This window comes from Paramisgurnus dabryanus, chromosome 12, assembly GCF_030506205.2.
Source record: "Paramisgurnus dabryanus chromosome 12, PD_genome_1.1, whole genome shotgun sequence".
Classification (NCBI taxonomy): Eukaryota; Metazoa; Chordata; class Actinopteri; order Cypriniformes; family Cobitidae; genus Paramisgurnus; species Paramisgurnus dabryanus.
Window position 1 is genome coordinate 21,252,963 of NC_133348.1, and position 62,262 is coordinate 21,315,224.

Consider the following 62,262-nt stretch of genomic DNA (forward strand, 5'->3'; position numbering starts at 1 on the left):
TACTTTAAGTGTCGGAATAGTGTAAGCGATTAGACGAGAACATCGATGAGTGGTGTTGTGAGGGAATATTTATGGGACTTCTCGGGAAGGTTAATAGTTTGAAGTTGATCTGATTTAATTTAGATGAATATCAGGTTGCACTAAATGATACCCGCCCGAACCCCTTTATTGACTGTGCACGAGAGGAAGAAAGATGCCTAGAGGTGCTGTGTGTTTAAGAGGTGGAGGGTGGATGGTTTCATTTAACTAAATAATGTTAACAATGCATGCGGCTGAAATCAATATTTATGAGAACAAAACGTTCTGTAGCACCATATACTCCATATACACCATTTAAAATATAGAAGCTTCACAATGCCATTGAAGAACCATTTTTTGTAATTGAACAGTTCAACATCCAAAGAAACTTGTTGTTTCACAGTCCTATAAAGGGAAGGTTCTTTAGACTAAAAAAGTAAGAAATGGTTATTAAATGAACCTTTGATATTTTATGGCATTGCTGTGAAGTAGCATTATTTTAAAAAAATGCACCTTCAGTAATTTTTCAGTGTATGCTCGCGGTCTCCCCTCGTCTTTAAAGGAACAGTATGTAAGACATTTAATTTATCAATTAATCATAAAATAGCCCTGATATGTCACTAGACATTAAGGGGTTGTGTACACCAAAACTTTTACGCCCGCGGCCGGCGCATGTTTTCAATTGTTTCCAATGGAAGCTCGGCGTTTTTCAAATAAGCAGGCAGCTAGCAGGTTTTTTCCGCGCTGAAAACCGGCGCACGGCGGTTTTTCCGCGCTCGGCGCTGAGCGTCGAGAGTTGAAAGAGATTCTACTTTGGGAGAAAAGCTCCGCTCGTCAATGTCAGTTCTCACACGGCCGCCCAATCACAGTGGAGGAGGGGCGGGACATTACCACAGCAACCAACCGGCTCGCAGCTGAAGTATCACAGCTATCAAAGCGCTCAGCTGAAGAAAGCTGGCACTCAGCTGAAAAACAGCTGGCATTCGGCGTCCTCAATAGAGCTGTAATCGGGCCTTAAAAGTTAGGCCCGAAATGTCCGAAGCCCGACAGAATGCAGCCCGAACCCGAACGTACATTTAGATTGACAGCTTTTTAAAAGCCCGAACCCGTTTACAGCCCGACATTATTTAAATGTGCGCACACACACAGCTTTTGTCAAGAATGAGACATTTACACAGGTTTTAACATTATTTATTCATGACTAATAATCTACACGCCACTTGGAAGTTGAAACAAAGAAATAAGTAATCTGTAACATTGTAACATCTCATTCTAAATAGGCTTATGCAATACACTATAAATATGCCAATAAAATTATTATTTCTTAACGAATTAAATTAAGATAATACATTCTGAATTAAGATGGGTATTTGGCAATAACGAAATTAAGAGGCAGGCTCCGCGGGATTTGCGTCGGCACTTCTCTCCATTAGCCTACTGCCAACATTAGTCTATATCCTCTGTCTATTATGTAAGACTCGATTCATATTTAGTTATACATTGAAAAACCTACTCACCAAGATTAGGCTACATGTTTTTGATGAGGAAAATCATTAAATCCACTGTAAATGAATTCAGCGCGATCCTGCGCTACTGATTTGAACTTGACCGCTCATTTCCCTCACAAAGCCGGAGCGGAAGCCCGAGCCCGCCCCGAGCCCGTGTAAAATGTTAGAAATGAAGCCCGAACCCGCCCGAGCCCGTCGGGTCCCGACGGGTCCCGTCGGGTTCGGGCAAAGATCTTCAGCTCTAGTCCTCAAGGCGTTTTCAGCCGCGTTTAAAAGTTTTGGTGTGTCCAGCCCCTAAGAAATCATTTTCATTTCAAATACGTATATCACTGACAACAGCAGTCCGGCCAGGATATTGTCATTTAAAAAGTGGAGTTGCAGCCCTCAACTGATGTTTATGTTGTCATGTTGTGTATTGCCCACCAGTTGTGAGATTGCAGTACCAGTTTTAGCCACAAGTTTTGTGATTGCAATACCAGTTTGGGCCACAATCCTACATACTGTTCCTTTAAGAAGCCAAAACATTTTTATTTCTGACAAGATATCTGTTCCAGAGTCAGTTTTGCCACTAGACAGACCGATAAACAAACACAGATCCGAAGTTATCTTTGTTCCAGGAGTGTAACTGTAAAAATGCACCTGCGTCTGATTAAAACTGTCTATATATGTAAAACCTTTAGGGAAACATAGACATTTATGACACTATAAATAAAGGTGCTACAAAGGGTATACCATAGAACAGTGTTTGTCAACTCCAGTCCTCAAGACCCCCACCCAAAATGTTTTGGATGTCTCCCTATGTATGTAGCACATCATTCAACTCATCAGCTAGTTTGTTAATTAGGGAAGCAGGTTTATTCAACTTCAGCAACGCTGCGCAGACTGATCGGCGTGTGACATCACAGTCGCTTAAGAGTTATCTGAGAGTAGAGGACTTTGTTTGCTTTTAAATCGCTCTTGCAGTACTGCAATGTCAATGTTCCAACGTTTTTTAAAGAATTAAGTCTGTTTATTTAGAATTAAAGTATTTATTGGTAAGGGGTCAGTGTAGAGAGGGCTTTTTTCTCTTAATAATGCAGCATCTATTTTTAATAAATGTAATAAATATATAATCATACACTTTATGTTAAAGGAAACCACAACGGTTTTTTAAATATTTTACTATGTTTTTACCTAAACTTAGATGAATTAATACATACAGTACCTATCTTTTTTTGTACAACGCCTAGCCCCATTCATTCCTATGGCTCCAAACAGGGATGAATTTAGAAGCCACCAAACTCTTCCATGTTTTTCCAATTTAAAGAATGTTACATGAATAGTTACACAAGTATGGTGGCACAATATAAAACTTTTGTCTGGAGCCATAGAAATGAATGGGGATATGCTAAATGCTAACACATTCAAGAAGCGCTGTACAAAGATTAAAAGTGCACGCATCAAAGTTGAGGTAAAAACATAGTAAAATATTGAAAAACGGTGGTGTTTTCCTTTAACTATAGGATCCTGTTGAACTACAAAAATACTGAGGTGCAAAAAGCATCTGCAAATATATATGGCATGTAATTACTATATTTACACAAATTAATTAAACCTATCTTCACCTACTGTAAATAGCATGTCGTTAAGAAAATGCTGATATTGTCACTTAGTGTAAACAGAAAATATCTCTATATTTTTACTTTGTATAGCATCTACAGCTATTTGCATTTAGTGTAAATAGCATCTACCCCTAAGGAAATATGCTGTTTTTATTTAGTGTAATAAGCATCTATCGCTATTTGCACTTAGTGTAAATAGTATTTAATGTTATTTGCACTTTGTGCAAATAGCCGCTGCCTTATTTTAGGAGATTATGTTTTTTTTTTAAAGCTGAATTGAAATATGTACTCTGAAAAGCACCCCATAAATAAACAAGACTTGACTTCATTGCTGCTAAAATCTTGTTTATTATCAAGCATGAGTGTTTTCACTTAAAGTACACTTGTAGTGCTTATAATAAATAATTTGAGAGAGATGGAGAGGCAGAGAAATACTGGAACCATCAGCTCTGTGTTGGCATCACATAGTGTATCATGCATTACAACACTGTGTTTATAACAAAGTCAGAGGCCCTTGAAACAGGTGCTCTTTAACTCCGCTGTAGGCTATACTAGTTCCTTTCAAGCATATGTTAGTCTTCACTTGAGCAGAACTTCAGATTTTCCCAAAATAGCATGAGAGATGGATCCTACAACTAAAGAGCAGCACTGGAATGAAAACATTTTGGAATAAACTTGATCAGTTGTTGCCCGTGAGGCAATGGAGTGAAGAACATCCTAGAGCTTGATCTTATGTTAGGCAAACACCTTTACTGCTCAGTAATTTTGGCATTTATCCAGAGGATCCTAAGCAAGAAAGAGCTTTGCAGAGATACAAACACAGCACGTTACCAATACCTACCACATAACCTAACTCCGAAATAACACATCATTCTAAAGAAAACAGCAGCAATAGTTTGATATATCTTTAAAACTCAAGAAATAAACTGCATGTTCTGTTGGTGTATATTTCATATAAAAAATTAAAAGGGAACACTTTCCCAAAATAATCTAAATGGGTTTCTTTCTGTTCAGACATATACTGAAATGCAAAACGTAAATGATACCATTATATGGGCAAATATTTAACTACAGGCAAATACAGACTGTTATCACATGTTTACCTAAACCACCCCAGAATCCCCCCCTTCATTTTATTTCTGGTTGTCTTTGTATGTTCAACCCAGCGACCATAATCAAATACACAAATGTGTTCCTGGAAATAAAATAAAATAAAATAGGGAGCCCAGGAGCTTGTACTCATCTCATTGGGTTTGACAAGCATGACCATGCACAGGTCATAGGCCGCATGGTCTGCAGAAGATTCTGAATAACATGTTGTACTGAGAAAGCCTGCAGCATCTAACCCACTTTCTTTGGGGCGTAGTTTTAGTTTAGATACACTGTAAAAAAATTCCGTAGAAATTACAATGTTATTGCAGCCGGGTTGCCGGTAATTTACCGTAGATTTACATTTATGTTATTTACTGGCAAGAGTTTGTTCAAAGTTAAATAAATTTTAAATATTAACAAGTCTTTATCTTTACAGAATAAAACTATACAATTACAGCCTCATGCAAAGCATTCTGGGAACCAGAAATCATCATCAACCTTTTTCTGTTTTTTACTTCAGATTTTGTTTCCCAGAATGTTTTGCTTGATGCTGTTTTTTTAGTTTTACTCTGTAAAGACAAAGACTTGTAAATGTTTAATGTTCATTTAACTTTGAACAAACTCTTGCCAGTAAATAACAAAAATTTAAATCTACGGTAAATTACCGGCAACCCAGCTGCAATTCTACGGAATTTTTTTTACAGTGTACCGTTCAATACTTTAAAACTTTTAAAACTGCTGATGACCATGTGATTTTCAGAAACGACTGTTTTGGTGGATGTTTGTTTGTTTATTTCAATGTAAAATAAATCGGACATTGTTGGAACAGATCTTCTTTGATGTTTTCCTCTGTCTACTTATTTACTTTCCTCTGTCTACTAGTCTACTTTAGGTGCTTTTAGTCTACATAATATCATTGTTAGTCATAATTACAAACAATTGATCAAAAAGTTGATTTCCCAGAAATTTTTGAATGGCTTACTAGCTGTAAGCATCTTAAACTTTATGTCTTCACATAAAAGAAAGATGAAACGATGCAAAGGGGGGAAAGGGCTGAAAAAAGTCAAAGAATAGAGATGCGAACTGCACATTTTATAACATTTTTGAACATTTTATAACAGAAGGAGAGTTATATTGTGTTTCATAGGCCGAAAAATTATGTGGCCACTGGTAGTTAGAGTAATGTGTATACCCCTAAATGCCAATAGCCTGGGGTTTTTACAGTAATATTATAATAATTTAATCCAATGGTTCTCAACATTTTCCGCGTGCATCATTAAATCCTCTATTTGTGGCTATTACAATGACATTTTTAGAAATAGATTTAATAGTTTTAAGGACTGCAAAGAATGGAATTACCATTAGTTAATTGTCCTGTTTGTTCTGCCATCACTTGACTTATGATTTGTAAGTACTAAATACAGTAAAATATTGTCCTTGAATGACAGTTTGCGAAATGCTTTACAATAAGGACTGCCATAATGTGAAGCATGGTACATATTGTTACACCATTTGTTAAAAATTAAGGTTGCATTGAAAATGCTTTCATTACAGAAAATGAAAGAATGTAACATATTTGTTTAAAGCATTTAATTTTGTTTATGTGATATATAATACATAGGGCTTGGCAAAAAAAAAGTCATTTTTCGATTAATCGATATTGTGGGGTTTTTTTTTACGTGGTCGATTAAAAATCGATTCTCAAAGGCCATAAATCGATTTTTTTTTTTTTAATAAAATAACCTGATCCTGTCTGATCAAGGAATGCGACTGTTACTTTTTTAGCATACATTTTTCATCTTGCATCAAAATGTTATTGTATTTAACATAATTGTATGCTTTTGAAAATTAGAGATGGGTTCTTTTTTAATGTACCCAAGTGTACCTAAAATAAAAAAGTGTAATATACAGGTTGGTGGCTCTTAATTTCTTTTTACCACTTCTAAACTTATGTTTACTGTTTTTTTATAAATAAAGTATTTGTAATAAATCTATTCATCTTCATTGTATTAAATCTTTATTCATTGATAAAAAACAGCACAAGAATCGAAATCGAACCGATAGCCTATGAATCAAAATCGAATCGATCATCAAAGGATTATTTTTATTGCCTGTAAGAAGCTAAGCCAAAGCAGGGCTTTTGCAAAACAGAATTTTATGTAAACTATTAAACATGCATCCTAAATAGACCACCAAAGAGTGGTTCTGTTAGTTAGGCAGAACATAAAATGACAATTTTAACATCTAAATCGATACCCAGTCCTAATAATACATATGATACATCTTTAAAATAAAGAAACTACTGCAGATTTAAAATGTCTTTAGTACATTGTTGAGTGGCAATACTGTAGGTTGGAGAGAAATGGGTTTTATGTTTTAAAAAAGAACAGTTTTGTGGTTATTAGAATACTAAAGACAGCAGCAACAATACAAGCACAATACAAATAATAAAAAGTGATGTCATGTCAGGCAAGAGATCAATACAAATATTGCTTACAATAATGGATCTCTGAGAACATTAAACAGAGAAAACTTCCCACAGACAATAATGATATACAAATGCATAAAAACAGTGCTATTATCATATCAACTCATGTGGTCGTGTCTTCATTTAGCCTATATCTTTATTCTCAGGATGAAAATATCTTATTGTCTTTGGTGCGAATGGTGGTTTAATGAAGAAGAGAAAGTTTAATTCAACCTGTCTGAGTTATATCTTACATCATGCTGTAAAAATATTTGCTAACCAGAGATATGTTAATATTGAATTAATTTGTTCATAAATCATGATTAGGCTATTGAACAAATAGGCAGGGCGTAACGATTGGGTGGCAGGAGGTAACATCCAATATTCAAATCTAGCAATAACCCCCAATAATTAATAATTAATAAAAACATACAGTTGACACTATAACTGAAATCTATGCCCTTGTTTATCAAACATCTATTTTGCCAGTCTAACAAAAGTTAGAGTAGCTTCTATCATATTAGGACACTTAAGGCTTCACTTTGATTAGAAACTCTTATCAATTTTATGAAACAACAGATTCAGCTTCAGTAATCGTATTGTTATAGTTATGAGTTTCTGCTTTTTTGATAAGCCACGTGTCACTTTTAACCGCTACGAAGTTATTTGTTCGCCCCAGGTATGACTGTTAATGCTGATGTTACCTCCCCGTCCCCGCCCATACTAACGAGTCGTCGTTCCGCATGACCGTGCGTGTAGAGTAGCCTACGAGGCAGAAAACAGCGCTGGCCCTTTAAGACACGAGCGCTCGCTAAACTGGCAACCGTGAAGCGTATTACCGACACTACAGAGCGGACTCGCGCACACACACGAGATAGATGGAATAATAACAATGGAATATCACTGCGTGCTTTTTACCGTTTTGTTGCAGTTCATCGTCCAACCAGGTAAGACTGCGGTTATAGCTTATAATTATGTTTCACTTATTGTTTCTTGTTTTAAAGCGCTGATGAAATAATACAGAAAGTTATTCATTGAAGAGTTGGGATGCTGTATACAGTTTTACTTAAGACGGGATGTTAATAAGTCTACATGAACTATTCTTTAAGTTTTTCATTAGCTACTCATAAAGCCGCTAATATTTAGTGAAAAAAAGAAATGTATTGACCTGTTGCTTTATATTTGTATAAACAGCCTACATTACCGTTTACTAGCTACAGTACAATTATAATATTTGGAACTGACATGATGCTACCCCTCGGACCCATAAGATGCGTGCTGTTTCGCCCATAATGAATATCATCATCATTTGACTGTAATGAGCTTTCGCGCAGTGCCTGCTGAACCCCTGAATGCGACAGTCTAGTTTTTATGAATACGGTTAGGCTATGAGAATTTACACTGAATCATCTCACATACTGTAATAGCATACTTCAGTTACTATAGTAAATGTATGTATCCTATACAGTTTATATAAATACTTCACTTTGTTTATTTAAACTACAGTATATTATGTAGTATTAAATAGTGAATTCTTGTAGTAGATATGTCTACTTTAATATTTGCTGTACTATATGTTCAAAAACACAGTAAATAGTAATTTCAATTCACTACAGAAAATAAAACCGTTTTACATGTGGGATGACTCTGTACTGTTTGGAGACTGCGTGACGCATGTATACGACAATTTAGACGGTTACAGGAACCGATCATTGAAACGTGATGTTGATCCGGATAGCTGCAGGTGAGAATGTAAAGTATATGCGATCCTCTCGCGCTGCTCTCAATTATTAAACACGAGCTCGCGCGCAAGCCTGTCTCCGGTGCAGGTGCGCGCGGCAACAAGTGTAGGAATATTAAACGGAAGCTCATTTCACCTCTTAACAAATGTTCAAAACATTGCACTCTGCTCATAAGGTTCATGTGCAGGACGTGGTGAGAGGTCAGACCTTACCGTAGCCACGCCATTCGTGAGAGGATTAAAATGGTTGAGTAAGGTGAAACGAGTAGTCTCTTCTGCATAGAGTTGCAGTTGATTTTACATTCTCTTATCCCATGTGTACGGATAACTGTTGTATGTAAATAAGCGACAATTCCTAAAAGACTAAAGTGGTTTTGCATGCAGCAACCTGACTTGTTTGGCTTCGCTTGATTGCTCTTTGTGGGCATACAGTACTGTACAGTATCAGATGGTCTTTCGTAGTGGTGAATAAGCCCTTATGGATGAAAGATGAGGGACAAATCTTAAGCTGGACTGCATTGTTAACTGACCACTGTGTATCATGTGTTAGGGTTACGCCTCTCCCCATGCAACCGCTCCGTGTCGTTTTTTGGCAAGCTGTATCCAGTTACAATTTTCCACATTTTAAAGTTTGGATTTTATCCCAACTATTACACATGATAGAATATTGTATTATGCAATACTGTAGTTAGGCTACTTCAGTATTTACTATTGAAAATTGCAGTAAAATGTAGTATACTCTATCTGAATACAAACGATGTGATACATTGTTTAAATGAAACTGAAGAAAAAAGACCTAATAAAAATCTAAATGTTTTTATTGTGACTTATTTAACAAATAAACAGCAGCAGCAAACCACAACAAGAATAAATTGGGTCAGCAGTGGCCTAGTGGTTAGAAAGTTGGGCTTGTGACCCAAACCTTGCCGGTTTGATCCCCAAGTGTATTCACTACTCACTAAATGCAGAAGACAAATTCTTCTGTGTTTATGGGTTATCATACATTGGACATTACATCTCTTTCACTTCACTTATTTACTTCAATAGCAGAGTGAACTTTGTGGTCAGTTACCCTTGGTTTTGTATTGTTGGCAAAATTTGGCCTGCGGTGAAGAACCGTGCTGTAGTATTTATAGTAATTACTACACTTAGCTACTGTGTACTATATTATTCTGTAGTATTACTACAGTATAGTGAATTGATAAACTAGTATAACAAAATGTACTATAAGGATTATTAGTGACAAAACACTATTGTTCTTTACTAGTCTACATTTTATTAAATTAGCCTAAATCCTAAAGTATACTAAAGTATGTTTTAATACAGGACCAATGGTTTTGTGAGGAATCTGTTATGTTCACTACTTTAAATTCCTCATATTTGACAGCTGTGCTTAAAGAATCTGGGCTTGCCTATTCAACTCAAGCCATCTTTTAAAAGAATCATTTCAGTGATTTTAAATGATAAGCTCGGACAATAATTGAACACAATGAAACACTTTGGTTTTCACATTAATCTAATCTGAAGAAATGCCAGAGGGCTACAGCGTGACTGTTTTGCGTCGGATCTCTTCAAACGCATTGTGCTGCGGGCCTTTAGATAACAGCCATGAGAAAATCGTTTACATGGAAATAACCTTAGATAGTAGTACAGTGCTTTGACTTGCACTCGTTGGTGAAAATATCATTTATGACCACAATATGCCTATATCAGTGTTTACAAATCCCCATTCACAGGCATCATCATAATAAACACCCCAGCCTTTTACATATCCTCTATTCATCTGGCTTTTATCCAAAGTGATCTAAGGGATACATTTTTTATCCTTATTTGTATTCCCTGGGTATATCGAATAAACAGCCTTAGCAGTTCAAACACAATGCTTTACCAGCTGAGCTACAGTAACACTACTATGACCTTTCTACTGTGCAGTTAACATTAAATGATATATTTAAGTTTTATATTATTTCATTGAGGTAAAGGTGTGGTACAATTTTCTTTCTTGCTTATTGTATATGCACAAATCCAAAGATTGGTGAGATGATGTCTGGACACTGAGAAAGAAAAGTTGTTGTTGTGTTAGGGCCCTTAACCTGACCTCGCCGTTGCCAGTTACTTGTCATAGAGTGGCAGTTTGCAATGAAGCAAGCAATGCATTACGCTAAACCACAGTTTTTTATCAGGTTATCTCCTTTAAGCCTGAGGCGAGGATGGGAGCATTGAATGCCCCTTGCAGCCCCCATTTCCCTCATACTTTCTTAGAAACTCAAACAAAGTAGATACAGCCTTGACATACACAGATGAAAAGGAAAAAAATGTTTATATACGAATGCATTTTGGACGTTACCATGCACACATCTTTCCTCTGATATTTGCCTTACACATTTATGTTTTTGTAAAAGGACAAATCTGATATCTTTTTGTTGTTGTTGGTACTCTCTTTCTCTCTTTATCTTCTTTTTATAAATAACATACCTTGGCATGCCATGTGATTTGGGTTGTTATGCCATAGTGAACATCAGGTGTGTTATTTAGTATACATGCAAAGTATTTGATCAATATGTTATTGATATCTGATAAATATAAATCAGCAGATTTAGTTTAGTTTTTTCCTTAATTATTCAGTTCACCCAAGTAATGGGATTTTGGATCAGATTTTAACTTTAAATGCATAAAACATTGGATTATCATGAATTCATAGACACATTCATTTTTCATAACCATGTCACATTTGCATATCCATCAACAAATACTCTTAAAAATCTGATCTTTAATTCTAATCAAGGATGTGGATTTAAGTATAGAGCAATGCAACACACACACACACATATCCAACTTAACCCAGATGAGTACAAGAGAATCAACCAGGTTTTTTTTGTGTGTTCTTGGGAGGGTCTGCAGAAATGTCTAAAATTATATATTGTAATTTCTAATGAAATTAGTTTAAGAGGAACTTGGAACACTTGCTTGTTTTGGATTTGCAGAGTTATGAAACTATCCGTTTCGTTTCATACCCTTAACTGCCTTTTATGCAACCTCAAGAGCTTTGATTTTTTTTATTTATGTATACTGTATGTGCTTGGTATATTATTGTGGTACATTTAATTTAGATTCAATACTACAATCATTTATTGTATATTGAGTTTGAAATCCATTATTACTTGTTACAGGTTAACCCTAGAGCCCTAAAATAAAATATTAACATTGTCTCTGATGGTTTGATATTGATATGGGACTACAGCATCTATTTGTCTGACCAGTGGCAAAGTTTGAAACCTGTTTGAAAACAATAATTATAAATTCAGATATTTTTGAAAATGATCCACTTCACCTGTGGCTCCCATGTGTTTAATTCCTCTCAGTCAGGTCCAGGCCCACCATCACCCCAGAAGGACCCCAGCTCACAGTGCCGCTGAACGGCGAATTCACTTTGCGCTGCCAGAGTGACAGTTCAGTGCGCTGGGTTCGAGAAGATCGTCCATTACGACCCCTAAAAGAGCAACAAAGGGAGGGCCAATTTACAATTTTTAAAGTGCCCAGAGCAGGCCCACAACACAGGGGCAAATACACCTGTAAGGAGGAGACGTCTGATTTAAAGAGCTCCATCTATGTCTACGTTAAAGGTAAGCAAGACTATTGCACATTTGTGGGTGTGAGTATTGTTAGGATGTTATAAATTGGTGTAATAATTTGTCTTGGCTGAGTGACATGTCTGTAGGGCAATATGATAGAAATTGTCTTGAATCCTCATCCTGCCTTATAGAGCCTTCTGTGTTATGTACCTTGCTTGTGAGTGCAGGTATAGTTGATGTGTACTAGACTATGCATGCATGTTGGCATTAGTATTGTTTATGTATGTTACACTTTGTTAGACAAAATATACTACATGGGTGACGTATTACAGTTCAGTAGTATAAACGTCTGCCATAGCCTCATCTGCATCTTTTAGTGTGTTTGCATATCCTTGTAGTTTTTGCTAACCCTATCTTTATGTCTCTCTCTCTCGATCTTCCTATCCTTTGACATACACATGCTCCAACACATTTGATCATCTTGTGTGGTTCCATAATGTGCCAAAAAACAAAGTTTGTGTATACGCAGGGTGCCAACAGACCTGTTCCTTAAATCCTCACAATCATCACTCTATAAAGACCTCAGACTGCACCACCTCTATATATACCTCTCACTCATGTGTTTTTTTTTTTTAAGTATTTGCATGCATTTAATCCCACAATAACCCTTTTTTAAACTGAAACTTGATAGTTTTGACATTTGACCGTGACACCAACTTTTTTCAGTACTTCAAGAATGTAAATACTGCTAATGTGTGTAATGGAGGGTATTTTTAATCTTCGCTTTCTCTCTTTTTGTTGCATACTCTCTCTTTCTCGAAGCTGTGATGTCATAATGTCTAAGACCCCTTGGTTGTGTTTCATTGGTTTTTGATTTAGCATTCCTCTCAGCAGATCCTGAAAACCCCTTCAGGAGGGCCATTGTCAACGACATTGTCGCAGGAGAAGGAGACATGGTCACCATACCGTGCTTGCCGACTGACCCCAACATGGCAGACCTGCACCTGGAGAAATGCAACGGACAACCGCTGCCCGACAGTTTGCGATATTCATCCAGCGTCGAGATGGGTGTGACCCTGAACAACGTTAGAAAAGATTTTGCGGGATGCTACATCTGCGTCGGGACTCTGGAAGGAGCCACGGTTAAATCCGGGGAATATCAACTCAATGTCCGCCTTGGTGAGAGAAAGAGAGCGAGAGACTTTAACACATATGAAGAGAGTACAGACACCAAACTTGTGCATGTTGATGTTACCCCATTTTAGCCTGCTCTTCCTTTCCCACAATTCCCTGCTGCTTTGATACAATGTGCCGTGCTTCTTTGCTTTTAGTTCCAGGCGCACCGCCTCCGATCACACTGGGTCAACCTCAAAGAGTTCTGCACACACAGGGGGAAAAACTTTCCCTATCCTGCTCCACCTCAAATGTCAACAGTGATATCACAATCAAGTGGAAGGCTCCAAATGGGATGGTAAGAGCCCTAACAAATCGATCTGCTCTCACCTGTGTACACCTGTGGCACTTTCTTAAAGGGACATTTAACTTTTTTTTTGAAAATATGCACATTTTCCAGCTCCCCTAGGGCCCTATTTTAACGATCTAAGCGCATTGTCTAAAGCGCACAGCGCAACGTCTAAATGGGCGTGTCCGAATCCACTTTTGCTAATTTAACGACGGGAAAAATGTTTTTTGCGCCGAGCGCATGGTCGAAAAGGGTTGGTCCTATTGTAATGGGAGTATTTTGGGCGTACAAATAAAAATCCAACGCATCTCCTGGGCTATATACACTCTAAGAAATGCTGGGTTATTTTCAACCCAGCATTAAGTTAAAAAGTGCCAGGCCCAGCAGCTGGGTTAGCCTACAGTTAACAAAAATTTGGACAACCCAGCATGCGTTAAATTACTCGTCCCTTTTTGACTCAGTGCCAGATTAAAAATAACCCAGCATTTTTTAGACATTCTCCTGTTGGCGCATGCGTGACCTATGAGCACGGGCGCACTCTTCTAATGACGAAAATTGCATCACACACAATGTATGCAGACCCTCGCGTACACATAAAAAACGGACCATACTTTAGCCTTTAAACTGAAAGTAAAAAACTAAAATTTTTAGTTAAAATTACATTCAACAGCATGGATTAAACATGGTATCAGTTTGCATGACCTAATATCAATTTTTAGTAAATAACGTCCTTATACCATATCATTAACTTAATTGGTCTGTGGTTCCCATGACAAGTTCAGTATTTATGGGTTATGAATAAAGAAAAGGGTTGTTATACTTGATATACAGTGATGCCCGAGGCCAAATTAGACTTTACTGGCATTTGAAAAGAAGAAAGACGTTAGCTTTTATGTGAATATTATGTTAATGACCACACTTCAGAACCTCACACACATTTAACATGAGATACAGCCTATCCCCCATCTCTCCCAGGTTAGCTAATAAGCTTTATGTCTGCTTTCCTCTTGTCAAGCAACCACCATTTCAGCAAACCTCGCGTCTTCTGACTGAGCCCATTTCTCATGTCCGGACAGCCATCCTCAACCTGCCTTCTGTGACAATACGGGACAGGGGGAATTACAGCTGTGAGGCAATGAACGAGAAAGGGACCAGCGTAAAATTAGTCTGGGTTGAAATCTATGGTAAGTCTGTGTGTTTTGTAGTGAAACTGGGCAGAACATATTAAAGGGCTAATTCCCTGTTTTTGTACTGATTGTTAGGGACTCTATTCTAGAGAGCATTTGATTGGATAAAAATCTGTGTAGTGCAGGATGAGTCATAAATGTATCGTCCTACTTTCATGAAGCACTTTATATTTTTAATGTTTGTATTTTAAAATTGATTTTAGGAGTACAATAGCATTTATTGTGACATTCTGCTGACTATACAAGAATACTGCACCTACATGTCAAGAAAATCTCATTAAAGTATTAGTTTAGTATTATTAAACTGTTAGGGGTAGGGTTAGTAGAAAACGTACTTATTGTCAGTAGAATGTCTGTTGGAGGATCATCACAATAAAGTGTCAACAGATATTAAGCAGACAGTCTAGAAAATCCCTTGACATGTAGGTGCAAGGTTCCTTAGTTAACCGAATGTCTAAAGTGGGAACATCAAAAGTAAAGTGATAACCTAAAAGGCACAAAACTTGCCATAAACTTTTACAGCTGTAAAATATGTTCAGAGAAAAAATTATAAGCTTGTTTTACTCTATGTGTGTGTAGGTAAAGGTTTTATTAACCTAACAAATGTGGATAATAGCACAAAGAGAGTGCGTGCTGGGGAAAGTCTGTCTCTGCGGGTGGTTATGGACGCTTACCCAAAACCTCATGCATTTACTTGGAGCTACAGTGGTGTGAAACTTATAAATACTACTGATCATGTCATTACAAGCCGGTCACAAGGGAACAGGTAAGGCGGAAGTCCATTGTTTTAATCACCTACATTGCATTTATCTGCAAACATTAATGCTGAGAAATTATGCACGAAAGCTCCCGGCACTTTACATTCATTAAATACTTCCCTTCAAATCTATTTAATCCCAAAAATACTGGTTTGTTTGTCACTTCGATGGTTTTGCATCTGAGCTCTGTATGTTTCTTTTTGCTTTATTCATCAGTTACACCAGCGAGCTGAAGCTGGTCCGTCTCAAAGTGTCAGAGAGCGGCGTGTACACCTTCACGTGCTCGAACCGGGATGCCACTATCCATCAAACATTCGAAGTCCACGTCATAAGTAAGTGAAAACATTTAATGCAAATGGCAAATATTTGAATGTCCCACTTGCTTAAGATGAATTGTGACCTCTGTGTGTGCTCTCATTCAGGAGGAATCAATCACATTCACTTCTTTTGTGCTCGACATTAACTCACTTTGTCGTTTTAAAACTCTTTTTGTTAACATGAGACGCTGGCTAACAGCTCACAGACAATACCCGAAGCCAACTTGACCAGTGTAAAAACAAACAAGAAAGAGTTGAGCTTAAAGACTGCAAATACGTGGTTACTTTGTCTATGATGTCAGAATTATTGATTAATAGTTAAAAACAAGTTTTCACAAACAAGTCTTGCATTTGGTTTATCTTTGAAATATGCAAAAAAAAAGTTAAGGTAACAAATGAATCTCTGCAGCTTCATGCATGTTTTGGAAACATGACAGCATGCAAAGTAACAGCAAAAGAGACAGCTGAACAAACATACATCCCGCTAGTCAAAAAAGTGTAACTGATCCAGAACCGTCCATCTTTGACTGTTATAGGTAAACCCCAGATTGTGTCCTACGAAGGGCCGATTGATGGACAGGTGCGCTGTGTGGCTGAGGGTTACCCCACACCACAGATCAAGTGGTATTACTGCGACCAACCCTATTCGAGGTATGTCTATTGTTCTTGCATATATAGATTACTTTAGGAGAGCCACATATAGAAACATTACAAAAAGAAGCTTTGGGCAGCATAAATATATAATCTAATTTAAAATACAATGATTATTTCAGAAGTGGGTTTGAATTGAGGTCTACAAGCATATAGTGAATTATTGAACACTTTACATTTATTTACATATATGCAGACGTTTTTCCAAAGCAACTTCCAGTTCATTATAAGCAATACATTTCATTGGTATGGATGTTCCCTGGAATAATAAATACACAATCTTTTCCACTGCTAACACAGTGCTCTACCCAATGAGCTACAGGAACTTTTTTACTGCATTAAAAATGGCCTTCCTTATTGTCCATTTGTCCTGTTACTTCCTCTCTGAGGGATACATTGTGATAGGGATAAGTCATTTGACTCAGCCATGATTGTGACATCAACCAAGTGATTGGCAGCTATCCGTCACATGACACTGGCCGATGACATAATAACAAGCCACCCCTATGTGGTTGTTTATACTTAGATGTTAACAGTGTTGAGAGAACACCTTGTTCACAAGCTTATCCAGTCAATTCGTCATGATGACCAAATCCAATCAAAATAAAATGGCCTGCATCAATTTGAGCATATAAACATCCCGAGCAATTCGTTTTTTAATCTAATTCATTTGTTCTGCAGGCTTCAGTCTTTTAATGTTTTAATGCTAAGCCATTAATGATATCTATCAATAATACAGTGACAACACAAAGAATGTAAACCGGTCATTTTTGCTTTAAATTTAAAGTAGCATCGAGTACAGTAACAAATAAATCAAAGTGCATGACATCCCTGGATTCCTCTTGCATGTATTTTAATAACAGAGCCCTCAGGGTTTGCTTGTTATTTTGCTTTCATAAGCAAAGAGGTATGGATATGTGTATAGGAGTAAAACATGTATAAATAAGTAAAAATATATGTTTAGTGTCCGACATTGTGACTGGATAACCCAAACTGTCGGAGGCAGTCACATGTGACCACAGTTGTGGCCTAAACCCAAACATCCTGATCCGTCCATAAAAACAGTGAAGGAACGCCTACTCAAACAAGAGTTTAAATTTATGTTAATAACAGTAAAAGGGGCCAAAGTTGAGTTTTGGATCTGTGTGGCTTCTATGCAAATACACAGGCTTCGTATTTTAAAAAGCTATGAAACAAGTAACTTGGGATGGTTCCTTATGGGACTCCTTTATATTATTCGAAGCATTGCGTGTCCTTGATTCTAGGAATAAGACTCTGTGTTTTTGTGGTATTTGTTCATAGGTCTTTTGATGCCGAAACAATTTTACATTTCAGCAACTGCCAAATATTAAAATCACAAGTTGTTTGCCACCTCCCTAGGTGCTCTAATTCACTAAATGCTACTCAAGAGGAAGAAGACGTAGTCACTGTAACTATGGCAAATCCGCCCTTCGGGAAGGGCGCAGTGGAGAGTCGTCTAAACATCACCAAGAACAATTACCCCACCCTTGAATGTGTGGCATCTGCCAACGGAGAAATCGTTTACACTCTTTTCTCAATAAGCGGTGAGTAAATAAGACTTAACATCACACACACAGTAAACAAACCCACACTCTTTCAGACTCCAATATTTCTACACTTACCCACAATCTACCCACAGTCTGTTTGTTGACTGTCTGATGCATGTCAATAATGATTAGTTTTACACAACTTTTGGGAGTTGTTGCACGCAGGTGCTTTTTAGCAGTCCACCTGGAGGCAAATGAAAATGTAGCCGTTTCAAAGATGAAATACAGTGGTTGATTTGTTTCATTATTAAAAATACCGATGCCAAACTATGCCATAGAAGAACCATTTTTGGCTGTATGGTTCTTGTATGCAACATCTGAACGATTGCTTCATTAAAGGTAAAAACGAAATGGTTCTTTTAGGAACGTTTGACTTAATGTTTTTTTGGGGAACCAAAAATGGCTCTTCTATGGCACCTTTATTTTTAAGAGTTTGGAGTGTTTAATGGTAATTCAATTTCGGAGGCACAACTATAATTCTGTATAATCATCATATCATAAATAAAATAGTTTTCAAGAATATTGTATACAACTCTTTGGGGAGAATTGCAAGCCATTATTTAATATTTGTTACTTTTCATGCCAGTTTATTGTTGTGGTATAACCTATTTTAGATAAACTCAACTACAATTGGCACATAAAACATGCACTTTCATTTAATTGTTTTGCATGTCAATCAGACAATCCCTTCCTGTCTAAGTGGGTGGTTCTTGGCCAGAATTAGCTGTGCTATGGACCACACCTTTTGATAATAAAATCCTCCTAAAAAGAGTCATACTGTAATACCAGTACCAGAGACAGCATGTCTGATGGCTTTTTGTATACCATACTGAACCAATCCAGTTTATACAGCTGCGTTGTTCTGAAAGAATATTTATGGACAAAGTGACACACGCATGTTTTTTGGGTTCTTATGCCAAATATGCAACATATACTAGTCAAAATATACAAATCATGATTATTTATCTAACTGATTTGCTTCTTTTGTGTCTTAATCTGTTTGAATGTCAGCCTTAATTCGGATAATTTCAACCCAGGTGCTTGTAGTTTTCCAGGAATTGTTATCCAACAAGAGGAAACTTAGTAAATATGTTTATGTTTACACCAGGTGTGAGCCATCTCCTGTATCATTTAAAATAATCGAAACCAGCTGTAAATTGCCACTTTATTTTTCGTTTTTACATTGGAGACATACAAAGATAAAAGCAGGACTGCTAAATAAACAGAGGTGCACAGTTGTATCCCTAATCATGTTTCTTTTGTAAACCCATTGGGGATCTATCTTATGTATTTTTTTTTTGCTGTTGCCGACCACAATGCTTGTTTTTACATTTCACAAAACTAAATCGCCGCTAGTGAAAAAACGTGACCAAACATTGACCTTTTTGTGGACTCGTCAGGAGTTGGCCTGGGGGTTATGAGGCACCCACTGTTTTAGAAAAGCTTGTTGAGTGAACCTTCTTTGGACTATGAAGGTTCTGGTTGCAATAGGGCTGAGAAAACCAATGGGACAACAAGCCCAAGGCTGCTAAAGCTGTAAAACCTCAACTGGATGCTGAAAATGTCTGTTACTGTAGTGTTGTTAAGGCATGTGTTGTATTAGAGCTTGATGGTGGTACTGAATGATTTGGATGCTGTGGGTTATAGATGGATATACTGCAGGAACAAAGGGTGGGTGAGTATGGATGGAGGAAGATGTGGTAGACTGTGAAAGCCAGTGGCAGGTTTATAGGGGATTACTTCCTGCCGACGCTGCATTCTTTGATTTGAAATGAAGATAAAGCTACTTATAGCTTAAGAGCTTTACTACAGCGCCCAGAACAGTGTCGACAAACAATACCACAACACGCATGAAAGACACGTACACTTTAACAATATCAAAACACAGTTTCAAAAGTGAGCCGCAAAGAGCATTAGAATTATTCATTAGAGGGGATACAGTAATTCACACCTCCCTAAATGCAGTTGTGGCATAACCCGGGGTTATAGACCCTTTTACAGCCCACGTCACTGTGACGTCACCGCTCTAGCTGGAGGCAAAAAATAAGTAGGAACTCATAGCCGGCGCGCTAAAAGTTTGAGTTTTTGACTTTAAAATGTCATCTCGTTGTGTTTTTGGCTGCCAGATTAGAAGGAACAGCACTTTTGGTTCAAAAATAAAGTTTTACCGGATCCCGGCAGACATTTCTTCACAGATATCAAGAAGACAATTGTGGTTGAATGCAATACGGCGCACAGACTAGACGGAGACGATCATAAATAATACTCGTGTTTGCAGTGCACACTTCATATCAGGTAAAATAATCTATGCATATGTACTGTTGTGTTGGTTTTATCTAGTACAAATCAGCAAGTTTCTGTTTTATTGGTGAAAAGTCGCCAACCGCGCTATTGTTTAGCTTAAATGTTAAACAAACATACAGCGATAGATGTGTATGCCATCGTTTGAATAGTCTCTTAAAATAATCCACATTGCTAATCATAGTAAGCCCAGTGATAAGTTACATAAGACAGTAAGCCTAGACAAAATTACCCAAATCCACCTGAAAGTAATTCATATGTTGTCTATGAAATATCTAAAACCTGGTTAAAATCGCAAGAGTTAATTTACAAAAATACCTGTCACGGTCCCGCAGAATCAGTGACTGTACATATTCGGACAGATCCGAAACTAATTCTGCATCCATGTTTAATAAATCCCTCCTAAAACATGCTCGTTTAAGCTTGTCAACATAGCCTCTGCGGCTCTTTCTGCCTCCAGCTAAGCCCCGCCCACACAAATACGTCACAATGTTTACCAACTGTAAAAGGGTCTATTAACCCTGCTTGTTTATTATTCATGGTGATTCTGTGTTGTTAAAGTATTGTTTTACTCAGCAGGGTAACAAGTTAACAACTGTGTTTGTGTAAGAAAACACGAATCGTTTTTTATTTCCATTGCCACTCGAGTCCCAAAGTTAGCATCAGATCTGATGTGGTTCCTGAGGTAATGGAATTTATTCGCTATGCATGTTGATTATCTAATGATGCTTGTACCGGGAGTATTTATAATGTATGTATTTATAGGGTATTTAAGCAGGTTCAATATTTGGAATATTTTAATATTTGCATTTGAAACAGTAGGGTTTTCAATAATATTTAAGATATTAAAATTATACAAACTATTAGTAGTATTTTGGTAACACTAGTACAAGGATGTATTTGTTAACATTAGTCAATCCATACACTTTTGCATTATATCTGCTTAATCCCGGCTTAATCCCATTCAGAAATACCCATTTGTTGGCAAAATCCATTAACTACAGTTATTTTTTGAGCAAAGTCCTCTAAATGCACGGATGAAGAATTGAATGAATGACGGCACGTTTACATCACATTACAAGAGCGTTTAGTGAATAGTGACTGGAGGCTTTTTTAGAAGTGGAGATTTGTTCATGTACTTAGAGGGTTTTGCAGCAAAAGTCACATTTGTTAAATATCAATGAAAAGTGATATTTGTGAAAATATGGCTTTTCAGACTAATACACTTTCATTGCTATTTAAGTGAAATTACTAAATCTAAACATAAAAAAAAATGCCCATTTAGAGACACATTTATAGACACTGTTTACACATGGTATTACACATGGCTCATTTTTCAGCTCCCCTAGAGTTAAACATTACATTTTTACAGTTTTGGAATCCATTCAGCCGATATCCGGGTCTGGCTGTACCACTTTTAGCATAGCTTAGCATAATTCATTGAATCTGATTAGATCATTAGCATTGCTTAAAAATTTACCAAAGAGTTTCAATATTTTTCCTATTTAAAACTTGACTAGTTACACTGTGTACTAAGACCAACGGAAAATTTAAAAATTTGATTTTCTAGGCCGATATGGCTAGGAACTATACTCTCATTCCGGCGTAATAATCAAGGACTTTGTTGCCATACCATGGCTGCAGCAGGCGCAATAATATTATGCAGTGCCCGAAAATAGTCCCCCTGGTAACTTTTAATTTTCTGGCGGTCTTAGTACACGATGTAACTACAGAAGAGTCTAGGAAGTTTTAAATAGGAAAAATATCAAACCTCTGATCACTGATGCTAATCGTCTAATCAGATTCAATGGATTAGCTATGCTAAAATTTTTGAATGGATTCCAAAATGGTAAAAGTCAAATGTTTAACTCTAGGAGAGCTGGAAAATTTACCTATTTTCAAAAAAAGTGGAGTGTCCCTTTAAGATGAGTTTTTTCGATTGGATTACAAGTGGACGAAAGAGACATATTCATGTTTAGACCTGGTCTTTTAAATCGTCTCTCTTTCTCCTAATCCTTCATTTTTCTGTTTTAAAAGTTATCATTTTCATAATGGCTATTTAGCTAGACCTAATGGTAATACTACATGATATTCAGCGTAATCTGAGTTCAAATAACCACATTTGTATGTGGTGTTGATCGTAAGCCCCTACTTATGGATCTAATGTAGAGTTCTTGTGTCTTTCTCTTTAGTTTTATTAAATGTTATAAATGTTGTTTTAATTTTCACAGAGAGCACTGTCCCTCACGAACTCTTCACACCTCTACTCATTGGATTTGTTGCCGCGGCAGTTATACTGCTTCTCATCCTTATTGTGCTGTCTTACAAGTACATGCAGGTAAAATAGCATTCATTACAAATCACAAAATGTCGAGTCATTGTGGCATTAATGAGACAAACCACATCCTAACGAGGATGTTTATAGATTTCCACCTATTATACCAAAAAAGGATACAGTGTCCTTTTATAAAAGCTTATTTTGTTATGCCAACAACTTGTTTTTGGTTATTTGACTAAGCCCAATAATTTATGCAGTTTACCTGTCACACCTGGCAACCTTTCCACCCTTTAGGGTAACTCTGAGACAATAGACACTCAAGAATATTATTTACTTAGCCAGTCATAAGACCTGATGTTTTACTACCCAGCACTTGAAATACACTCAAACACACACACACACACACACACACACACACAAACACGCACTTATGTTTTTTAAAGTTAATACCATGCTCTTATGGAAACATGAAAATGAAACGTAGAGTGTCTGTTTAAATGCGTTTAAATGATTTTATCTATTTCCTTATCATCTTTGTCTCATGACAACCCAAGACTTCACCTTTTCTCTGTTTACATCAGAAACCCAAATATCAAATACAGTGGAAAGTCATAGAGGGCATCCATGGAAACAACTATGTGTACATTGACCCCACTCAGCTTCCGTACGACCACCAATGGGAGTTTCCCAGAGATAAGCTGCGATTTGGTAAGTTAAAACTGAGATCTGTCTATTTGGTCATTGTACATGATGGTTTCTTTATAATATTGGACTTCTTCTACGGGTCTATGGAGCGCAGGGCCACTACAAATGTACAAAGAATAGATATTCGTTGGCTGTTTCATGGTTTATGACTGCAAGAACTGGCGCCTTGTGAAAAGCACTTCAACAACCTCATGACATATTGTCATATCTTTAACAGCAGTATCCGTCAACAAACAGGATCTAACAGGATCTAGCATATCCCGCTTGCCACAAGCCACACCCCCATGATTCAAAACAAGAACTGTTGATGTTACGACTGACTGCTGATTTAGGATCAGTTTCTATTTAAACAGTTGTCTGGGAATCTGACCATTCTAATTATTTTTAAACACTTTTGTTCTTCTGTGATCCCAGGAAAAACTCTTGGATCTGGAGCATTTGGGAAGGTGGTGGAAGCCACTGCTTATGGGATGTCTAAGGCGGACACAATGATGACTGTAGCCGTGAAGATGTTAAAACGTAAGTGACAGAAGACATGTTTACCATCATGTTCACTTTGTCACTTTCAGTGCATTTCAAGGTATACATTTTTATCAGTACACAGTATGTGTTCCCTTGGTTCAAACAAACAAAGTTTTGTGTTTCTAACGCAATGCTCTATTAACTGAGCTACAGGAACATTTAAACAAATAGAGCAACGTTTAATGACACAAAAGAAGAATAAACAGATGTAATCCAATTCCAGTAAGGTTTAGTGTTTGAGTTTGTAATATAAAATGTCATTTTATTGACACATTTTGTAACTGCAGATTTTATTTATGATTTATGTTTTATTTATGATGTTTTTGGCCAACAGCAAGTGCCCATGCCACTGAGAAGGAGGCTCTGATGTCTGAGCTGAAAGTGCTTAGTTATCTTGGCAACCATATTAACATTGTAAATCTGCTTGGGGCCTGCACTATTGGAGGTGAGAGACAAAGTATATCTCATGTACTTATCCTTTAAATGGAAACTACAGAATAATAGTTACACAACTTACTGTAGATATTATGTTGAATAAGCACACAAAATTATGTTATAACACAAAATGCTATATTTTAATATCTTTAAAGTACTGTAGCCCCCTTTGACTATAATTTGTAAAAATGTCTCTTTTGGCATTTTACAAACCAGCTTCTTGAGGTATTACCCTAAAAAGCTTTGTATACTTTTTCCGCTTCCGTCTTGTGCGCACACGCACAGCTTTCAAAGTATACTCCTCCACGGCTACATGCGGATGGCTGTGTTCGACACATTGCAATGCAGAAGCCATCAGGGCAACACTAATTTGCAACATTTACAGTACATTTAAAAATTTAGGATAGATGAAGAAAAGAAGCAGATCCACCATTGCAAACAAAGTTTAGAACAAAAAATAAGAAAATAAAGAACAGGAATCAAACGTTATGGTGACAAAATGCTCCACAGCTTTTTGTTCTTGGAAGAAGTGAAAATGAAACGAAAATGACGTCATGCGGATGGCACGCGGACAGCCCTAGTATACCTTTGGCTTAAGATGATTTTGAAAAAAAATATGGTCCTATCTATTCTGGGCTCTTACTGACTGTTTTTCTTTATTATGTGATCAAATCATTTTTAATTAATTTGTAAAGTTTTATAGTTTTATTAAGTTTTTGTTAAGTTTTTATTTGTATTAATGAAACAATTTATTATAATTATTTTATAAGAAATCAACATGTTGGCACAATTATATTCCCCCAACCAAATTCAAACATTCACTTTCAAATGCAATTTTTTTTAATACATTTCAATCAAGTCAACTGTGTAAATCAAGTGCATATGTGTGTAGTTTAAATGTTTTATCAGTGTGCACTGTAAAAAAGTTGGTTCAACTTAAAAAAAGTTATGTTACCTGGCTGCCTTAACATTTCGAGTTAATTCAACTTAATGATATTAGTTGACACAATTTTGCAGTTTTTTGAGTTAACTAAAATTTTAAGTTGAAATAACCTTAAATTTTATCGCAACCAATTTTACCAACAAATAATTTTTTTAAAGTGTTTTGTCAATTTATTTTGAGACGATTTGTTTTACAGGTCCAACTCTAGTTATAACAGAGTACTGCTGTTTTGGTGACCTGTTGAACTTCCTGCGCAAAAGAAGAGAATCGTTCTACTTCTGTACACTTGGAGAAGAATGTTACTATAGAAATGTCATGATGCCACCAGATGCAAGGTAACTCATCGATCAATGCATTGGTTATTGTCTGGTGAGGGATTTCCCCTACCCACCTAACAGACTTAAGTTACATAACCTGGGGGTGTACACATGATGCACACCCGAACCGGGGTGTCTACTGACGATGCACACCCGAATTTATACTAACCGCTGGGGCGTCTCCCGGATCGAGCCTCTACTGGTGATGGACATCCGTACACTATGCGGCGTTTTCCCGGACAGGGCTTAGACTAAAATGCATGTTTGACCTATGCTTAATTTAAAACACCTTGCACTGATATATCTTAAAGCAACACTAAAGAGTTTTTGCTCTTTGCTTCCCCTACTGGTTAGAAGCGTAATTGTCCATAACCACTGTCATAAATACTGCAGCATAGCTGGCTCTGATTGGATTGTAGGTCTGCCGTAAAGCAAGTTTTTGTAGTTTTCACTCGAACTACAAGACCGCGACCCGACGGTTGGAAACTTCTTTAGTGCGGTTTTGGCCGATAGAGGGCTGCAAAGCGAATGTGAAAGTGCCGTTCACCCTGGTTCGAGTGGATGAACGACTGAAACTTTTTTGGAAACGTTATTTTAAGGTAAAAAAAAACTCTTTGGTGTTGCTTTAAAGGGGACATATTATGAAAAGCTGACTTTTCATGTTTAAGTGATATAATTTGGTCCCCAGTGCTTCTATCAACATAGAAAATGTGAAAAAGATCAACCCAGTAACTTAGTTTTGGTTAACAATTCTCTGCAAGCATGTGAAAAAAATAGGGTCATTAAAATTTGGCTCCCCTGTAATGTCAGAAGAGGATAATACAGCCCCTTAATCTGCACAATCCAACCACTGCACTGCACTACAGTGCACAGATCAGCTCATTTGCATTTACAAGGTGATTTAACATAAGATTTATTTGATATCTTAAAAGTCTTGTGAAATGACCCCTTTAACATATATCAGTGCCAGCATTGTTGTTGTAAGATATTTTTATAAAAACTTCTCAGATGTCCTTATATAACTAAGGCCTAGTCCTGGATTAATCTAAACCCTGCCTGGGAAACCCCTACAAGTTTATCCTCAACAGGGCATCCTTCATACCCAGAGTGGAACAACATCTTGTCCCCTAAGAAACACAAGCACTTGGGAAATAAGATCATGTGTTTGACCTGACCTGCTCCGAAGTTGAAACCAGATTCCAGTAAATGCATTTGAAATGCTTTAATTACAGCCCAGAGGACCTCAAACCATCCAAAAAGAATTCCCCCATATCAAAAGAATAAAATTGTTTATATATGACAAAGTGATATAATTTTTATGTCTCTAATATGATTGGTTCTACAGTATTTGCAATTCAGCAACCCCACATTGTTACTACTGTAGTAACGGTTCATTAAAAATCGTCCTCCACAACAAGTGTGATGGCATGAAGTGCTGTTGAATAAGGACGTTTTGTATTTATTTTGCAGTGAGAGCAGGAATGGCTACATGACCATGAAACCTTCTGTAACGCGAGTTCTATCTTCAGAAAACAGAAGATCACTTAATAAAGGTAAGATGAAAGTATCTTATCATCTATTCTTTTTATTCAGTTTGCTACACATTTCTACATTCATTTATCATTGCATTGGAATATTTTCTTCGTCTAAAGGGGATTCCTACAGCGATTCCGATACGGTCAGTGAGATTCTGCAGGAAGATGGTTTAACTCTAGACACCGAAGATCTTCTCAGCTTCTCCTACCAAGTGGCCAAAGGGATGGATTTTCTGGCATCCAAGAACGTAAGTCTCATTTCATCTCTTCTCTTGTGGCCAGTCAATGTTTGCAGTGATGTCACCGCAGATCTTCTCACTCTTCCTCTATGAAGCCACAGGCTCACATTCCATTATCCCCGTCCAGTCAAGGGTCACATTACACCCGCTTGCACATGAATGAGCCCACGTTGTCAAGCACATGCACATACTTGTTCACTGAAGATACTATATGGAAACTAAATTAGCTGGCCACCTCTGTGCTAACTTAGAAGTTGGGTATGTCCAACACCTCTTTGCTAATGAGGTTTTGAATATTGACACTGACATTGTAAATTCTGTTTTGTCAGTCTTGACAGGAATTATTAAAGAAAGGTCCAGGTTTAACAAATATACGTGTGTGTGTGTGCAGACCTGTGTTAACGGCGTGTGTGTGTTTGTTTAGTGTATTCACAGAGACCTGGCTGCAAGAAACATTCTTCTAACCCAAGGTCGAGTGGCTAAGATCTGTGACTTCGGACTGGCTCGTGACATCACCACTGACTCAAACTATGTCGTCAAGGGGAATGTACGTTTCAAATGAGTTGAATTCTTGCTTTAAACTAATTCTGGTCAATATACAGTACTGTGCAAAAGTCTTAGGCCACCATGCTACCATTAGATTAGTTGTTTTTGCAATTGTATAGTGATCATATATAATTATTTCTCAGTCTCGTTTTTAGAATACAACAAGAAAATACAGTTAGTGTGTATATAGTACTAAAAGAATTAAAAGAATAAACTGAAGTGTCAAGTATTTAGGGTAAACTCATCTTCCACTTGAGCAATAGCAAGAAACTGCAGGACCTCCTTAACCTAAATGAAATTAAATCCTAATTTTAAATTCTAATCGAATGACTTCAGGACTTCAGTCTCCTCAAAAAAGCTCAAGATGTGTTTAGTGCCAAGAGAGGTCACACTAAATACTGACTGATGCCTAAATTGGTTTGTTTTTAATTTTGTGTACATATTTCCTGTATTTTCTGTTTGTATCTTAAAAAAGAGTGAAAAATAAATTTTGATGAACATAAAAAATTTGCTAAAGCAACAAAGCTGGTGATGGTGGCCTGAGACTTTTGCACAGTACTGTATGTGGTGCTAATCTTTTTAAAAAGCAAAATTTTTTCCACTTTATTTAGCATACTGTGACATTTTGGGACCAAAGGGCTTAAGTTTACATCACGTGCATAATCCAACAAGTAGATTTTTGTTTCTTTACAACTGATCTGGCTTTGAGCCACTCATCACACCACACATAACTGTTAAACATTCTTCGTCGGTGTTGCTATTTGTGTTTTAAGGCAGATTTTCCTGTCGTCTTCTTTAGAGTAATTACAAAGATCACTTTGAGATGCCACCGCCACGTATGCATGATGAGACATGCATCTGATGTAAATGACCTGAACGCAATGAACTTGATGAACTTGACATTTGTGCAATCAAACTATTTGACTAATCTTGCAGAATTTGCATAAAGCAGAATTCTGACGTTTCTAACGTTGGCTTGGCCTACAAATGCTCCATTTGCATCATGGTTTTATTGTTGAAAACTAGCCCAAAGCAACAAACAGAAATGATTAATTGTAGTATTGATGGTCACTGACTCATTCTTTTTGTGTATTTATTGCAAAATTGCATGCTCTGTTCCTGTGGGTATTTCATAAAGTTTTCCCTGTTTACAACTCTATTCACAGACTTGTATTTCAAATGTGAATCGTAAATATAAGCATGTATAGTGAATGGTAGTTACCTGACATAGTTAGACAGTTACGTGTGTTTCTGTAATGTCACGCGATAGGCCATCTTTCAGTGTTGTTAAGAAAGGAATGCCTTTAATGAGATGTTTGTTATGTAGGCGCGTCTTCCAGTAAAGTGGATGTCCCCTGAGAGCATTTTTGAATGCGTCTACACCTTCGAAAGTGATGTCTGGTCTTATGGTATCCTGTTGTGGGAGATCTTCTCTCTCGGTACGTTTAACTAATCTCATTATTTATCTTGGCCTTGTAAGCCTCTTTGATATTCTTGTCTAAAATGATCCTGTGCTTCTCTATAGGGAGTAGTCCCTACCCAGGCATGCCAGTGGACCACAAATTCTACAAGATGATCAAAGAGGGATATCGCATGGAGTCGCCTGAGTTTGCACCAACTGAAATGTAACTCCTTTTCTTATGCATGCCTGTAATTGTAGCATGTTTTGAAGTTACAAGACAGTTAAATGCTCTTTGAATAGATACAGCATGACAAGATAATGACAGCCGAGCAAGATAATGGGAGTGGTGTGTCATGTACCTTTATGTCTTTGTTTTGGTGTGCGTTTAGGTGATGAATGCACACACACCGTTCCCACTAAAACCACATCCCTTTTTATTTAGGTATGAGATCATGCATTCGTGCTGGGATGCCGACCCCTTCAAGAGACCCTCATTCAGCAAGATAGTGGAGAAGATCGAACAGCAGATCTCGGACAGCACCAAACATGTTTGTGTTTCTTATTCTCCTAATGACTCTTTATTTTTCATGGCAAAACGATTGCAGTGTTTACTCAAATTTTTTGCACTGTACCTCAATGCAAAAACCTGTATCACAAGTATTTAAATAAAATGTCACACCTGTCAAATGCAGCTATGTAAATTGGATTCGTTTTAAATTAACACTTAATCACATACTTTTACTTTACGACTATGGTTGGGAATAGTTTATTTTTCACCACTTCTCCCAATCTGCAAGATTTGCATTGTACTGTACATACACTGTAAAACCTTACAGTTAACTTAACTCAAACCATTTAAGTAAACCGGTTGCATTAGAACATTTAAGTTTTAAAACACATAAATTTAAGTACTGTGAACTTGAGTCATGTGCAATTATGCACTTATATTAAGTAGTGTGAACTTGAATATAAGTGCATAACTGCATATGACTCAATTTGTTTAAGTTCACAGTACTCAAATGTATGTGTTTTAAAACTAATGCAATCGCTTTACTTAAATGGTTTGAGTTGAGTTAACTTTTAGGTTTTACAGTGTACGGCAAGTGGCATAGATTTTTTTAGATAAAAAATGTGTAATTCATTTAGTGCACATGGCACTAAAACAATGCAGATACAACAAATCTTATTAGTGAATTTGTCCTTCAGTGCATTGCAAAAACGTAACTGATCAGTCTCTTATTTTTTTCCTTCCAGATTTACTTAAACTTCAGCTCCAAATTGCCAGTGGCACCAGGACTCCGTGAAGAGTCGAATTCTCACGGGAACCGGCTAAACTCTGTTAGCAGTCGCAGTACCATCACCCAGCCCCTGCTCTCTAGCAATAATGTCTTTTTGGAGGCGACGGGCCCGCATCACCCTCCAGTGTGAAGATGATGTTGCACTCATCGATTAAGGTCTTGCTAAGGATCACTGTAGCTCTCTGGCATACATTGAGGACTTTGGTGGAAAACACTGATCATAAATCTCAGAGCAGTCATATTCTTTCCATTCATCTATTTTGCACCTTTTGCGTACGGGGTCCATGCCAGAAACGATGGTGGTCATTACTTAACATTTCATCTGCTCTTTGGAATTATAAATGTTGTTATCAATGCTGGCATCATTCCACGGTACTACTGCGTATCTCTATTGTGAGTCTGCTGGAGGACTTAAGTTGCTTGGTATAACATTTCTTTTGCTTTAATATTTGCTACATGTTAGCATATTATATGTTATATATTAGCAGAATCGTTATTTTTTGGCTTTATTTTAATGCTTGAATTCAGGTTGGAGACAAAGAAATATAACCATCACCATGATGACTGCAGAATCAAGATATCATTTTAGATTTTACCAGACCTTAAGCACAAAAATGCACTACAACCCATGTTTAAGACATTCTATTGAATGTGACCTTTTGGCTGAGACTGCCGAGCTTAAATCAGTTATCTATTTTGCAGATCATTCAAACTTCAAACACATCAATGGCTCTTTGATTTGGAAAGTATGTGTAGCAATAACTAAGCTTTGCACCTTTAAAGCATTATCACATTGCTGCCAAGCCAAAAATGAGCTGCTTACTGCATTGTGTTTGACATAAAGGTGATAGTATTTCATTAGTTGGCAGCTGAATTTATTTTGTTGTCATCTCCTATGAATTGTCTTGATTGAACGGATCATATTAAGTCAACTTTAAGTTCAGACAGGCAAGGCGTTTAAAAAAAAAACCATCACTATTCATTGTTTACTTTAAATACTGGATTACATAGCAGTATTACGTTCTTATTTTTGTCCTTTTCCTCTCGTCCAGGAAATGTAATTCGGGACAACAAAATGATCCAGTGCAGCAGTAATTCAAGTTTAATGAGGCATCAAACTTTCAGACAGTGTTTTTCGGGATCACTTTAAACATCGTCAATCACTGACAGCTTCTCACGCATCTTGAATCTTACAAAGCTTGTTTGAAACAAAAAAATATTACTTCATTTACCTATTTCATTTGTATAACACAAACAAAGTGTGGCTACACCACTGCAGTTCAACATTTTGATAACACTTCACTTTTTCAGATCTTTTTTGTGGTTCTGTAACTGTAATGGTGGACTGAAGATCACTAGCTTACGTAGCATTGGTTCTTTATTTCAGAAAGAAATGTGAGATATTCCACATTACATATTTTGTGAAGCTGAAACAGATGGCATAATAAGTAGTGCTCATTTGTACATTTGTAAATGTTTTACTTGTTCTGAATGTTTTACAATCTATTTGTAACCTGTTGCGATTATCACAGAAATACTGTAAGGTCTTAAGACACAAGGTTGCTGTTTTCTGATGCTTGTGGTTCAGCAGGTTATTATTTTCGACAGTTTCTTTGACGACTTATCACACCAACTGTTGTGCCTAACAGATTATGTTTAGCCAATGAGAATCTTTGCTGTGGACGAATAGAAATAGAAAGCTGCTGCTGTGTAGCAATGGGTGCCAATGGCTTCTTGCTCGTTGTAAGAATAGCCAGTGAAGGATCTGCCAATAGATGGGCAGCTTTCTAACAGAGGACAAAACAGAGAGGCTTTCTATTGGTTAGGATAGCCAATAAGATTCTCATTAAATTATGGATCTGCCAAAGGGAAAACGTCATAGTTATCTACTGAATAAGAGATACGCGTCGAATGATTCAGTACGCGCAAATCACAGAAATCGTAGCCGTCTAAACATCAGTAGTCCGGGCACCCTGTCAGTAGCTAATTTCCCAGATCTTCCTCTGTTCTTTGTGTCCAGCTGCTTCCTCGGCCGGATCTCTCACTTCCACAAAGTCTGAGACGGGGAGATCCGACTGAGCCCATCTCCAACACCACCACCCCCCCTCGCCACACTGGAACACTGTTCCTGTCGGGCGATAGCTTTCGCTTCCATTTGCGCTAACGTGTTTGTGTGTGAATGTGTAAATGCAGGTCATTTGCTGTTAAAAGACCCGAGCACTGATGGGGGTTCCTGCGATACAAATACTGTTAATGAACTTCAGTTATACTGCTGAATCATCTGATGTTCAGTCACGTCATACTCTCAATGTTTGCTCTCCTCTTGTATGTACATAATATATACATATGTAAATCATAATGTCGCTTATTTTTTGTTATTATGGTACGTCCTCTCATGTGCTGCAAAAATTCAACATTTTGTATGTTACAATTTTCCGTTGCCCTCATTTTTTCCTAAGTGCAGTTTGCAGGCACACAAGGTACAGGACAGTTGGCTATATATACATATATAAGTGACCCCGCATGTGAAACCTCAGCTAAAGTCGCATAATCTAACCATAAAAATTATTTGTGATTATTGCTGTAAATGAGAGATTAAAAACTTCTTTAATATACAATACATTTATGTATAACATAAAAAAATACTGAAATTGATGATTTTGTTAAGACTACGCTTTTTTATTCTGCACAAAAATACCTGAACTTGGCTTTCTAAAACATTGACTTTGATCGTCTCTGTGTTCACTAGAAACACATGATGATATTGCTTGTTTTCAAATTGAAAATTCTCAAAAACATGATTATCTGAGTACACAATCAATCAAATCTTTGACAAGCTCTTACTCAGTAGTATTAAAATATAAAGGTGACATTTTCAGCAAATGTTTTGTACTTTATATAGAATGATTTTATGTATAGTAAAAAAACGTAAATGACAGAAAAATTACTTTAGCCTGGTTTTCACAGACGGGGTGACATATATATTTCAGCATTTTTAATGTTAAATTGATGACTGTAGGAACATGAGTTCTCGTCTGCATTTTTAAATCATTTAAAGATGAGGTGTTTTGGCCCCATGAGAAGGTTTGTTTATTGTATTTTATTGTATATTTATTTTACAGTTTTTATTTTGAAAAAAAATGTGTGTGTAGCTCTTGTTGTTACAGAATGTAAATAAATAACAAACTATGAATATGATCTTGTGACTGTGCTTTGCATTCAAGGGCACTGCAAAATCACTTTAAAAAGAAAACCCATTGTATAATATAATTGTACAGCAAACATATCTTCACTTAATACATGTTGTTAGAATTTTTCTTATAGTGACAGACAGCTATTAACCGAACCAAAATTAATTTGGACCATATTGTTGGCCGTCTGCTGAATCATAAAGTACATTAACATATTGCAGACTGCATCTCTCGATGATGCTCATGCAGAGTGGGCTGTAAATGAGGCTAAAGCCCTGCTGTCTGAAACAGCTGATACAAGGACTGTCATTTTGTTTTTGTTTCAGCTCTAGACATCTGTTTTTAAATGGACTACAGACACAAAAACACTATAGTGAGTACAAGGTTAAAAAAGTGTGAGTCATGGAATTACTGGAATATCATGGAATTTTAAAAGGTCTATTACAGACATCACTTCCAGACAGAAAATGTATATGTTTTCGTCCAAGTCATGGAATATCATAGAATTTTAGTTTCCATTTATCAAAATGTAATTTTTCTATACCATATTTTTCATCCCGTTTTTGTGGGAAATAAAATACGATCATCAGCTGTAGAAACATCCGTCACATTTTTACCAAAAAAGAAATTATGATTCAAGTCAAGATATTTAATTAATTGGGCGTAAAAGTTTTAAAGCCAAAGTTATAATTATTATTAATGCAAGAACAAACCAGTCATAGCATTTTCTTTCCTTGGATAATTGACTGTACTCATTAGTGTTAAAAATGTTTATTTGCAAAGAAAAGTTAATTGTTTTATATTACTGCTCAAGATAATTTTAGTACGACTTAGGTAAAGTAGGTTATTTACTTATGAGTAGTCTGTGGCATAGTTGTCTTTTAGTTTATGTGGTTAATGTCTGTATGATAAAGTTTGGCCCATATAAGGGGACGTTTTTTTGGTCCAACCTTAATTTTTAGTAGGGCTTGCTCCCTGGCCAAAAAGCCCATTCATTTTTCCCTACGACTTTTGAATTATCATAAAAAAATAAACTGTTTAACCCAAGTTTATGACGCTTAAACATTTTGTCCAAGATAATCTTCACAGATGGCGTTACAGGGACGCAGGAAGTATGCCAAGGGAGACGCAGGGTCTCGTTCCCTTATCAGGGAACAAGTGTTACATACATAACCCGAGACATTTTCATGTGTCAAACACAACTATTCAAAAAAAGCATTTTGGTATGAATCAACATTCGCATACAGAAGATATAAGCATTTAAAGCGAACAGTTTAGCACGTGTGCTTAAAAAGTATTGAATTTTTATGTTATTATCCTACACTTCACAGGGAATAATATGAATTTATTTTTAGAAAACTTCTTGCATAAAATAGATTCAAGCACTTTCAATGACCTGTATCTATGCATGTAGATTTGCAAAAACTTCCCAGGGCCTTGAATTTTTTCCACCAGATTCACAAACTTTGAAGGATTTCAAGAACCCATGGGAACCCTGTTTATTAAACACATTTAAAAACATTTTTTCTGATAAGGAATGCTTAGTGGAAAATGTGTGTTGTGCAAACTGTGCTCATGTTGCATTGTTTTTGAGATCTTCATGTGTGATGACATTTAAAGTCTCAAACAAAGTCTATATTCCCATGTAGCAACTTGTTAGCAACCACCATTTAAAGTCACTTTAGAGCTTTAAAAAGTCATGAGTGGGGTTTTACTGGTGTGTTTTTTGTCATAGAATAAAACATAAAAATACAATGAGCTTATATCCACTCATGATCTTGAGTTTAACCAATAAAACATGCCAGGAAACAGACATTTTTAAGCTGTTTTTCCCATACATTCTAGGTCATGGAAATTCAGCTTTTTAGTCAGTGAAAGTCAGGAATATCATGGAATTTGACATCTGGCTTTTAGGGTGGAAACCCTGTTATCATGCTTTACGATTACTTTGAAAGATGGTATGGTTTGATGTGAGCAGAAGACCCGTAGCTCTGCGAACGTGATTCTCCCTGCACAGTCAGAGTTTATTGTTAACACATCTGATAAGAAGTGAAGGATTTCCCACTATTGAAGATGAACACAAATACATCCAGTGAGTAAGCAGCACCTGAAAGCTCCCTGACCAGCAAAGAAAAAGGCTAACGTTAAAGTTTTGACAAGAAACATGTACAAGTTTTTAATTTAAAGTTAAAACTTTAAAGGTGAAGTTAAATTAAAGGTGAACCATCAAAAACAACCCTTTAACCATCCAACTTTATACTCGCAGTTTACATTAGCTTTATCTCTTTACAAGTACTACGAATAATGTGAAATAAAATGTATTGTAATGAAAACAACCTTTATGTCTTTGCACCTGTATGAGTGTGTGTGTGTAAGAGAGAGAGGAAGAGAGGTTAAGTTTTTTTTCTAATAAGTGTCAACTTTCTGTGGTTTCTGTGGCACTGCTAAAAGTTTGACATGTTCATTGTGCACAGAAGGGTTTGAAAGAGGCAATAAGAAAAGATGAAATAAGATGTAAACAGTGTGCAGAAGGAAGAGTAAAGGGCCAAAATATGGTCCACTTTTTATGCATAGATGAGGGTCAGTGTGCGTGTGACGCAATTTTCTTCATCAGAAGAGTGAGCGCGTACTACGCACAACACAGTTTTTTTTAAACCTGAGTACATTGTACCCATAGGTGGCACATGCGAGGAGAATGTAGCTTGTAGCCCAGGAGATGCATTGCATTTTGTCGCAATGCGCATGCGCCAAAGATCTATGTAACGAGTCCAAAATACTGTGGACTGTGCGTTCAACCGTGCATGCACGTTCTAACATAGCTCATTTTTATATAATTCTACATTAAAAAACACAATGAGACTCTGTATGATCAGCCTGACCTTATAGGCATTAAGTATTTTATAAGGTATGAATATGAATTTAAACGAAGTGAATGGTACACAAATACAACATTAAAACATTATAAACCACCACCATCTAACCCCGGCCCAAAACTCACAGTAAATTGGGGGGAAGCAAAAAGGTACAAAGGCATACAAATTAGCCACCTTGTGAAATATATATGAATTGTCATGAAATTGTGTTGGTAAAATAAAAGACATGCCATATCGGCACCTGTTTTTTAAGATGTACGTCATTTAAAAAGTGCCCATTTAATTTTTTTTTTATATCTGTAATTAGTGCAATCCCCAAATCAATACTAACTAATAAAACCTAAACCAACCTGCTGCTCCCACACAGACACCACAAACAACAGGAACTTTGTCAGTATCACACAACGCCTGGAGACATCATGTCTCCAAAGTCTGTTAGATCTGTCTGCAACAACCAGTAAAGAGTAGCTGGAATGCAGTGGGTGGAAAGCAGAAACAAATGGAAAAAGTATAAGTAAAAACAAAATGCATTATGTGCATTATGTTATGGATATCTACAGGAACAAGTATCTAGGTGTGGTCATTGATTGTTCATTTTCTTGGAAAGACCACATCTTCTAGCAAAAATTATGTTTTCTTAGACGACTTTGGAGTAAATCAGAGAATTATACAATTGTGAAATGTCTTTTTAAATGTTTATGAAAGTCATGGGTGTGAAAGAATATACGTCACTTTAAAAGGCACAATGTGTATGATTTCATTTTAAAAACAACAGCGAAGCTTTATGAGTTTACGATGGAGAGTGGAGCGATGGGAGATGTCTTCACCATCCAGAGATGTATGGGATTCGCTTATGTTCACGGATGAGGTAATGAATACATTTTTACGTTTGGTCACACTATTTTATGCCATGTTTACAGACTTCAAGAAGCTTTATGTAATGTTGTATTTCAGTTGAAATGTAAGGGGTTATTTTGTACTAACATTAATTAGTTTACAAAATGTTATTGGTCAATAAATAAAGCAATTTATGCCATCTTCTTTGTCTGACTATTTTTAAATTCAACCCTCCCTGAAGAAATTATATGTAAATTATATCTAATCATTATTAACACTGCGGGGTTCAAAAACGCGGTGCAGCGTTTTGACCTGATTTCTCATCATCATAGCAGAATCAACTTAAAATACTCAATCATTAATAATCATACACTTAACCAGAGGGTTAATAATAGGGATGTCCCGATCTGATCACGTGATCGGAAATCGGGCCCAATCACGTGGTTTCAGACTCAATTGGATTCGGACGTTACCTCCCAATTAGGACTCGGATACATGGGTTTAAATTGGGCCAGGGCCGTCCGGGGCCAAGCCCCCATATAGGCTGAAGTGTTTTCATTTATAGGCTTCACGCTCGTGCGTGCATGGGACCGACGACAAAAATGGATTGCGCGACCGGGTTTTTACTGCTCATTTAAACGACATGTCGATCGTTTTTGTCACCATGTGCTCAGTTAATCTACATTGGTACGCAGCTCCGCGTCTCACTCAAAACCTCAAGAACGTGCATTCGCGCAGGATCATGACATCAAGTAGAGATGAGAGATAGAGGTAAGAATGGTGCCAACGTCGAAAAAAGGTTTAATTCATTAGGTGAATTAAATAAAAAATAAGGAACATCTTCTATCTGTTTTAGCTCTTCTTTATTCTTTTTTTATGTATTATAGAAGTATCCGATGGGACTCTGTATCGGTAGATACTCAAAATCAAATGACTCGGACTCGAAGGGCAAGAAACTTAATCGGGACATCCTAGTTAATAATAATTTAGAAGATCTGTTGCTTGCTTCCAATAGAGTTAATGTTACTCAATTGTTATTAGTTATGAGAAATATTTGGCAGATCTCACCTTTTTTTTTGTCAAATATGTTACTCTTTACTCAAATATATAAATTCTTTAGGTTGTTTTTTACAGTGTATAACTGATAAGAAATAAGATCCAGTGAAACATAGGCTCTTTGTTAGGCTGTATAGTTCTTTGTAGTGGAAAAAGGTTTCACATACTGTGAAAAAGTTAGAAATGTATGAAACGGTTCTTTTAAGAACATTTGACTGAATGGTTATTTGTGGAACCAACTATGGTTTGCCTACGGCATCATTGTTAAGAGCCCTTTCAGGAATTTCACTTTTGTGCACTGGTCAAAAGTTTAAGGTCAATTTAGTGAAATGCTTCTCATGATCTTAAAAACCTCATTATTTGAAGATGAATGTTTGTATTCAGTTTTTTAGACAAACAAATGTAATTGTGCCAAGTGCCAACATACTGTATTAATTGCTGTCATTACATTATATATTAAAGCAGGTTTGGGCATTCCTGGTCCTGGAGGGCTACTTTCCTGCAAAAAAATCAAACACATTTTTGTGGGTCCCAACTTAACATCTTTACATTTGTGTAATTCCGTAGTTGTAAAAAGTTTATTATTATTACATAGTGCATTAAGTCCATGATAAGTCCATGATATTTTTCAACAATAAATTAAAATCTGAACATTCAATCAATGTAATGCTGACTTCACAAAGAAGCTGTGTGTGAAAAGGGTGGGAAATGGTCATGACAATATCTGAAAAAGAAAACAGCTAAAAACATATATATGAGATAACCCCTTGAATAGCTTCACCAGTCTCTTCATTCTTGTGTTCCCATTTGCAGTCACATTCCATAAACAAAAAAAAGTTTAAAGGTTGTGTTGACTATGACAGACAGAATGACTCCAGTTACTTGAGATTTTACTAAATTGTACCTAGATAAAGAGTCGTCGTTTTAATCTTTTGACTGGACTGGAATCTTGTCTGGGTATGAACGTCATGAGATGTGGAGATATGAATTCTCCTCTAAAACAAAAAAATATGAAATGCAGGAAGGTGGGATTTGCCGCTATACGTATCGTTCAATCTAAATAGCTTCATTGCAAACATTGACAGTCAAATTTGTGTGTCAGTCTCCTTTGGGAATGTCACTGGAAGACCACTTCAGCATATTTCTCAATGAGCTTCTTCTCGAGTGAGATTTACTGACTGACTGTTATTATCTCGTTTGCCTTGGGTGGCAGATTGCCAACAGTTTAACTGTACAGGAGGACCCCAAACCACTGTCAAAGGGTTTGCAAACAAGGAGGGGTTGCTTCTGACTCTGTTTGAGTAGTTAAACGCTGAAATTCACCCCAGGCAAATAAATGTAATGCGAACAGGGAACTCAAAGTAGATTTGAGATGTTTGAAAGTGACCATATGTGAAAGTGAGAGTTAAAGCTGTATGTGCAGTGTACAGTAGGTTTATTTTGCTCATTTGTATGAGTTTGTTATTGTGTGCGTAAGTGGCACGGAGGCCCTAACAGGGTACACGCCACTTCTTGTTTTCTCCCAACTGTTAAGGAAGTGTGTGTGTTGGATGTGTGTGTATGTATATTAAGGAGCATAAATACCACAAGAGCCACAGTGAAGCCATCCCAGGGTCAACACCACAACCCACACAGAGCCAGTGGCAATCATACAGACAAACAGCCCCATGTACACACACACACACACACACACACATATATATACATTGCCAAGAAACCACAGCAGAGAGCTGAAAAGGATGGAGAGCTAGATGAGGTTAGAGTGGGGAAATGTGTGTATGGTTTATCTCTGATGCAGTTAACTTCCTCCAACTCCACCACATTGGTGTGGTAATAACAGAGGTGTTAAAGCATAGCCGCACACACACAAACACGTTATCGTATTTCTCTTCTGAGAAGCTACTTGCTCAGAACCCTTAAGAATTCAGAGACCAACATCAGACCCAAACGTTCAACCCGAGAGCCCCATTGACCTGAGATGAAGAAATAATGGCTAACAGGCTGACGTTATTCTCCAGCAAAGGTAAACAGAGTAATTGGCAGGAAATGAAGGTGTGATGTCAATTTCAACCCTGTCTGACCCCACATTACCCTTAAGTGAACTTTGAGTTCACTGAAAATATTGTTTTTAAAAGGGACTGATATGTATGTTTGTCAAGCACAGTTTGTCCATATTTTACCCAACTATGGGTAAAAAACAACCCAACATTTTTAGTGTGAACGCTTTACACAAGAGCATAGCCAGATTTTGAACGTTAGTGTTGTAATGTGTTAACTTTAGTTACAAAGAACGATAAAAAGCGAACGATAAACCAAATACCCATACTCACAATTCCTTAGCCTTGCCTTTAAAGACCCCGTAAAGTCCCTGAAGAGCGACTAATTACACATTCACTCTCTTGCATGCTTTAGCCATGAATATTTCACTATTCAAAACAAAAGGTGGCTGGTTAGCACCGGGTTAGCATTGGAATCTTTGTGTAATGCACAAGCGTTTGGTTTCGGAACATTCCGGGTGTGGGACTATCAGTTGCCTACTCATTAAATTTGCAACAGGAGGTCTAAGGAGTCACAAAGAACACAATATAAAGTTTCATTTTTGTTGTTCTAGTCTGTTCACTCTGTTCCATCTTGTTTTTGACCTGCCATCGCTACAACAACACCCTGGTTAAATATGCTGTACATTTAGCAATCGGGCAAAGAAGGCTTTCACCAGCCTCATACGCCCTTAAAAATAAAGGAGCTACAAAAGGTTTTGGTAACACTTTACTTGAAGGGGGGTTCATAAGATTGATGTGACACCTTCATAATCATGACATGAAGGAGATTTTATGCATAATTTTGTTGTGTCATTTGTTCAATTATGTAATTTTTAATGCAAAGATGACATTGTTTGACATTGCCTTTGTTATTACAACTCTACATAAACCAATACATCATAACTTGTTATAAATCTGTCATAAACATGACATAGCATAATAATGATCAAACTTAAGAAACTACCTACTGTAGCTTTATGGATTAACATTACATTAAACAGGTCATTTAATGGTCAATAATTAAGTGTTAATACTATGTCAAATCATTTTAAACTCATAAAAACATTATGAACTGAAGAATATTCATGACGCTGTTATACAACTATTTGACAGAGTATTAACACTTAATGACATTTTAATGACAATTTATATTTGTACCACTGTAGTTGAGGTCAAGAAAAATAATAATGATGCTGTTAAAAAACTATTTGACAGAGTATTACCACTTTACCACATTTTAATGACAAATTCAATTTGTATTACTGGTAAAAAGTGGTCAGTTATGTTGTCTTGGTAATGTCAAGTTGTCATGACAAGTTATGATTTATTGGTTAATGTCAAGTTGTCAAAACAAAGACATCTCAAACAATGTCATATTTGCATTAAAAATGACATAATTGAATGAATGACACTTAATGACAGTTGACATAAACGTGCGTAACATCTCCTTAATGTTCATAGCACGTGTCATGTCATGATTATGAATGTATCATGTCAGTCTTACGAACCCTTCAAGTAAAGTGTTACCAAGGTTTTTAACAGCGGTGCAACAAAATAAAGAGTTTTGATTCCCCAAACGACGACTAACTCAATTTTCGGCTATAAAGGTTCTTTATGGAACCATACAGCCAGATTGGTTCATGTATGGCATTGTGAATGTGTAGCACCTTTATTACAGCCAAGAGATGCTCACCTCACCAGTTTGCTACTAGACGTTTCAGGTGTATTATTTCCAATCCATAAAATATTGCTGTGTACAATCGTCACATTCCTTAAGTTCCCCCCAGGGAGAGAAAAAACCTGTATGACAATTATTCTGATAGACAGTTGTCCAAATACAAGCTGATGTATGTGACATGATGAACATAAAAATTTTTGAAAGATGATGTACAAGTGCCCGTGGCATTTTTACTTTTAATTTCACAGACACAAATATTGTGTTGTCAAGCAACCATTACATTCAGATGGTCTGTTCCATCTGGGCTCCCGTACCATTCACAGATGGTGTCTGGGATCATGGAAGGGTGTGGTGAAGGCCCAGGTCACCTATATAGGAATTTTCTTTCAGGCCATAAACGGCATTAGGCACAAGCTGTTCTGGATTCCTCATGAATAAAGCTATTAAAATGTAGGGCTTCAACAACATACGGTAGGTTATTTAACCTATTGTTGGTCAAATAAAAACATTGTCTTGGTTATTTACCCCAACGGTGGGTTCGTCCCTTTTTGACCCAACACTGGGTGAAAAATAACCCAGCATTAAGAGCTTTCCCTATCAGACCTTTATTCCCTCTATAAAAATGGCATCGTCTCAAGAAATGTGTCCTGTTTGAAAAAAAGGCAGAAACAATACCGTAAGAGGCGTGTCGCAGTGAGGACGTTGTGCGTCATTGCATCAAGTTATAGTTCGGTTCTTTGACAAGGGGGTTTCAAATACAGATAAACATTAATAACGACAAATGTGTGCAAACTGGAATAAGGCAGAGGTCAAAAAGCTCCTCACTATCCAGGCTGAAACTGAGATCATTTGCCAGCATAAAATAAGTGTGCACGTCATGCGCAAGTTCATGATCAGGTCAGAAAATAAATGCATGTGTGTAGTTTCTCCAGAGAGAAAGAGTGGATGATAAGCAAACTTACACAGATTACAGAAGATACATGAATTGGCTGTACACACAAACACGTAAGAGTGTCGGTTTCACATTAATCCACTCTGGGACCCAGAATAAAAAAAAGGTTTCCGGGTCCCCAAACGCCAGATCCATCTGAATGAAACGCAGATACGATACAAAATTTAGAGTGCTCTTAGAGTGCACCTAAACCTGGGGTCACCAAACATTTCATTTAATCAAACTTGACACAAACCAAACAAGCATAAAGCAGTCATAACAAGTGATCTTAAAGCAGGTCAGATGGAGAGGAAGATGGAGAGGTTTTGTGGCATGTTAATGGGAAATTATAGCCATGCTGACAGAACCAACTCAAGGAATGTCCTTAAAATCAGTAGAGTGTTAAAAACCTTTTAAAAGCACACAGGTGCCACATTCTTATTGCGCAAAACAAGCTGATGATCAATTACATGCAGGTTTACACAAGACATTACATATCTTAAAGACAGGACAATTTTATCTGAACTCACTACGTGCAAGGGAGGAACCTGGAGTGGCAAGTGTCTGAGTCCCTGTAATGTCTGTTGAACATTGCATTGTTTTCAAATGGGGCATGTGTGCTAAAAGCTCAGTAAACTGGTACTGTGATCTCTGTAAAATGCTTTTGGGAGAAACGAGAGGACAACATCACTGCAAGTGTTAGAGTAGGTGTATGACTCTGTATAACAGCATTGTTTTCAAATGGGGCATGTGTCGTATAAGCTTAGAAAACTGGTACTGTGATCTCTGTAAAATGCTTTGGGAAAAAGAAGGACAAGATTACTGTGGGTGTCAAAATATTTGTATGATACTGTACAATGGCATTGTTTTCAAATGGGGCATTCAAAGCCTGTTGGTAATTTTTTAGGCCTTTTTTCTTTTGTTAACTTGGCAATTGGGAAGCATCACAGGATATGTCAACTATTAAAGAATGCACACCATAGAGATTATACAATATAAAACTGCTTGTTACTTCACTTCCTTTGGTCTAATCTGTTATATTTTTGTTCTGTTTTTTTAGATGGAGAGTTGTTATCAACTTATGTTCAGCAGTTTCCAGCTGAAATGACTTCAAATTCATTTCTGTCTATATCTGTGTGTCCTTTCTCTGAGCCCCAAAATGATAATTGGTGTGCAGTTCACATGGCTTCACATGAACAAAATAGTTTTGTTAAGCTTTGTTTTGTTCCCTCACATCTGAATTCACTTTGGTTTAATCTTATAGTTAAACCCTGAAACCTACATTTGTTTACCAAAAACCATTTGCTATTTTCTTTGTAAAGTGACTTCCCTTGTGAACTTAACTGTACACACCAGAGGTCTAAACTTTAAAAATATTTTCTTTCCTTTTTTTGAGTTCATGTGATCTTTCATTTTATTAGTTCTCTGCTCAGGACATCCCACCTTCATGGTACATCCAATAATAAAAAGTGGGTAAATGGGATGTTGTTTGCTGACCACTGAGAGGTCATGTAATTAAAGCAGGATTTAGTCAGGAATGCTTTTTGGATCTCTAAGGATCATTTGGGAAGCTTACAGGCGCAAACACCCTGTAGTATGGCTGTTTGTCTGTATGTATTCTTGTGCAATGTTACCATTGAGACATTTTTAGTGTCGTGAACTTTAACTTCTCAGCAATATCATGAGGTTTCTCCTACCTTGTTGGTTGTTGTGGACACTGTTGCATGTGTTGCGTGTTACCTCAGGTGGTAAAGCAAAGAGATGTTAAAGGGTCGTGAAACCCTGCTGCAGTTAAGCTCCAGTCTAGTGTAACAAATATTAAGATTTACTAAGAATAGCAGTGTTACAGAAATAATAATATTTCATTTGAACAAAGGTCAAGTAAAACTGTTATAGTTGAAATAATAGCGTGTTTGAAGATAAGGACATGGTACCTCAGGACAAGGTCAAAGTCCACCTGCCTCCCGTAGCTTTCGCGAGCAAATTTATAGTTGATGGTCAGTCTAGCCCTGACAGGATAACAGGGAAAATCATCCGACATATTAATAGAGTGTGTGTCATGGTGCACTCAAATTTTACCTTACTATACAGAACCATATCCAGGTGCGATTGTCCCTGAGCTCCAGATGTTAAAAAATATTTGCGTTGAGCCCTGCACTTATCAGTTTATTTTTGTCTGCATGTTGTCCCTTAAGCAATCCATAATAAAGCTATTGCAAGCATTTAAAATCAATGAAGCGTGTGCTGCTTTATTAGCCGCTCTCTTATAATGCAGTAACGCATTAGGGAAAAAATATGACAAAGAGCTTCAGGTGTAAAGTGTGTGTCTGAGAGAAAAGATACAGAGCTACTTCAAACTTTAGCTGTCACATTTATAATCTGACTTGGTAACACTTTATTTAGATAGTCCACTTTAGACATTTTACTAACTATAAGTAACTTTGCAACTACTTATCAACTACCAATCTTTAGAGAATTAGTAGACTGTCTGCTTAATATCTACTAACACTTTATTGTGATGATATCTCAACAGATATTCAACTGACTATAAGTATCTTTGCAGGTGCATGTCAACTCATTCCACTTACCCAAACCTCTTCCCTAACCCCAACCCTTACAGTCTACTAATACTCTAATGTCAGTTAGTTGACGTATAGTTGCAAATTATTGAAAGTTAGTTGACATGTAGTTGCAAAGTTATTTATAGTTAGTAGAATGTCTAAAGTGGACTATCAAAATAAAGTGTAACCTCTGACTTCTATAGAAAAAAAGTGTTTAGTCTGACTGCATGTTTATACATATATTCATAAATACAAAAGAAATATGAGAGAAGATTATAATGCTTAGAGTAATGCACTATCTTTTTAAAACTGCTTCATAACAACATGAGTACTGTAGCTCTGAGATTTTATGTCTTTCTACAAGTTTCCTCAAAGGCTAAAAACATTAATGGAATTAACACTGCCTTATACAATGTACAATAAACAGACAATATTAATGTTACCAATGTGGCCATCCAAAGTGCTTTACAATCTGCCTCACATTCACTCATTCACTCACTCATTCATACATCGACCCTCATTCATATGCGTTTGTTCTTCACATAAAGCTATCAAGCATATAAGAAGACTTTATAGTGCATATGAAGCTTTTATAATACTTTGTCCTATTAAAGCAAATACCTATTTCATTGCTAAAAACAACGTTATTTTGTGTATTTGGTATGATGTGGTTTATGGTTAAAAACACATTATTTTTCACACACACCATACATATTTGTAGCTCCAGATTTCACTCGCTTCCTGAAACACAAATTTGAAAAGCTCTGTGTCCCTGATTGGCCAGCTAATCTGTACATTGTGATCCCTGGAATACCTCTGATGCCAGCCGTAAATGTGACGCTCCTTACCATGTTTGAAAGATTCGCTCACAATGCAATGCGGGAGTTAACTTACAGTATGTGAGTCCGAAGTGGGAGAAATTATGATAATGTCGGTCTTTGCTACATCCCCAATCCCAGGAAGGAAACTGTTGCCTAAAATCCGTGTGTTTGTTGTAGTCCAAGAAAATAGATTTACGTTGGAGACGATAACTTGCGTCATGGTTTACTTTGGGGTTTTAACCTTTTGCATATCGTTACATATACACACTTACACACCAAAGAAAATGTAAAATCGTGAATCGGACAATAGGTGCTCTTTAATAGTTTGACAGTAACAACCAAGGTAACACATAGTATCAGATTTGGATCGGTACCGTATTCATCCCGCATAAAGGTGAACTCTGCAGGACTACGGCTCTCTAGGACCGAACTCGCCTACCCTGTGGACATCAAAAGGTCAGTTTGAACCCCAAGATTTTCTTTTGTGCTTATTCAGGGACAACGTGACCTTCACTATTTTAATATATAACAATAAATTCTCCATTCAAGTCTATTGTTGGGCCAACACAGTTTCATCCATGCAATTGTATACAAAGTATAAGTGTAATGACGTTCAAAGTGTGAACTTCAATTTTCAAATGAGATAAAGAAAATGCACAATAACATCCTGTATCCTGACTGTATCCTGGCTACATACAGTACAGTGGATTGTAGACCCATCAAACAGATTCACAACAAGAGTGAGTGTCATCTTTTATCATTTTACTGAGCATTCTTGTGGACAAAACACAAACATCCTGTTTCTCTGGATCTGCACAGGACAAGGAAATCAACTTTCCTTCCTCCTCAATCCATTCACAAGCTCTCAACCCAAAACAGTACCACATTACACACATACACACACACACACACACACACACAAGCTTGCTCATTTCGATTGTGCATGCACACATGAATAATACTTTTAATCACATAAATTACAGGGTTACAAAAGTTTTTCAAATTCTCCTTGAAAGCACATCCATAAAAAAGCTAATCCAAAGAAATGAATATAATAGTCTCACAAACTCTCTTCATATTCAGATTTCTAGCTGTCACATCCAGCTTTGCAACTATGCAACAAAAAATCTTTTGTTATCAAGCCAAATTAGTAGAGACAGATTCATCCCCACAGCTTACAGACATCCTAAAACTTCACTGTCAAAGCTCCCTTTTGTCTGCTTACAGTTAACCCACATATGTAATTAATGTGAATGACAAATAAATTGTGCTTGGCAACGATCACCTCACCAACACCTTTTACACACTGACAACAGATGTATGCCGGGGCCAAATAACAAACAGAAATGTTCCTACAGGGCAAACAGCTAAAAAACACAGCAGAAATGAAGTTTGATGTCTGTTCACTTTGTAGCGTAAAATCTGTGAACGTGAATGACACATGGGAAACTGCCAAACACATCCACGTTTGTGTGTAAGCAGTGCTGTGTGGGTGGACTACTATTGTCTACTCATTAGTATGCTTGTCTTTTCCGTTTGATTGTTTTTCTTGAACGCAGCTGTGTGGAGAATCACACTCATGGATTTGACAACCTGAGAGTTACCACTTCCTATACAGCTGGACACTACTGTACAGTCCTCTACACACGCACACGCAAGTGTCCTTAAAAATACGATTCATAATATTCGTGTGCCTTTACTTGCCGCCAACGGAAGGAAGAAATTGATTCTTGGCTACGAAGTTATGGATGAAAGACAAACATCCTGAATCTTTCTAACCCCTTCCAGTTCTCCATACTTTTATTTAGATATGTGACATCATAGGGAAGATTTGAGATCGTAACCAGGTCTTATCAATGTGAACTCTTATCAGTCTTAACAGACTCCAAGCCAGCTGTGACAACACATTTCCAAAGCAGAGAGAGGACACATCCTGGCCGACTCAATGCACTTTCTGTAATGCTAATTGTATTGTTTGTGGAGCGTTGCATAAGTCTGACCGTGGTAATTCCCTGATCACAGCTGCTGTTTAATGCTTATCGTCACATACTGTTTATAATTAGCAACTTATTGGTCAAAGTATTGTGAGAACTATTCATAAAAAAGATGAATGCCAATGTCAAATTTTAAGCACAATACATTTGATATTAAATAGAGGATTGTGGGTGGAACCATCATTAAACTCCCATCATTTAAATAGCACATAAAAACCCATTACATAATTTGATGAAACACTTGATTTATATTTATTAATGTTCGCATTTTAAGACCATTTGTTCACTGCTCAATATTTCATCCCCAATTTAATATCTTTTGCAGTTTAGCTTTTCAATTATTATCCGATTAATGCAGCCTAAAGTAAATACTGTGATCTAATCTAAAATGTATCCTAAGTGCGTCATGTCTTTGGTTAAAAGATTTGGTTTCTCAAACCTTTCCCATAAGATGAATAATGATAATATTTCCATTTCAATGACTCAAGCGACAAGTGATTACATTTACTCCGAAATATGCTTGAGACTTCTAATTTGACCCAACTACAAGTTAAAGGGGCCAAGGCACGAAAATCTGACTTTTTCCATGTTTAAGTGCTATGATTGGGTCCCCAGTGCTTCTATCAACCTAGAAAATGTGAAAAATATCAACCCAGTAACTTAGTTTTGGTAAACCATTCCCTGCAAGCATGTGAAAAAATAGGTCATTGAAATTTGGCTCCCCTTGTGACGTCAGAAGGGGATAATACCGCCCCTCAATCTGCAACCACAACACTGCCATTTAGTGCCAAGATCAGCTAATTTGCATATGAATTTGCATATGAAAGGTTTTGGTAAACCATTTTCTACAAACACATGAAAAAATAGGTTGTTGAAATTTGGCTCTCCTTATGATGTCATAAGGAGCTCTTATTATAATAATACCGCCCCTTAATCTGCACTTTTCAACCACAGCACTGCCATTTAGTGCAGAGAGAGAGAGAGAGAGAGAGAGAGAGAGAGAGAGAGAGAGAGAGAGAGAGAGAGAGAGAGAGAGAGAGAGAGAGAGAGAGAGAGAGAGAGAGAGAGAGAATAATTCACAGCACAATTGAGTTTCAATTGCAACAAACCACCATCATTGTGATCAGTGTTTGAATTTCATCAGCTCATTTGCATTTTAAAGGACACACCCAAAACGGCATATTTTTGCACATACCTACAAAGTGGCAATTTTAACATGCTATAATAAATTATTTATAAGGTACTTTGAACTAAAACTACACATATGTGCACTGGGGACACCAAAGATTTATTTTACATCTTAAAAATGTCTTGTGCCATTTACCTTTTAAAACAACCTAGTAGTTTTTAATGTTATCCTTTACATATATGCATATGTTTTTTTTTATTTTACCATGCTTTGTTAAGTTCCAAAATATTTTTAATATAAGCATAATTGGATATGAGAAATGACATTGATTTTGCATGGTTTTCATGTATAAACCTAGCCAAAAAGAGAGTAAAACATGCCTCTGACATGTGATCTTTATCTTAGGTTATGCTTGTATATTTCAGATATAAGGTGTGCTATGGGGTAGGGCTTAACATTGTGTTCATTTATGCTTAAGTCTTCCAGACAGTTTTGCAAGTATAGTCCTCAGGGCAGCTATCAGTCTCCTGCTGCTGATAAACGTGAAGTTTAATATTGCTTTGGGGAAAACGTCAATTTATTTTTGTATGCATATAAAATTTCTGTTCTTGAGGTGAAAAACAACCCATGAGCAAGAGTGATTTTTTTAGAGTATTCAAGGTCAACGATAATCACCTGAGTCGCATGCAGCTTTCTGTCTGGAGTTCTCTAGTGCATTATGAGAATCCAAGCCAAGTTTGCCTGAAGGTTTAAGATCCATGAACGTTTTGATAGTTTGTTTTTTATTTTGAAATGAAATATGCCGAAACAAGAATATGGGAACTTTATTCATTTTTACAAAAAAATAAAATAAAGTATTCGGCTTGGACAAGCGAAAATGGACAAGTGGCTTTAATATTTGTTTTCCACATATGTGCCACACTCTAAAAACAAACGGTGCTATATAGCACCAAAAGTGGTTCTTTGCTCGTAATCATAGAAGAACCATTTTTAGTGCCATATAGCACCTGTGAAGCACCTGTGTAGAACCACATAGTGCTTTGTAGAACCATATGTGGTGCTATAGTGGTGCTATATGGTCCCTATATGGTTCTACACAGGTGCTTCACCGGTGCTATATGGCACTAAAAATGGTTCTTCTATAATTACGATCCAAAGCAACAGTTTTGGTGCTATATAGCACCGTTTGTTTTTTTAGAGTGCAGTCACATTTGTATCTACCATTCATGTTGTATTGACATTTGACTGTCAATTTCTAAATGTTTATTTGAATACTATAGGATATGCAGATGTGAAAACTTGAAATTGTTCAAATACATAAAGCCAACATGCCATAATTTTTATTTATTGTGTTCACATGTACTGTGAATTTAAAAATTATTCAGACACCATTCACATTTTCAGGTTTGCCATGTTGCAGCCTGATACTACAATCATTTATAGTGCACCTATTTCATTGCTAAAACAACGTATTTTGTGTATTTAATACAATGTGTTTGTGTGGTTTATGGTTCAAAACACACATTATTTTCCACATACTGTAAATTTTTGTAGCTCCAGATATACTGCTTTCCTGAAACGCACTGATTTTGTACAAAGCTCATCGATCTGAGAAGCGCTGTGTCCCTGATTGGCCAGCTAATCTGTACGTTGTGATTGGCCTGAATACCTCTGACATCAGCCGGAAATGTGATGCTCTTTACCATGTTTGAAAGATTCGCTCACAGTGCAATGCTGAAAGGAGCTAACTTACAGGCTGTGAGTCCGACGCGGGAGGAATTATGATAATGTCGGTCTTGTCTACGTCAATAGGAAGAGGAAGTAAACTGTTGCCTACAATCCGTGTGTTTGTCGTAGTCCAAGAAAAGAGATTTACATTGGAAATGATAACTCACGTCTTTACTTTTGGGTATCTACATTTTGCATATTGATAACATGTACTAATACACACTTACAGACCAAAGAAAATCGTGAATCGGACAATAGGTGCTCTTTAAAGAAAATTCTCATTAACAACCCCATAATGACAAAGTGAATTTTAGGTCAGTAAATTAACTAATGTGAATAAACTGAAATACCACATTTACATAATCGGACAATTTAGTATTTTGTTGGAGTCTTTTTGGGTATGACGCAATAGAAGCTTTGCATGCCTGAACTGGGGATTTTCTGCCATTTTTCTTTGCAAATCCTCTCAAGCTCGGTCAGGTTGGATGGACCATCGGTGGACAGCCATTTTCAGGTTTCTACAGATATGTTCAACAGGGTTCGAGTCAGGACTGTGGCTATACAGTACCACTCTAGGACCTTCACAGAGTTACCCAAAGGTAACTTACCCGATCACACAGAATGCGTTTATGACAGTGCTAGTCCCTTTTAATTTGGCCGCCTCCTGTGCCACACCTTTTTGGATGAAGTTTTTTAAGGAATTTCTTTTAGCCTTCCACACATCTGTGCCCTGCATCCTGCAGGCAGTTGTCATCATGGCTTGGTTTTGCTCTGATATGCATTGTCATCTGTGAGCCCTTTTATAGAGAGGTGTGTGCCTTTCCAAATAATGTCCAATCAGTTTAATTTATCAAAGATGGACTCAAACCAAGATGTACTGCCAACACATCCTGAAACAACTCAGCAATGATCAAGAGAAATGATTGGCACCTGAGCTCAATTTCAAGTGTTGTTGCAAAGAGTCTATGTAAATGTGATCATTCAGGTTTTTCCTTTTAATAAATTTACAGGCATTTCTTTTTTACTTTTACTTTACACTCAGTACCCCATAATGACAAAGAATTTAAACGATTGATGTATCAGGCTGCAACATTAGGTTGACAAAATAAAGAGGAAGTGGGTCTTAATACTTTCTTAATGCACTGTGTACATGATTCAAGTTTCAAGTGTCTTTATAACTAGTTACTGCTGACTCTAAAAACAAACGGTGCTATATAGCACCAAAAGTGGTTCTTTGCTCGTAATCATATAAGAACCGTTTTTAGTGCAATATAGCACCGGTGAAGCACCAGTGAAGCACCTGTGTAGAACCAAATAGGGGCCATATAGCACCACATATGGTTCTACACAGGTGCTTCACTGGTGCTTCACCAGTGCTATATGGCACTAAAAACGGTTCTTCTATGATTATGAGCAAAGAACCACTTTTGGTGCTATATAGCACCGTTTGTTTTTAGATTGTATGCTGAAGTTCACCAGACAGTTTTACAGGTATAGTCCTCAGGGCAGCTGTCAGTCTCCTGATGCTAATAAACCTAAAGTTTCATATTGCTTTGGGGAAAAAGTATGATTTATTTTGGAATGCATATACATTTTATGTTCTTGAGGTGATAAACAACCTATGATTTTTTTTACTTAGTATCATACTGAAGTATGCTGAAGTTCTATGTTGCACGCAGATTTCTCTCCCATGTTCTTTAGTGTATTACAACAGTGGTAACAACATGTTGTATCATATCGCTTACTATGCCAAGAGTTTCAGAGAACAAGACTAGCTCTTATTGCACATGCAGCATTTCACTGGACTGAATTTAAGACTCCTGCAAACATACGGTGTACTGTACAGTAGTCTGATCCTGAAAGTGATATACATGCTCCCCCTAGAGGCTACAGAAAGTTGTTTCATAGCCTCTGATACAATAAATATATCCCTAAAGATACCATATCTTCTTTTCTGTTCTTAAAATATAAAGCTAACTTTTTTAGATTATGTCAGACAAGTCATTGTAGACGGGCCAGTGGCAGCCCCACTCATATTTACTATATTTACTTTTTATATTTAGAGCATAGCCTATTCTTTGCTTTCATTGATTCCTTCCATTCCAAGGTAAAGAGGAAATGTGAACGTTTAATTTGGGATATTACCCATGAACAAAACGGGAACAAAGCCAATAAACTTACTTGGCTTTGAGTTGATATTGCATAATTCACCTGAATGATTGAAGAACACGATAAATACCTTGTTGAGTCAGAGTCGGCACAGGACCAAATGTGAAAACACCTTGACTTGTTTCAATTTTTCAATACATGACAAATTAGACAACTTGGGTGTCCTGACAGCCTGAGGTGTGAAGCTGTTTTTAAGACTTGTCTCAGGCTCTGTGGCAGACTATCATTATGGATTTTCAGACACATCATCACTGTACCTGTAGGCCAGGTTCACCACAGAGTAGGCTATTTTAGGCGCACAAATTGATAAAGCCCACAAGAACATTTCTATGGCTTTCTTACAGAGATTTAATATAAACTTGTTGGTGTGTTTACTACATTTTTGGCTAATGTAATCATCACATCAACATGTGTGTGAATTGTCGCTTTGCTTACCTCAACACTGCTGATCTTGTTTCTGTCGTTTGTTGGATTCACTAGCACTTGAACTTTCAAGTCGTCGTTTACTTCTTTTTCTTTCATTTAAAAGACGAGTTTTGGCGGCAACAAAGCGGGATATTAACGCTGTTTATTCAAAACAAAATGGGGTGTATCTGTTTACATGTAAGCAATGTCACACTAAAAAGTTTGTGTGATAAATTAACGGTGGAAATCAGAAAACTGTTTACGTCACTTAACCCAAATAACCACGAGGTGGAGACAAAACTTATATTTCCACGAACTTGTCCAAAGTTGGGATATTTCTTTCTCTTGTCTTGTAACGAGTCTTTTGCATTTTCCCGTTGTTGGTTTGATTATGCTAAACTATGCACGATAGATAGATAGATAGATAGACAGACAGACAGACAGACAGACAGACAGATAGATAGGCATAACAAAACCATCCCAACTGCCAATCAAAACTAGCTCCAAAAAAGCCAAATTACCATAGGAAAAACGTCAAGATTTAAAATATGTCACTCCCATAGGCTACCTACAATGTTTTACATTCACTTTATGCATTTAACACAATTTCACTGTGTATGCACATTTATAAACAATCTGATTTCAAAAGTAAGATTATCATGCCTTAAAGGGGACATTTCACAAGATTTTTTAAGATGTCAAATAAATCTTTGGTGTCCCCAGAGTATCCTACATATGTGAAGTTCTAGCTCAAAATACCATAAAGATAATTTATTATAACATGTTGAAAATGCCACTTTGTAGGTGTTAGCAAAATGTGCTGTTGTTACGTGTGTCCTTTTAGTTTTAAATGCAAATAAGAAGAACTCTGTACTAAATGGCAGTTTGTATAGTGCAGATTAAGGGGTGGTATTATCCCCTTCTGACATCACAAGGGGAGCCAAATTTCAATTACCTATTTTTTCACATGCTTGCAGAGAATGGTTTACCAAAACTAAGTTACTGGGTTAAAACTGGGTTCTAAGCACTGTGGGGCCCAATTATAGCACTTAAACATGAAAAAGGTCAGATTTTTATGATATGTCACCTTTAAGATGGACAGCAGATGAACCAAATTCTTCCACCTTCACCCGGTGGACAAAACAACAACCCACAGCAACAGTTTTAAACTAACCCATTTCTGCAGGAAAACCACAGACTTGGCAACAGCGCAGTGCACACACTCTCTGTGTTTAAACTGTTCTTTAGGCAGTTTAAAGAAGTTAAGTAATGTGTATTAACTGAAACAACAGTGATATTCTTAGGACACTTAACATATATAGCACAAGTTGAGAGGGGTAATAAATGTGTAACTTTTTGGTCAAGGGTTTTCTACACTCTCAGAAAAGAAAGGACATAATTGTACCTTTAGGGGTACAATGGCTTGTCACTGGGGCTGTACCCTCAAGGGTACAGTTTTTGTACCCTTGGCAGAGGGTACAAATTTGTACCCTTGTGATTTGTACCTTAAGAGACCAGTTTTGTACCTCTGGTGACAATTTTGTACCTTTATTTAACAGTACAAATATGGACCCTTCAAAAAGGGTACAAAATTGGCTTTGACAGGGTACACTCATTGATTATGGTTTTAAAACTTATACATATATCTCAATCTAAGTACTGTAAACTTTAAATTCTAAGTGCATATGACTCAATATATGTGTGTTGGTTTAGCCAATCGTTCAGCTTAAAGGTACATTTTAAACATTAGTATAAAAAATGATAACAGAAAAGATAAAATACACAGTTTATTGAACAATCATTTATTTTACAAAAGGTTTAGATATAAAACAGAAGTGTGCTGTTCAGTCCAAATTCACAACATTAAAAACTAATATTACATTTACACTTTACTTATGAAATATATCAAGTATTCCTTTATGGCTTTAACAGACTGTCCAAACAGGAATATTTTAAAACAAAATCAGTGTGCTGTTCCTTAAACCAAACAACATTTAAACATTTTTAACAGGGCCACATCTGTCCTTGCCAAGCAGTGAGAAACACACAAATATAAATTTTTTCCCTGATAAAACTGTGGTGTACTCACAGCATAATGAGTAAATGAATAGGTCCATATGGAGTAACATTTCTTTAGTTTTTATTGTGTTAATGACGGGTGGTAGACGATAGTCAGTCAGCCTCCTTAATGGTAAAGATCGAAAACTGCTCTGGGCACGTTCATACTTATCTGTGAGAAAACACAAAAATATGAATACATTTTCCACTGACAGAACTGTGGTATACTCACAACATAAATAAATGTGGTACCTTTAAAGTTTTTGCGTGTGAATGATGGTTGGTCGAGAACAGTCAGCCACCCTCAATGGTAAAGATCCAAACTTGCGCGGGAAACGTTTGTGCTAAACTGTGAGAAAACACACATAAATATGAATTAATTTTCCACTGTTTGGTTGAGCAGACAGACAGACAGACAGACAGACAGTCAGTTAACGTTAGTCCTTACTGAGAGAGAAACACATAAATATGAATTATTTTTCACTTACATAACTGTGGTGTATTCACGCAACATAATAAATAAATAAATGTGGTAACGTTACCTTTAAAAGGATTCTGTGTAACTGACTTTTGACGTTTGGTGGCGAGTAGACAGTCAGTCAGTCAGTCAATCTCCCCCTTGACTGAGAGATTCAAACTTGCGCAGGAAACGTTTGCGCTAAGCTGTGAGAAAACACACATAAATATGAATTAATTTTCCACTTACAGAACTGTTGTGTACTCACTTAACATAATAAATACATTAATAAATGTGGTAATGTTACCTTTAGAAGGTCTTAAATGACTGTTTGGTTGAGAGCAGACAGAGAGTCAGTTTACGTTAGTCCTTACTGAGAGAGAAAACACATAATATATTTTTAATTTTCCACTTAACGTTACAGAACTGTGGTGTACTCAAACAACATAATAAATAAATTAATTAATGTGGAAAACGTTACCTTAAAAAGGTTTCAGGGTAAATTACTGTTTGGTGGCAAGTAGACCGTCTGTCAGTCAATCTCCCCCCTGACTGAGAGAGATTCAAACTTCCACGGGAAACATTTGTGCTAAACTGTGAGTAAACACACATAAATATAAATTAATTTTCCACTTACAGAACTGTGGTGTACTCAAACAACATAATAAATAAATTAATAAATGTGGTAACATTACCTTAAAAAGGTATCAGGGTAAATTACTGTCTGGTGGCAAGTAGACCGTCTGTCAGTCAATCTCCCCCCTGACTGAGAGAGATTCAAACTTCCACGAGAAACATTTGTGCTAAACTGTGAGTAAACACACATAAATATAAATTAATTTTCCACTTACAGAACTGTGGTGTACTCAAACAACATAATAAATAAATTAATAAATGTGGTAACGTTAACTTACCTTTAAAAGGTTTCTTGGTAAGACGTGTAACGTTATACAGTCTGTCAGTTAGGCTACGTTCATACTACAGTCTGAAACGACCCAATTCCGATTTTTTTGCCCCTATGCGACCTGTATCTGATCTTTTCATGACAGTCTGAACGACACAGATCCGATCTTTTCAAATGTGACCCAGGCCACTTGGGTATGTGGTCCTGAATCCGATACGTATCCGATCTTTTGAAATGCGACCTTCGTCTGAACGGCCAGGCCACATGGATCCGACCCGTACGTCACTGATACGCTACAAACGTCATAATTCTGCATTGAAGTAGGCAAGAACGATAAGATAAACAACAACCATGGGCGACACTGCTCCACATCATTAAATTTTGGCCGTATGGGTGCACACGTTATATGATTTCACATATAACAGCGTTCTCCAAATATATTAATATATAGCATATTATTATAATGCTGCGAATAATATAAGTAGCAGCTTTCAATAAATATTTTTAAAATGCGTTTATAAATCCAACAACCCCTGTGACCGGTCGACACGTCCATAAGAGGTTTCTATGTTTATAAACCATTGCCTCTTTGTTTCCACATTTAAAAGACAAAGCTGGCAATTCTGGCTATACTTTCGTTCTTTTAATAATTTCTTTATTTTATTTATAAATCACTCTGGGTTATCTGATTTATCTATTTGGCTTGTGTTTTGTTTCCGTGCACTTGAGGCATTTTGCACATTTGTTCTGCACTTTGTTACTTCTGACCTTATTTTATAAAAAAAAATTGTATTTATGATAAACGTAAATTCTGATCTAATTTAAGTCTGTAAATTTTGGATTGCGTTTCGTTGTATCGATGTTGCGCTATTGCGTGCTGGCCATGCTTGCGCATGCAATTTAGCCGAACAGGCTAGGTGCTCTTCGTCTCATATTTAGGAGTTCATCAAACTAAACATTAAAAAACGGATGTTTTTCGACGGGTATAAGTTTTTAAAATGTATTTAAAACAAACTGGTTATTTTGTCAAAAGTTAAACTACAAAACAGGTAAGCCGTTTCTTTAAATTTCGGTGCTGAAACGGAAAATATCTGCACCAAACCTATATTTATGCCTGACACGACTGTCTTCGTGTGTTCACTTTCAAATGATAGCAAAGAGATTCCTGAAATAAATAATTTCATCAGGTCTTTCTGTATCTAAAGTGAATACAGAGATGATCAAAGTCAAAGCAAGGAAGCAGGTATTTCTATGCTAAATAATAACGCGTAGTGTCTATAAAATCATTAATTTCAGTGTTTTTCTTGTTATAAATTAACGTTTAATGAATTGTATATAAAGCTTAGTTTTTATCATTTACAGTAACAAACACAAATTATTTGTCATTTCTCATTTGTCGTTTTTTTTGTCATGACTGCTTTGACGCGCTAAATCTCCAAATTATATAAAAACACTGAATTGTAGCCGGAGTTTCCAAGGCAGGATCTCCTTTATTTTTTTTAGGTGTAGTTATCAAAATGTTTTTTGTGTGATGTTCTGTAGATCGTGGCTTTAAAATGATATGAGGAATAATTAAACAAATGTTACCTTACATTTTACATAAAAAAACAGAAGATTGTAATTGTGCTGGCTCCGTTGGGAAAATAACTTTAATATTGCAAAAAGAGCTCCACTGTTGACTACACCGTTGTTGACATCCATGTTTAACGTTAGCTTACAAGTGATGTCCTTGACCGTGGAGTACTCTTATGCGCATGCGGGTCACTTCTGGGTCATTTCACGTTCACACAGGAGATCACAAAAGGTCGCATTTTATTGGAAATGTGAACGGCCTTGCAAAAAAATCTAATTTTTTCAAAAAATCGGAATTGAGCATTAAGCCCTGCAGTATGAACGAAGCCTTAATCTCCCCCTGACTGACTGAGAGAGATTCAAACTAAACTGTGAGAAAACACACATAAATATGAATTATTTCTCCACTTACATAACTGTGGTGTACTTAATGAACATTAACCAGCTCATAAAAATGAGTCTGAGGAGTATGAGGCAATAGTGCTGTGTCAATATCGCGTTGACTCGTCTTATACAACTTTACACAAATAACCGTAACCGAATCAGTATTAAAATGAAGAGCCACGACAAACAACACATTTTTAAAGTTTAAAAATGTTTTAAAGATGATGAATGAGTTTCCAGTGCTTACCTGTTAATGTTCTTTAAGTGTCTGTCGTCCTCCTGCGCTGCTCTGTGAAACTGACTGCGACCGTGAGATGTGGGGGGATGGGCGCGTGTCAAAATAAAAGCGCGGGTTTTTTTCGGTGTGTGTGAGGGATTCAGTTATTCAGTATTTATTCAGTTTAAATAATGGTTAATCAATTGCAGTTTTTGAGTTCATATCACAGTTTTTATTAAGTGAAATTAACTTTTTTTTCATTAAAATTTTAAATTTACATTTAAAATTAAACACACTGTCAATGAACTGAAGAAAACTAATACTACTTCAATACCCATGTGTCCAACTAAAGGAAACAAAAATTGACACAATAGTTATTTACGTTACTCACCAGATTTACAGCAGTTGTCTAGAACAACAAATAAAAAAAAATGGCAAGAGGCTGTCTCTTAACATTGTACCTTATCCTTTAAAAGAAATGGTACAAATATGTACCTTTTAATGCTTGGGAACAAATATGTACCTTTTTGACCCTCAAAAAGGTGCATACGTGTACCTTGAGGTCCAATAATGAGCCCTATGGGGTACTTTTGTGTTGATTGTACCTTGGGGGACACAAATGGACCCCTACTGTACCCCTATTTCTGACAGTGTAGTTACTCTGGGAATGGATATTGACCACCTTGGATGTCGTGTGCGCGCATACGTGTGCCTATGGGGTGTGTTTTTGTGTGTGTGCGCGCGTGTGTCGAAAGGAAGAAAATATTTATTCCACACATTCATCTCTGTGCGCCAGAATTTGTGTTTTGTTTAAAGATCTTCCAGCATGGCAGGACATTTCCCTCATTCCAAAGGAAATGAAACTGAGTTCCTGTACTAGGAAGGATGCAGTTTTATAATGAAATCCTTAGTCATCCTTTATTTTATAACCTGAAATCTAAAAACTTTCATGTTTCTGTACCATCCACATAAATAGTGCAGTAACATGGCAGGATCAGAGAGTTTTGTAACATGACTATTGTTGTGTCAGAGCCAGGTGATATATGATCCAAGAGACCCAAGTCCAAAATAGTCAACCACAGCAAATGTAAGTTAATCTCAATGATCAAGGTTTACAGAAGGAAAAAGGCAAGAGGAACAATAAAGAAGACAACGACCACGAAGCATTCAAATAAAAAGACTTCTTAAAGACTACAAGACTGATGATTAAGAAACAAGAACAGATTTTGATATGGATGATACGAGAAGTGACAATGGCAGCGACTAATTTTTCTATAGGGACAGAGTTGAGATTTACAATGAACAAGGATTGAATCTTTAATCATTTTAATGTGAAGTTAATTTTTGATGTGTTTTGTGACCCTTGACAAACTGGCCTTTATTTGCATTGCAGAAGAAAGTGCTGAAGGCTTTGCAACGCCTCGCCCAAACAACTTATATTGTTAATTTCTTTGCTAACGTATGTGAAAAGTATAATTTCTTCTATATGATAACTAGATGTGTTATTACAGTATTTATCTGTTAAAGAGACGAGGAGACAAACCTACACTAGTGTGATGTTTTTTTTCTCCTTTCTCCTCTGTTAATGCAAGCAAATGAGACATATGTATGCAAGTTTCGTTTGCTCAAAATATGTATTCGATGTGTGATTAAGAAAAGGTTGAATTTATATCCTAATAAAGAAAGGTATTGAAAGCCTCTCTGTGAATAATCGAGTGTGATTTTTGTGGCTTGAAGGCTATAAATATGAAGGAATTGATCTGGGCCGAACCTTGTGGTGAAGACTGCTCGCATTTTATTTTTGAATTACTCTGAATTACTTGAATTTTTTTAAGAATATAGTTTACACTTGAACAAATCATAGAATTTGGGGAATACAGGCGCTGTATATCAAATACAATATTATTGTAGTTTTTCTCTAACTGAAAATACGTTTTAGCAAGAACAAAAGTGCTCTTTTTATTTTGTGTAGTAAGAAACTAAAAATCACAGCATTAATGTGTGAAACAAGCTTACATCATCACAATGTTTACATTAGATGAGTATCGTGAGGGGCTTGGCCATATGAAATGGTGTGGTGTTCTGAAGCTTTGTAGTTTGAACATAAAATGAGATTATCAGATGTTTCTTTAACACTGTACTGTCTACAATCACTCACAGGTCCATATTGTTAGTCCCAAACAATCCTGCATACGATTTGTTCATTATGGCAGGTGCAATTTACCAAAGAGTTATGAAAAAGGGGTATCATTACCTGGAATGAAAACAATGAAAGTGTGATGTAGTAAAACAAACCCTTGTGTGTATCAGAAAGGCCAAACTGAAGTCCTTTGATGTTCTCTGAAGTTGCAGGCACCAGTAAGGGTAATGTAAGCAAAGCTTCCTCGCACAATGGATATCAGAGCCAAGGAACAGCCTGCAATTCAATGTTAGACAAACACCAGCTATCAAGTGCACAGAGGTCACATATGGCGTTTAAGAGACAAAGAGAAAATAATTTTTGATGGATTGTGCAAAACAACTCAAGTGCATGCTGTCACGAAACCAAAAAGGGGACAATGCATTCTTCTGATTGATTGAATAATTTTATATAAATTACAAAAAACACAATTTCTTTGTTTTTTTGTTATTATGGTGCAACCTTGGAAGTGACCCATTTTATTATTATTAATACAATAATGAATATAAACAATAGCTCAGTCAAAAGTCAATCCCAGGTCTCAGAGCTCTCCATGGCCTTGTGCATGCTATTCTGGTCAGCCATTTTGAGACAAGCAAACATAAAGCTTAGCATT

The 62,262-nt window shown here is 36.7% G+C and overlaps 1 protein-coding gene and 1 long non-coding RNA gene across 6 annotated transcripts; one reads left to right on the forward strand and one right to left on the reverse strand.

The window, feature by feature from the left end:
- Window positions 1–7,432: 7,432 nt before the first annotated feature.
- kita (KIT proto-oncogene, receptor tyrosine kinase a) lies at window positions 7,433–33,661 on the forward strand. 4 transcript variants are annotated; one of them, XM_065257153.2, is made up of 21 exons: window positions 7,433–7,633; window positions 11,790–12,050; window positions 12,879–13,178; window positions 13,331–13,470; window positions 14,477–14,645; window positions 15,228–15,414; window positions 15,623–15,738; window positions 16,260–16,374; window positions 17,755–17,939; window positions 22,475–22,581; window positions 23,103–23,229; window positions 23,641–23,745; window positions 24,083–24,193; window positions 25,323–25,461; window positions 26,914–26,996; window positions 27,096–27,226; window positions 27,642–27,764; window positions 29,091–29,202; window positions 29,289–29,388; window positions 29,608–29,713; window positions 30,420–33,661. In XM_065257153.2, exons 1-21 carry the CDS (start codon window positions 7,579–7,581, stop codon window positions 30,591–30,593), a joined length of 2,946 nt encoding a protein of 981 aa, XP_065113225.1. In that variant the 5' UTR covers window positions 7,433–7,578; the 3' UTR covers window positions 30,594–33,661. The 4 variants fall into 4 exon arrangements, with proteins under 4 accessions (XP_065113225.1, XP_065113226.1, XP_065113229.1 ...); XM_065257154.2 differs by having other exon boundaries at window positions 12,891–13,178; XM_065257155.1 differs by having other exon boundaries at window positions 7,434–7,633; window positions 12,894–13,178.
- A 21,988-nt stretch (window positions 33,662–55,649) lies between these two features.
- On the reverse strand, window positions 55,650–59,590 carry LOC135738949 (uncharacterized). Of its 2 annotated transcripts, XR_010528806.2 has the most exons (8): window positions 59,498–59,590; window positions 57,305–59,235; window positions 57,086–57,198; window positions 56,872–56,984; window positions 56,698–56,763; window positions 56,476–56,596; window positions 56,186–56,282; window positions 55,650–56,105 (listed from the first exon to the last, which is right to left on the reverse strand). It is a non-coding gene; the product is annotated as an uncharacterized lncRNA (long non-coding RNA). The 2 variants fall into 2 exon arrangements; XR_012334729.1 differs by lacking the exon at window positions 57,086–57,198.
- Window positions 59,591–62,262: the final 2,672 nt, after the last annotated feature.

Bases quoted from the DNA above. Each gene is read 5' to 3' on its own strand.
- kita (XM_065257153.2), top strand. From the start codon at position 7,579: ATGGAATATCACTGCGTGCTTTTTACCGTTTTGTTGCAGTTCATCGTC. The intron at 16,375-17,754 runs GTATGTCTATTG...CCACCTCCCTAG, and splicing joins TGCGACCAACCCTATTCGAG to GTGCTCTAATTCACTAAATG. The intron at 24,194-25,322 runs GTGAGAGACAAA...TTTGTTTTACAG, and splicing joins TGGGGCCTGCACTATTGGAG to GTCCAACTCTAGTTATAACA.